The sequence below is a fragment of the Microtus oregoni genome, unplaced genomic scaffold (genome assembly GCF_018167655.1).
Source record: "Microtus oregoni isolate MIOR12 unplaced genomic scaffold, Mior012 000044F_ref0000062, whole genome shotgun sequence".
Lineage (NCBI taxonomy): Eukaryota > Metazoa > Chordata > Mammalia > Rodentia > Cricetidae > Microtus > Microtus oregoni.
The window spans coordinates 1,712,718-1,784,806 of NW_024543218.1; the positions used below are offsets into that span (position 1 = coordinate 1,712,718).

Sequence of the window (72,089 nt, forward strand, 5' to 3'; positions counted from 1 at the left end):
ATGAAATTCAATTTAGATGTAGAAGTTTGACCAGTGAGTGTAGCAAGTGAATCTCAGGTACTAGTGATGACCAGGAGACAGTGTCTACTCTCCTCTGACTGGAGGTACAGACAGATGTGAGTTGTCTTGTGGGTGCTGAGTATCAAAGATTCTCTGGATGAGTCACCAATATTCTAAGTGCTGAGCCTTGTTTTCTGCCTCATGAACATGTCATTTATAACAGTAAGGTATAAAAGGATGATCTAAGTTCATCTTAACTCATCCTTGGCCCAGAAGAAATAAAGGACTGATAGTATTGGAAACTATCTTAGTCTTTGTTCTTTTTTTTTTGTCTTTGTTCTTAAAGAATTCCTGAGCCCAAATGTTCCTCAACTGAGAGAAAAGTACAATACAAATAATCAGGAAGCAAGCTGAAAATGTAACTCTTTAAAAGATAGTTGGCGGCCGGGCGATGGTGATGCACGCCTTTAATCCCAGCACTATGGAGGCAGAGGCAGGCAGATCTCTGTGAGTTTGAGGCCAGCTTGGTCTACAGAGCTAGCTCCAGGACAGGCTCGAAAGCCACAGAGAAACCCTGTCTCGAAAAACCAATAAATAAATAAATAAATAAGATAGTTGGTTTTTTAACCAAAACAATTAGCCATAATTGGAACATAAAGACTGACTTATCAGGTGTACTCTTGCTTGAGTTCATTCTACAAGGTTGTGGATCATTCTTGGCTGGCCAGAAAGAGCAATCATGTTGTTATCATTTATTTGTGACACCTACTAATGACAGTAAACACATCACTTTTATATTCAAAGTCTAAAATTTTCTCTTATCCTGACTTTTGTTTATTGACCATAATCAATCATCATGCATTTAAATAACTCAAAATTCTGAACTATCAAGAAATTGGGCACAGAATTAAAAATGGGGAAAATACCATTCCGCAGTAGAAGTCAGCAATCTTATCTTTGAACACAGAACTTTATGGTAAATTTCTACATGATATAGTGCACAGTAGCAAAGGAGATCAGTGTACTGACTAAGAAAGGACATTTCTGTGAAGGTGTTGAAGGTAATACCCAATAATGCTATCTAGAAACTATTCAAGATGCAGTCATGTCGAATAAAAGACCAAAGGTGGGCTCCAGCCACAAACACATGACCTTAACACCTGAGCATTTCTGTCCTGGAGAATCAAGTCAGGGCTCCACACATTCTTTGATTTTTTTTTATTTGCAGAAATACAGGGGTGTGGCCAGCAGGTTCATAACCTAGGCTCTCAGGTGAACAAGAGAAAGAAGACACCATATGAGTAAACTTGATGTCTCTTTAAAGAACTGCCTATTTTCTGCAAATGCTGATTCAGAAAGCCATCTGTAACAGGAGGCAAGCCTCTGATCACTGATCTCTAGCATAGCCCACCAAAGAAAAGGCAGTTACCGAGAAGCTGCATTTGTCTATGTAGTTTTGTGTTTAGATTCCTTTTCCAAGGTATTTCAGATTTTATCTGAAAATTTTGGCCACACATTTGAATGCCATTTTTATTTTTTTTTACTTTAAAAATATACCTTTAATTATAGATTATAGTTAGGATAATACAACCATAGACAAGACACTAGGATAACTGACCAATACCAATGGGATCCGCTCTCCACAACCACAGAACACAGGCACAGAGTGTCTGGGTATGTGCAGGAGCAGCCAGGGGCCTGCAAACAGCAGTCATGCAAACAGCATTGGTGAAGTGTGACAGAGGCATGACTTCCACGGAGCTCAGCACTGGGAGTGGGCAGCGGATGACTGCAGGAGGGAGAGCACTCAGCTGGTGCAGACAGGTATGGGGAGATGGGAAGACAATCAGAGACCCTCCCTGAGCCTTTCATCTACAAGGCAAAAGCAGCAAATGGCATACTAGCAAAACCTTTAGGCTGGAGGTGGCGTTGCAGGGCTGGGGGGATGGGGACGGGGAGGGGAAAGGGGTAAAATGAAGTTGGATCAGAGGTGCTGTCTTCTACAAGCTACTCCCAAGCAGACACTTACAATGACTCAACCAAGTCATTGGCTACATAACATATCTGAGTTTAGTTACCAAGAATACATAAGTCACCTAACAGTTAAAATGTGAATACCCATGGCAGGCTAGATGTCGTAAAGAATAGAAACCACGTGCCTGCCCCAAGTTCATATTCAAATGGGAGGGGCCACTCGGAGTGCCTTTCATTCGGTTGCTTTTGAGGCTGTCACTAGTGAATGACATGGTAGGTGTCACCCAGCTGCGCTCACAGTGACTCTGTAGTGAAAGCACTAAATGCCAAATCCCAAAGAACTTCAACAAAAAAGTTTTTTGTTTTTTGTTTTTTTCAAGACACTCTCTGTGTAGCCCTGGCTGTCCTGGAACTCACAGAGATTTGCCAGCCTCTGCCTTCCAAGTGCTGGGATTAAAGGCATGTGCCACCCCCAATCCCCACCCCTGCAAAAAAAAAAAAGGTTTCTTGAAAAAAAAAAAACATGTTAACATTTGCAAGTCTGCATTAAGCACCATAAAATGCACTGGGCCCCATCCCCTTCCATCCCCACAGGACAGAGTAAGCACCAATATCCGGGCTACTCATAATTCCTGCCTGGGCTGAGATAAAGAGATCTGAGATACTGGGCGACACTGGGCAACTCTCACTGTAACTCTTTGTACCTGGAGGCGGGAAACACACTCCTCTTTAGGTTTATTCATTTCTTCTGATGAGGCCAAAGAGGTTTCATCACAGGAGAAGATAACTCAGTCTGAGAAAGGGCAAAGGACCTAACTGTCCAGTCATTGTCTCACAACTGATGGACACATATGAGCAAGAGTTTAGTTCTGTACAAAACCAAGCCTTACAGGAGAGTGCACGCCTGCGCACCAGTGTTCAAATTCTTTCCCATAACACAAGAAAAATAAAGGAATTCTCTCACATGGAGTATGCCTACAGTTCTATCTTATGGTCTACATCACGTAAGAACATGCTGATTCTTAGGAATTCGGTCTCTGCTATTAGAATACACACTTCACTATACATACACATGCCTTTATGCAAGCTATGATAAAGACTGGGACGTGGCCCTATCAAACCCTAGAGTTAGCAGTACAAGGGCGAGTGACCTAACTGTTAAAGTTAGATGGCAAAGGACACAGAAATGACTGTCGCTCCCTGGGAAGGGCTTGGTGCTCCCTTCCCTGAAGGAGTCAACCCACTTCCTACTCCTTCCATCATCACCTGCGGTCCTGTCCTTTCCTAAAGGCAGTTTCCACACTGCCATCTCTAAAGTGATTTCTGAAGACAATTCATAAACCTGATTAATGACAGCATCAATGGGTATCTCTTGCTAAGGTCACCACCATCCAAGGGCCCTTGGTCCTCAACCTTGTACCCTCCTCCATTCACACTGTATCTTCGGGTTCGTTTCGTTCTTGCTCCTAATCTCAAAGTCCAGTGAGACAACATTTCCGTAATTCTCCTGCATCACGTCCTTGTAAAGGTCTCTTTGTGGAGGATCCAGAGGTCTCCATTCTTCCCGAGTGAGGTACATGGCCATATCTTCAAATGTCACACGGGCCTGAAATCACACAATGCTTCCTCACTACTTAGCATCTAGGAGTTTAGTCCCAGCCTTTCTTCTTGAAATTATAGACATGGTTAGAAATGTCGAGAAGGCATTGGCATTAAGTCTGATCTGGGACCCAGCCATCAGCAGGGTGGCTGCCATCTCAGGCTCAAACGTTTGTCTCCTGGGAAAGAGAGGAGGAAAAGTAGCTAGTAGACAATGCTGAAGGAGAGGAAAAGCAGGGAGCAAGGCTAGGCTAGACGCCCTGCCCACTCCCTAGGGCTGGAGTTCTGGTGGCCTCTGGGTATGCAGGAAGGGCACAGGACCGGTCACTCTCCTCCTTCTCTGACCCCGAGCAAGACCCACTCTCCGCGTCTCGGTTAGTACCAAATACATACAAGGCTAGAGTAAGGGAGGACAGCCCCTGGCTAGGTGACCCCCGAACTGGGGGTCAGGCCGATGCTATTAGACAGAGGCTTTCAACCCAGCCCTACAGAACGCCTCTGTTCTTCCAGAGTGCAATTTTTAAACTGTCATTTCTTTCCTACATACCAGTTCAAAGTAACTACATTGTCTCAGTGGGTGGGTGCTCCCCTCGTGGTCCCGACTTCTTTGCTCATGTTCTCCCTCCTTCTGCTCCTCATCGGGACCTTGGGAGCTCAGTCCAGTGCTACAGTGTGGGTCTCTGTCTCTGTCTCCATCCATCACCAGATGAAGGTTCTATGATGATATGCAAGATATTCATCAGTATTGCTCTAGGATAGGGTCATTTCAGGTTCCCCATCCTCAGCTGCCCAAGGAACTAACTGGGGACCTCGGCTTGGGCATCTGGGAGCCACTCTAGGTTCAAGTCTCTTGCCAACCTTAAGGTGGCTCCCTTAACTAAGAACCGTGCTTCCGTGCTCCCCCATCCAACCTTCCTTCATCCCAATCCTCCCCCTTCCCCAAGCTCCCGGGAGTTCACCAAGGCCAGCTGAACTGTGACTGAAAAAGCATGGGATAAAACTGGACTCTCTGAGCATGGCGAACAATGAGGGCTGATGAGAACCCAAGGACAATGGCACGGGGTTTTGAACCTACGTAATGTGCTGGCTTTGTGGGAGCCTAGCCAGTTTGGATGTTCACTTTCCTAGAAATGGACGGAGGGGGGAGGACCTAGGACTTACCACAGGGCAGGGAACCCTGACTGCTCTTTGGGCTGGAGAGGGAGGGGGTGAGGAGTGGGGGGAGGGGGAGAAGGGTGGGAGGAGGGGGAGAAGGGTCAGAGGAGGGGGAGAAGGGTGGGAGGAGGGGGAGGGAAATGGGAGGCTGGGAGGAGCAGGAAATTTGTTTTTTTTTTCTTTTCTCAATAAAAAAAGTTAAAAAAAAACAAAGTAACTACATTGAGGCTTTAATAATTGAAAATACTTGACCAATATATCAGGGTTTATTACTAACTACCTGTGACATTTTTAAGTTAACACATATTCTCCACATAGTAGAACATTTATTAGCATTACACAATCTAGACATGCTGCCTCTTTCTCAGGACTATCTGCTGGCCAGTCATTGTTTTATTAAAGCAAATCGAGTGACAATTCTTCAGAGTATACAACAGAATAATCACTCCACCACAGATGTTCCTTGTACATGGGATTTCCTTTGCAAAATATTCAAAACCTATCACGAAGCTGATATCTTTTTTACATCAGACCTACTCAATAGCTGAGAATGTGTGTGTTGCAAATATAAACCATCATAAATAACCATAGAAAGACACAATCAGAGCTAGCAATGAATTGTATGTGCTATTGTATGAATTTGTATGTGCTATTGTACATCTGTGTATGTATGTTTGGGCATTCTGTGTGTATGTACTTGTGGAAATATAAGTATGTGATTGTATATATGTGTGTGTATATATTTGGAAGACAGAAGTGAATCTCTTGTTTCAGGCCTTTGATTGCTTTGTAACTTTCCAAGTAGACTAGGCTAGCTGACCAACAAGCCCCAGGTACTCATTTGTCTCCATGTCCCTTTCCCATTACTAGTGTTAAAAATCCTTGTGACCATACCTTTTTTCGTTTTCTCTTCAGCATGGATTCTTGGGCTCAAACTGAGTTCCTTCTTCTTACAAGAAAATTTCACCTGTCTTCTCAGGCCCTCTCAACTACAGATATTCTGTCAGCATTGTTTAGTTTTGGTTTAGTTTGTCAGATAGTTCCATGTAGGCTTGAGATTCAACCCCAAGTGCTTTATCTACCTACCTATTTGTGTACCTATCAATCTGTCTTTCTAATTTTTTTGAGACAGTATCTCAAAGTGGAGCGCTCAAATTCTCCTACTCTAGCTAATCAATAAATCCCAGGAATCCTCTTGTCTGCTTCTTCCCCTGACCTGGTATTACAGGCATAGGCATCCAGAACCTGACATTTTATGTGGGTGCAGGGAACCCAAAATCAGGTATCTAATTCTTGCACTAAGGACTTTAACATCCCCCCATGCCCCACTGCCATCTCCTAGAAAGCAGGTTATGAAAACAGTGTGAACAGATGGATAGATGTTAGATAAACAGATGACACAGAATGGCTATCAATTGTGAAGTCTAGCTTTAGTGTTTAGGAGTTCATTGCCACGGTTAGAGTTTGAAAATGAAATGAGCCCATAGTTCGTATGCTTATTGACTTGTTTCCCAGATGGTGGCACCATTTGGGGTTAGTGTGATCTTTAGAGCATAGTTGGAGGAAGTAGGTCACTGGAGATGTGCTGTGCAAGTTATATATTTCCCTGGCCTTTCGTGTATTCCTTCTCTCTGCTTTCTAGTCCCCACGTCATAAAGAAACTTCTCAGTAACCTTTCCAGTCATTGTGAATTTCTGCCTAATGGCACAGGACTAAACAACTGTGAACAGTTGTTCCCAGAAGAACGCCACACCTATACTGGGTCTTCTGTAAGAACAATCAATTGATTAGTACTTTTGTGATTCTGGAGAGGTTTGGATGATGTAGGTTTAGAGCAAAATTATAGTTTATCTTAGATTATCTTTAGTCTCTTTAATAGTTATTTGTCTTAGTGTTCTATTTTCTGTACTAAGGGATTTTAAAGGACTTTTCAACATAGTTATTGATTTGCAATATGCAGAAAGAGCAATTTTGCATATTGAAACCACAGAATTTATACTAGATGATGCAGAATTGACTCCATTGTTTCTTCATGTTCAAGATATAATCAGGAATAGGCTTTGTCTTATATATATATAGCACACATTAGATCCCATATGGGTCTGTCAGGTCCTCTAGCATAAGGAAATGTAGAAACTGAATAATTATTGTTTGGAAATGTGATGATGACATCATAATTCATGAAAATATCATGTCAATAGCAGGATTGAAAAAGTTCTTTTCTATTACATGGCAACAAGCTGTATAAACAAACACCACTGTGTTTGAGAACAGATGTCATGACTTTATCTTTTTCTACTTTCCATGTATATTAGATTCATGTATGCCTCTTTTAGGGTCCTCATGTTGTCTAGGTTCTCTGGAATTGTGAATTTTAGGCTGGTTTTTCTTCACTTTGTGTCTAAATGTTACTTACGAGTGAGTACATACAATATTTCTTTCTGGGTCTGGGTTACCTCAATCAATATAGTGTTTTCTAGATCCATCCATTTGCCTGCAAATTTCAAGATGTCATTATTTTACTGTGTATTACTCAGTTGTGTAAATGTAGCCCACTTTCCTTGTTCATTCTTGGGTCAAGGGACAAATAACCATTTTTCACTACCTGCTGCCTTGTGATTTGGATGTAGCGCTCTCAGCTCTTTCTTTAGTACCAAGTCTGCGTGCACACAACCATGCTTCCTATTGAAGTGAGAACCCACAAAAGTGTATTTAACAATTTATTCAGGGTTCAAAGGAAAAATAAACTCAGAAATAGAGAACTAGGTAGATGCCACTGTTCTAGATGCTCCTGTCATGTAATTCTCCCAAGAGCTATGATGACCAACAGCCAAGATTGCACCAGCTCTGACTAATAAAGACAGAACATAAACTTCTACTCCCTTTTTTTGGTCACATTTACAGAGAAAAATATACCCATGGTAAGTCATGCCCAATTGTCATAGGTTATCTAAAATATATCTCAGCTTGACTTTGAAAATATACCTAATATAACTACGAGATGGATTATAATTAATGACTACTAATTTATATTTCATGATATTCTAATTAATTGATATAATAACTTTCAAGGCCTACGAATTTGCATTGAATTGTTAAATAAGGTATATAGGTACAATACTTTGATTGAGATTAGAAACAAATATATGTATATATATAATTTTCTAACAAAACAACTGTAAATTTATATCAATATACAAAAATCCATATCAATATAAACTGAGATTACCCAAGCACTACCCAAAAATAGACCATCCAAAGGAAATGCCTAATATTCCAACCATTTTAGATAGGATCATCTGCCAGCACACACTCACCAGGACACCCCTAGGCAAATGTCAACCAATCAGGGGTCCTGAACCTTAGAAACCACTCACCCCCCACCTTTACTACTATAAAAACCAAACTCTAACTCAGCTCAGGGCTCTCCAGTTATTCCAATACACAGGACATGCAGAGAGACCGAGTTTGCAAACTTGCATAAAATGAAGGCTCTTTGCTTTTATATATAGTACTTGATCTCCTTGTTGACTTTTTGAAGACTTTGCAGATTTGGGTATAACATATTTATGTATTTCAGCATACATATTTATCCACACTTAACAAGGATGAAGTTGGAAGGGAATTGTGCCAGGGATGGAATAAAGAGATAAAAAAAGTGATGTATTGTCTATTGATTAACAATTTTTAAAGATTAATTATAAATTGAAAAGAGGGGCTAGATATATGGCTCATCACTGGGTGTTTTCACAAGGACCCTAATTCCATTCCTGGACCCTGCATGCTAGCTCACCATTTGTTCTGATTCAAGTCCCAGGTATCTCATCCCTTCTTCTGCCCTCTGTAGGTACTGTGCATAGGCACATGCAAGCAAAACACTATATAACTAAATGTTTTTTAAGATTAGAAAAAAGAAAGAATGAAATTCTCTACAGTGATGTCCTGACCCTGAGACAGACAGCAAGTCAGGTCTAGTTAAAATGGACTCCTTCTTACCTTGCATGGAAGCAGCTGTGGCCTTCTGTCTTGCCACCCTGCTCAGAGCAAAACCAGCTTTGCTCTGAGAGTAACAGAGATCATCATAACCGTTCATCCAGGAGCACCATAAAGAGGGCTTTTAGGTGACTTTTCCTTGAAGTTTTCTGGTTTTGTGTTCTCTATCTTTTGTGTCTGTGAGATATATGATGTTGGTACAGTTATCTTTTAGATTGATCATCAAGATTGACAATCAACTTTTCACAGTGTCATCTACTTGATTTTCAAGTAAGACCTTATGGTAAAATATGAACATGCCAGAGACATTTCTTTCCATCATTTGTCTAATTTAGATATGTTCCTACAAGACTTCGTGGTAAGAATGTCCCTAAATATCTGTTTTTACATTGTAATCATGTTCACTAGTGGATTTGTTAATTTAGCATGCTTAAGAAAAGGGAGAACATTACATAAGCATGTTCAAACATCCTAAGCAAAATCCCCATTCTTCCTTTGTTGAGGAAAAAAATAACTCCCATGCACTTTGTGCCTCCTGCAAGAATAATTTTTTATCATTTCTTTTGTCTTGGCTGTAGAAATGGCTATTTTTGGTAGTCAAACTGACTACCTCTGGAATTAATTAATACACAAAGAATTAATTATACCTGAGAGAGATTTTACTTAAAGGTTTTGGAATGGGAAAATCCTCCACTAATCTGGATAGTTTGAGATAATAGGACCCACCTTTAGCTGCTTGGTTGCCATGCACACCTTTAACACTGTGACTCAGGAGCAAGAGGTGTGGTACCCTCACCCCTTGTTTCCTAGCAGAATGTTTTCTCAGGAAGATAGTGGCCTTCACCTCTCCCACCTGCAAGATTCCAAGCAGAAGGTCACCTAGGTCAGCCCAGCCAGCCACCTGCTACAGGCTGTTAAAGATGGCCTAACTCAAGGACAGTGGCCTTGCTCTAAGAACAAGAAGAAACTGTCTTAACAGAATGGGAGGGAGCAAATGTCCTTGTTCCCATGCCAAGGCAACATCAAAGATTCTCTTTGTAGTTAAGCCTTTAAAAGCTTACCCCGCAGAGGAGATACAACTCCTCTCTACCTTTCTGTAAGAGGGGTGGAGATGAGTACCAAACATGTTTGTATTATGCTGATTAAACCTTGCTTATCACAGTCTGAACCTATCTGGTGGTCTCTCTCTGGTGGTCATAGTCTGGGCACAACAAGAGTCACTGGTATTTTTCTGAGTTTGAGACCAGTCTGGCCTACCGAATGAGGTCCAAACCTAAACAGAAAAATCCTGTCTTGAAATCACCAAAACAAGAAAATCTGAATCAAACAAGACTATGATCTAGCTTTAACCTTCTCACCTTCTGGTAGGAGCAGTTACATAGAAAGAATATTGAAGTAGAAAAGGCTCTTTTTTGTCAACTTGCTCTGGCTACCAAGCTCATTCCTTTACTAGTACTAGAGACTACTTCTTTGAAATTTTGGTGAATACTTAAAACCAGTTGAGACATCAAGCCTCATGGGCTGAACAACTACTGGATTCTTCACTTGATCTTTGGGAAAAGGCTGAGAAGCAATCTACAGGATTCTTTAATTGTCATTTATAAGTAGCTATTTTTAGACAACCTGAAACACAGCTTGTGAAACTTTTTAATATGCCCACTTTTTACATACATGTTGAGATTCATTCTACCAATCCTGTTCATGTAGAGAATCTTGAATACTGCAGTTCCTTCTAGCTCCATTATTCTCTACATATTCACATTTCCACGAACACTACTCTTTTTTATTATTATTCATTTTCCTGGAGTTTGCTTCAAATTTCAGTAATAAAACCCATAAAGCAATGGAGCCATCATCCAGCCTTCTGATGGGGAAAGACCTGTCATCTTGTTTGAGATCTGGCTCCTGCTTTTCTCTTTTCTGTTGTGTGAATCCCTGTGAAAACCATGTAAAAAGTACCTTCAGTTCATCTGACCTCAGCATAAAGCCACAAAACAAACATCTCCTTTTGTGACCTTAAAACTCTTTAGCTGTTAATATTCTGGGCATTCTTCCCCCTGTGGGACAGGAAATCCCTGCACTCACCTAGCACAGCACAGTGCACTGTACAAGCTAACTGGCCAGGTCGCATTCTGGAGGTAAAAGGGAAAGTTCCTGTGGAGTGCAAGGTTATGAGGGTGTCTGCTTTTATAGCCAGGTGCAAGTGCTATTGAAATGCATATATCGGCCGATCAAGAAAAGATCTGTGGTTGGAGCGGCCCGAAATCTCTGTGCTGTCTCTTTAAGCGCACTTCAGTCCTGTGGGAGGTGTTCTTGTCACTCAGGCCTCACTAGCCAATCAGGCCCTCCAGGTGACCTGCCAGTCAGACGTTGTGCTGGGCTCTTCCGGGCATCCGCATTCAGTCTCGATTTTGCAGAGGAGCTGGCGCCGTTTGTTTTCTGTGTTTTGGTGAAGTTGCTGCTGCAGGGAGTTGATAAACTGAGACGTTTGGCGAACCGAAAAACCACAACATGGTGAGTGGGGAAATGCTGTCTCCAGATGGGGAGGAGCAGAGGGTGAGGTGCGGGAGACAGCATGGTGCGTCCTCCCGAGATCCGCGTGGTAACCTGCCGCCTGATTCTCTGCATTGTGAAGTCCCATGCTGTCCTGTTAATTCCTAGACTTAGGGACAGACCTCTGAATAACTTTGCGCTTTGGGTTTAATCCGCTTAGAGAATTGGGAGCAGGGTGCTGTGTGTACAAACATCTTGTCAACTTCAATATGCCAAAGTCAGGGAAGCCTCGTTTCTTCAGCATCTTCTACATATTGAGCACTTTGCATTTAACCTTTATATAAAATCTCCATTTAAGTTTAACTATGTGGACGGTATCAAGGCATCTCACCTGTTGGGTAGTGCAGCACTTCTAAAATGCAACGTAGAAGAGGAGAATTGCTGATACAAAGGATTCGCCAATGCCTTGGAAATAGTTCAGTCTCCCAAAGTAGAGTTTAGCTGAGGGAGGACTGCCTCTAAATCACCCAAAAGTTAAATGTATTTTAATTAGGGCTGTTAGAGTTTAGGATGCTAGGGTACACATTGTTCAACTGGCTTGTCCAGATATTTGGCTCCAAACCATTACAAAGAATCCACTGCTGATTTAAAACCAGACACCAGGCACATCCCCGTATCTCTATCAAGCCTTTCAAGGAGGCATTACAGTTTGGTACCGTAAGTGTGTGCAGTGATTTCTCAATGAAAGTTATATTAATTCTTTCATTTCTATCCTGTTAGAAAAATAGCTTCTGAGACAAGTGCTCTTATGTTCACTCAGGTGGCCTTGGTCTGTTCTGTCCAGGGCAATGACCTTGCTGTCCTGTATTTTACACTTTAAAAATTCCTACAAAAAATGGCTGTACAATCTCACCGTTTTAAAATTATGCATGTGAGTCATGTAGTTGACTATGCATTGCAGTTGTAGGGAAAGGATTTGCATGTGGAGCATTCCTTCTGTCCTCAGACTACAATAGGAGGAAGAGTTTATTGAAGCTGGTGGAGACACAGTGCAGAAAAGGAGAGGCTGGACTGAGGGTGAAAACTTTTCCCCTTCATAATTAGTTGAGATTAGCTATGTGGAATCAGGTAGTCAACTGTAGATGCTCTATGAATGTCCTGATTGACCATTGTTTGCAGTCCACAGACCAATGCAAAAAGGAATCTGGGAAAGGGACTGACCTTATCTTTAAACCTTTCTCTACAAAGACATTGATCATTAGAAAATACATGAGAAATTTTTAATGTGCTCTAATACAAATCCCTAGTCTCTAGAGTACATGACCATAAAGTCTGTCTCACGTTTTCAAAATAGTTTTTGAGATGACAACTACATCATATTTACATTCTCCTTGCTGCCTCCAAGCCCTAAGATCCCTGGATTGTTTTCTAATTCCTGGTCTGTTCTTCTTTGACAACAGTTACAAAGTAACCACAGTTACACAGTAACAGTAGTTACTTTTGAATGTGACCCGTTTGTCTGCAGGATTTCCCATCTCTGAGGCAATGGGATGACTGCACTGGAAAGTGTGTATGTACTGGAATGTGCACACAGAGGACCCTGTGCTTTGGATGAGGAATAGGATGTGCTCTAGTAGAGTGGGAAAATGTGTACTAAATACAAATTGTCTAAACTGGGGCCCTGTCTGCTGGGCTGGGAAGGCAGCACTGGAAGGATTGTGCTGTCTGAGTCATTTGCTTTCTGATCCTCCTGTAGAGGAGCTGCTAATATTGAGAAGCCCAGCTGGGTGGCCCTAGCTAGTGAGGGATTCTGGGAAGGGTTAGAAATCAAGAGTACTAGTGGCAGACAGTTTGTGAGGTTTTTTTCCATGTTTCCCTTCTGTCTCTGCTGTAGGGAGTGGTAAGGAAGACCATAAGTGATCCCGTAATGGGGCGGGGGGGGGGGGGTTCAGAGCAGGTGTGTTGAAATGTCATTTCTGCTGAGACTTGGAAGTACCATGAGCTAGACTGCAGTTATGTTGGTCCATGTGGTTCATGTAGGCAGTGGCCCTTGTTCTCTGAGCCTCCTTGTATATAGAAATATTGCAGCCCTGGAATGGAAGGAAATGGTGCTGGTTGTATCTCTGTCCAGAGTACACACATGGGCACTGCTTTTGTTGTACAGTGGGAAGAGAGATTAGAAAACTGAAGGTTTAGTTTCTAGAAGTTCTGAATATTGCATTCCAATTTCAGGTTTGTGTTATAAAGATTACAAATTGTTTAGGACCTGGTAGAGCAATAGTAGAGTAGAGTGCTTTTAACATGGTGTTACCACTAGCTGCAATGGTGTGATCCAGTGAAGCTTAGTTCCAGGGGACAAAAGGAGTTTCTGATGTGCAGAGATTTCTCAGGTGTGCAATGTGGTAGACAGGTAGATAGGGCACAATCCACATATTCTGCTCTATGCCATGAAGCAGGAAGCAGATTTTAAATCATTTTAGGTTGTTTTGGGATTGAAAAAGATTAATTCGATTAACACTTCATCAGGCATCTTAAAATATATGCTCAGTTAACAGAAAGGAGGAATTAAGACCACAGAAATAGTTACAGAATAGATTATTAACTTTAAAATGTTTAAATGCGTCTGCTGGGAACCGGCTGATTGCTGTCGAAATGGGCAAGTTCATGAAACCCGGGAAAGTGGTGCTCGTCCTGGCTGGACGCTACTCGGGACGCAAAGCCCTCATCGTGAAGAACATTGATGATGGCACCTCAGACCGCCCTTACAGCCATGCCCTGGTGGCTGGAATTGACCGCTATCCCCGAAAAGTGACGGCTGCCATGGGCAAGAAGAAAGTCGCTAAGAGATCCAAGATCAAGTCCTTTGTGAAGGTTTATAACTACAACCACCTGATGCCCACAACGTACTCTGTGGACATCCCCCTGGACAAAACTGTTGTCAACAAGGATGTCTTTAGGGACCCAGCCCTAAAACGCAAGGCAAGGCGGGAAGCCAAGGTCAAATTTGAGGAACGATACAAGACAGGGAAGAACAAATGGTTTTTCCTGAAGTTTCGCTTTTAGGTATATTTTTGTTTACATCATTAAAAGTTTAAAAAACAAAAAAAAATTTTAAATGCTAGGAAAAAGGAAATAACAGCTGTGGGGAAACATTAGATAATAAAAAAGCCCTGCTAAATTAAATCAGCCTGTATGCTTTAAAGATACATTGCATTCAGAATAAACACCAAGATGTGTATTAAATTGGGGAATAAAGTTATAGAGACCACTTCAATCCTTAAAGATTAGCTTCAAACAAAATATCTCTTGAGTAAAAGAGACAATAGTTCATCAGAGGCATTACCATTCAATCTTAACTAATATGTAAGATTAACAGATGTTTTCCTTTTGATTAAATATAATTTCCAACAATAAATCTTCATAAAGTTAGGATGAAGGCAGAGTTTTGTTTTGTCTTTACAAAAGTATGAAAACATAAAACTAAGGAATCTAAAAACCACTAGACAGCTGGGATATATAAAAAATAACACATCATCCAAATAAAATATCCCTGTCCAAAGGAATAAATTGGCCTAACACTCACTTTTTATAATCATGTTAGTTGTGTTTTCAAGGTGAAACAAAAAGACATTTTTTTCCTTTTTTTTTTTTTTAAGACAGATTCCTCTGTGTTGCTCTGGCTTTTCTGGAACTCATTTTGCAGGATAGGCTGGTCTCTAACTTAGTGAGATATATCTGCTTCTGCTATGAAAGTGCTGGAATTAATGGCATTGACCAGTACAGCCTGGCAAAAATTCATTTTAAATAGACAGATGGTTTTTTTTTTATTTTAAATGTTATTTGCTTTATACTTCCTGTTTATTCAGGTAATATTATATCCTTCTGAGTTCTCTGGTGGAGCTACAGACTCTATAATTGTAATTATGCATGTTAACAAATTAAAAAAAATGAACTAAAAAATGTATAAAGTATACAAGGCTAAAAGACATAGAAAGATTATTTAAGGTTGGTAATACCAGTTAGGATAAAAAGTAATTTATGTACAACACCTTGGGCTTACTAAGATAGGATAGATGATCAAACATTTTCTCTAAATTTACCAAATGCAAATGGATTGGACATTGTTAGTATAATTCTTCCCTGTATATATTATATATAGTTATTGTATTTAGTGTATATAGCTTTACTGTGATAGTTAAACCTTCACTTTTTAATTAGACAAATAGGGAAATGTGTGATATTTTGATTATATTCTGATAATAAAGCTTGCTTAGCATTACAGCAGAGCTAATCACTACCTGACCAAAATTTACCATAGAGGTTTGGAGGACTCTGGACAGATAGGAGTTAGGATTCCTAAGCAGGCCTAAGAGAATATTAGCACTTTACTAACATGGAGAAACTGAAGAGGTGGTAGTCACAATTTGCTGGTTAACTGCTTCTCTGATCTTTCAGTTTCTTACCCTGCTCTCTGACTCCTGATTTCTTATTGTTAAATGTCAATTAGATTAATGCTTCAGCATGGATAGAACTTTCTAAGCCCTTTGGAAATAAAGCCCATATACCTGAGATAGAGCCACAAGATTTGTCATTTGCCCTGCTAAGTTTTCATCTTTCCTTGACCCAATCTTACCTCAGTTTCCCTCATTCCTCTCTTTCATTTGTCTTTTATTTATTCTTCTTTCATCTTGACTGCAGTGTTTCCTCCCACCATTGCTCTCTGTCCCAACCTTCCCCCAAATCTCTCTTCTTTGTTTAACTTTAGAGAAGAGCAGGTCTCTCATACATATCAACCGAATGTGGTGTCTTAATTAGGGTTTCTGTTGTGATGAAACATGATGACCAAAATGCAAGATTGGGAGAAAAGAGATAATTTGGCTTATACTGCCATATTGTTGTTCACTATTAAAGGATGTCATGGTAGGAACTTAAAGTGGGCAGGACCCTGAATAGATTTTTGTATGTTGAACCATCCTTGCATCTGTGAGATGAAGGATGACTTCATCATGGTAGACGATTTTTTTGATGTGTCCTTGGATTTGATTTGCTAGTATTTTATTGAGTATTTTTGCATGTATGTTCATCAGTGAGATGGGTCTGGAATTCTCCTTGTTTGAATCTTTGTGTGGTTTGGTATTAGGGTAACTGTAGCTTCATAAAAAGAGTTTGGCAATCTTACTTCTGTTTCTATTATGTGGAACCCTTTGAGGAGTATAGTTATTACTTCTTGGTTCTGACAGAATTTTGAACTGAAACTGTCTTTCCATGGGCTTTTTTTGGTTGGAAGGCTTTTGATGACTTCTTCTCTTTCCTTGCAGGTTATAAGCTGATTTGAATTGTTCATCTGGTCTTGATTTAATTTTGGAATTTTATTGACTTCAGCCCTCAATTTGATTATTTTCTATTTTCTACTCCTCCTGGCTGAGTCTGCTTCTTTTTGTTCTAGAACTTTCAGGTGTGCTGGTAAGTCACTGGTGTGAGTTTTCTCCACTTTCTTTATGTAGGCACTTAGTGCTGTGAACTTTCATCTTAGCACTGCTTTCATAGTGTCCCATAGATTTGGGTATTCTGTCCCATCATTTTTGTTGAATTCTACAAAGTATTTAATTTCTTTCTTTATTTCTTCCTTGACCTAGGGGTGGTTTAATAGAACACTGTTCAATTTCCATGAGTATTTAGGCTTTCTGTGATTAGTGTTGTTAAATCCTAACTTTAAAACATGGTGATCTGATAAGACACAGGGTTATTCCATTTTTTTTGTGTGTCGAGGTTTGCTTTGTTAACATGTTTGTGGTCCATGTTAGAAACATTATGTGAGGTACTGAGAAGAAATATATTCTTTTGTGTTTGGGTGGAATGTTCTGTAGATGTCTGTTGAGTCCATTTATGTCAAGACATCTGTTAGCTGTCTCATTTCTCTGTTAAGTTTCTGTTTGGATGACCTGCCCACTGGGGAGAGTGGAGTGTTGAAGTCTCCTACTATTCTTGTAAAGCAATTTAAGCTATAGTGATGCTTCTTTTACATGTGTGGGTGTTCTTCTATTTGGGGCATAGATGTTCAGGATTGAGTCTTCATCTTGATGGATTGTTCCTGTTATGGTTATCAAGTGTCCTTCTTCATCTATTCTGATTGTCTTTACTTTGAAGTCTGTTTTGTTCACTATTAGGATACCTATACATGTGTGCTGCTTAGGTCCATTTGATTGGAAAATCTTTTTCCAACACTTTACTCTTTGGCAATGTTTGTCTTTGAGGTTTAGGTGTGTTTCTTTTATAAAGCAAAAGGATGGATCCTGCTTTTGTATCCATTTTCTTAGTCTGTGCCTTTTTATAGGTTAATTGAGTCTATTGATATTAAGAGATGTAAATAACGAGTGATTGCTAGTTCGTGTTATTTTTCATTGGTAGACAGCTATTTTTAAGATGACCTGTACCACAGCTTGTGAGACTTTGTCATAAGCCCAATTTCTACTAAAATGGTGAGTTCATTCTACCTGTCTTGTTCATTTAGTAATGCAGCTGTATATTTTATTCACCAGCCCATGGAGGAAGATGTGCTGGCTAACAGCAGTACTCATAAAGACATTCTTCCTGAATCCATTATTTTCTATGTATTCAAATTTCCATGAACCCTACTCTCTCTAATATTTTTCATTTGCCTGGAATTTGCTCTGAATTTCAGGAATAAACTTGTAAAGCCATGGAGCCATCGCCCAGACTTCTGTTGGGGGAAAGATCTCGGTTAAGATCTGGTTCCTGCTTTTTTCTCATGATTGTCTGAATTCCCTGTGACAACCAGGTAAACTGTATCTTCAGTTCATCTGACCTCAGCATGAAATCACACAACAAACATTTCCTTTTGTAATGTAAAAATTCTCTTTAGTTGTTAATATTCTGGGCTGCCTTCTACCTGTAGGACAGGAAATCACTACACCCACCTAGCACAGTTCACTGTACATGCTAGCTAGCCACGTTGTGTCCTGCAGGAAAAAGGCAAGATTCCTATGGCGTGCAGGATTGTGGCAGTGTCTGCTATTGGAGGCTCGGGCAAGTGTTATTGAAATGCCTATCTTGGCAGATCTAGAAAAGACTTTTGATGGGAGCAGAAAGGAATGGCCAGGAACCACTGTGCTGTCTATTTAAGAAAACTCTAGCCCTTTGGGAAGGTTCATCCCACTCAATCATCACTAGCCAATCAGGCCCTCCAATTGACCTGCCAGTCAGAAGTGGTGCCATTGCTCTTCCTGCAACCCGCCTCCATGTTAGACTTTCCAGAGGAGCTGGCACCAGCCATTTTCTGTGCTGTTGTGCCTTTGCTGCTGCAGGGAGATGATGAACTGAGAGCTATGGCCAGCTGAGGACCCACAACATGGTGAGCGAGGGAATGCTGTCTCCAGATGTGGAGGAGCAGAGGGTGAGGTGTGGGAGACACTAAGGTGCATTCTCCCTGGATATGGGTGGGAACCTGCTGCCAGTTTTCCTGTGTTGTGAAGTTCCATGCAGTCCTTGCTAATTCATGGACCTGTGCGCAGGCTTCTGAATAACTCTGCTCTGTGGGCTTAATTTGCTTAGGGAGTTGGGAGCAGGGAGCTGTGTGTACAAATGTTTTTCTAGTCAATTTCTGCAGGCATGATACATTCATGGAAACCAGTTGGCCAACTTGGAGAAGCCTAGTTTCTCCAGTATCTTCCTGACATTCAGTTGTTTTCATTTAACCTTCGCATATAGTCATTATTAATTATAATTTTTGGAGGTCATCAACAGCTTCTCATGGGTTTGTAGCACTCCACTACCGATGCTTAATACATAGGCTAACAAACGCAGCTAAGGGAGGACTGCATGTAAAACATTCAAAACCTAAGGATGTGTTACCCAGAGCTGTTAGAGATGGAATGCTCGTGTACACATTTTTCAACCAGAATGTTCAGATATTTGACTTCAAACCATTTCAAAGAAGCCATTTAAACTTCTTGGCCCTTCCCCATGTCAAAAAACAGGCCTCTAACAAGCTGTTCAAGGAGGCATTAGAGGGTCACAACTAACCTTAAGGCCTGGTGTACCTTAAAGTTCCCCTTACTTTTTGAGAAAAGCATAGTGCTGTCAGATGGGCAAAATGACATCAGGTGACAAATATTTGAAAAGCAAAATACTGTTTTGGTAAGGACTGACCTGGTCAATGAAGGCTTTCATTTAGGACCTCAGGCAGGGAGAAAGAACATTCTTGGGAGCCTTCCCTAAGGGCCCAATGTACTGATAATAAAACAGAGCTCCTTATTTAAAACCAGGAATATGTTTGGAAGCTCTGGTAATGGTCTGTCGATAAGCCTTTTGTGGAGAAGTTTCTTCGGGTCCTTAGAAACCAACTCTTCCTAGCATATGGAGCTATGATTTTCAGTCCCAAAGCCAACTGTGCATGTAGGAAAGTTCTTGAGATACCCTGTGTTCCCCTTGTGTAGAATTGTTTGACTAGCCTCCTCCTAAATTTTTCCCATTGTGTAATAGTTTCTACTGACTTCATAAAATTCTTCCATTTCTTTCCATTTACTCCCTGGAAGTATACGAGATACAGGAAGCTTTTCTTCTCTCTTTTTTGTTTTGTTTTTGTGTTTTGGGACAGAGTTTCTCTGTAGGACTGACCTGACTATCCTAGACTGTCTTGACTAGTCTAGAACAATCTCTGTAGACCAGGCTTGCTTTAAAGAGATTACTTGGTTCTGCCTCCTGAGTCTTGGGATTAAAGGCCTGTGCCACCATTGTCTGGCAAGATGCTACCCTTCTTAAGAAGCTTACAAAGCATAGGACATATCTTCTCCAAGACCTCCTCACCATAGCTTCTATCCTTTTTACATTTTACTTGTCCTGTCTTTCTCATCCCCTGTGACCTTCACGTCAGAACCCTGTCAGTGAAGAATGCCCTGCTGTCTCAGGTCACCCGTGTACTTAAGAAATTATTCTGAGAATAACTTTGATGTGTAACTCTCCTGTCTGCCTAAATGTCTAGCCTGGCAAGTTGTCTGTTTTTATTTCAATTGTTCAAGTTTAACCTGAAGCCTGAACCTAAAGGACACTCAAGAATAATAGCATATATGGAATTCAAAATTTCTCTTAGTTTGTTCCTCTTTGAGCATTAGCCAGAGATGGATGCATGCCATCATTAAACAGATTTTCCTTTATTAATTCCCTAAGTGAGTGAAGTGGTTTCTCAATGGAAAGGCATATCAGTTCTAGAACAGCTGCATTTCCATCTTGTTAGAAAAACTGTTTCTGAGACAACTTCTGTTATATTGACTTAGGTGGCCTTGGTCTGTTGCTGTCCAGCTCAATGAACTTGCTGTTCTCTATATTACACTTTCAAAATTCTTAAATAAAAAGACTGTTCCACCTCCCAGTTTTAAAATTATGCATTTGAGTCATGTAGTTGACTATGCCATACAGTCACAGGAAAAGGATTTGCATTCCATTCCTTCTGTCTTCAGACCACAATAGGAGAAATAGATTATTGTGTACACTGCAGGGGACACAGCATAGGCAATCAGGTGTTGGTGCCACCGTTATGAAAAAGGACTGGATTGTGGTAGGGGGAGTGATTTTGTAATTTCAAGTATGGTTTATTTTAATTAATGCCATGTTGATGTATAGAGAGCAGATGGTTAGTGTTGAACACTTTGGGAAGGTTATCATGAGCCAGTGAACATTGAATTTGCAATTAGGAAACAATCCTATGAAGATATGAATAATCTTACTTGGCACAGTTATGTCAGTTCAGAGTTTTGGGAAACAGGCCACTTATTGTAACTCTACTTGTCAGATTATATATCTCAGCAGCCATCATATGCATAGGAGCAACATCAATCTATCTCTTATTAATGATGTCCTCTCTCTTAGGGAAGGGCCTACTCTTTTTTCACAGTCAATATGGCAAAGTTTTTATTTAATCTTAAAAGTGTAATTTTTTTATCACTTTCAAAATTACTTATTGAAATCATTTTCAAATATTTAATTTCAGTGTATTGCTGCTGTTATCTCTATTTGTTTCTGTTCTCCAATGTTTCTAAGTCATTAATAGTTTCATTTCATTTCTCTCATGATGTTGACAGTTGATTTCTGTGTAGAGCAATGTCTCCTATAGTTTAGGCTTGCCTCATGCTACGCAACTGAGATTCATTTTGAACACCCAATCCTGCCTCTGCTGCCCAGTGCTGGGAAAACAAACCTGCAACTTCTTCCAGGTTTGGCCTTGGCTAACAATGAGAGAGAAAAATAGAACAGTTATTGAGTGTCTGCTGATCTTTCTGGATTTTATTGGGGACTAAGAAGAAGAGGGGCCTGTGCAAGGTTTGAGCTCATTGACCAACTGTGAAGCTGTGGAGACACAGTGCAGAAGGGAGAGGATGGATGGAGGGCGAGAGCTTACCTCCTTCAACAGTAGTTGAGATTACCTATGTGGAATCAGGCAGTCTGTAGGCCCATATTTCTGTATGGCACAAGAGCCATAAGCCTGGTCTGAGGTGGTCATGAACTCTGCAGACTCGTGACTCCATTCCAGTCTTGTTAGGGAATCTATGTTGGACCCACATGGCCTTCAACAACAGTCCATTGTAGATGTGGTATGATTATCCTGATTGACCATTGCATGCCATGCACAAACCAGGGCAATCAAGAATCTGGGTAAGTTACAGACTTATCGTTAAACCTAATTGCAATATTTATAGTAGCTCATCTAAAACAGAAGATCTGGGTAAAATGTTTTGGTCCTGCCGAACAGAACTGTTACTTTTCTGGATTAAGATGTTCATCTTTAGAGAAAATATATAAAGGGACATCTTTAATGGGCTCTAATACAAATCCCTAGTCTTTTGAGCACATGGCCAAAAAGTCTGTTTCAACTTTTCAAAATGATTTTTGTGATGAAACCTGTATCATTTTCACATTCTCTTTGTTCCCTCCAAGCCCTAACATGAACCCAATTGTTTTCTAATTCCTGCTCTGTTTTTCTTTAACAACAGTTACAAAGTAACAACAGTTACATAGCAACAGTATTTACGTTATGAATGTGACCTGTGTTTGTCTGCAGGATTTCCCATCTCTGAGGCAATGGGATGGCTGCACTGGAATGGGAGTGTGTAATGGAATGTGCACACAAAGGACCCTGTACTTTGGATGAGGAAGAGGATGTGCTCTAGGAGAGTGGAATAATGTGTGCTAAATACAAAGAGAACTAGGGACTGTCTGTTGGGCTGGTAGGGTAGAACTGAAAAAACTGTGCTTTCTGAGTCATTTACTCTCTAGTCATCTTGTAGAGGAACTGCTAATATCCTGAGGTCCAGCTAGGTGACCATAGTCAATTAGGGATTCTGGGAAGGGTTAGCATTCAGGAGTAGTAGTGGCAGGTTAGTGGGTTTTTTCCACGTTTCTCTTCTGCCTCTGTTGTAGGAAGACAACAAGCTATACCATGTTGAATGAAAGGTGTTCAGAGCAGGTCTGTTGAACCGTCATTTCTGCTGTGACTTAGATGGATCATGAGACAGACTGTAGTCATGTTAGTCCATGTCATTCATGGTGGCAGGGGCCCTTGTTCTCTGAGCCTCCTTTTGTAGAGATTTACAGGGTAAAGGGAGACTCTGGAGCCCTGGAAATGAAGAATATGATGCAGGTTGTATCACTCTCCAGAGTATCCACATGGGCACTGTTTTGTTGTGTGGTGGGAAGGGAGATTAGAAAACTGAATGTCTAGATACCAGAAGTTTTGAATATCTAATCCTAATTTCAGGTTTGTGTTATAAAGGTTTTTAATATTTTGGTACCTGGTAGGAAAATGATGATATTAAACTTCTTACAGCAATACATGTTTTGAAGGCTTTTAACATGATGTTGCTGCTTGCCATAATGATATAATACAGTGAAGCTTGGTTCCAGAAGACAAAAGGAATTTCTGATGTGCAGAGACTTCTCAGGTTTGCATCATGCTAGACAGGTAGGTAGGGCACAATCCACATCTCCTGCCATATTCCATGTAGCAGGAATCCATTTTAAATCATTTTATGTTTGTTTTGGGATTGGTCATCAGTGGGGCTGCCTTTCCCAGAAACCAGATGAAAGCATGATGGGCAGGAGAGCCATTGAAAGAAATCTCCTCCATTTGAAAGACAGCATCTGTATCATGAGGCTTCTTTTTTTGAAGACATCAGTAGCTTGTGGTGTCAGAAATAACAGTTTAAGGATCACTTTGAAAAAACTTTGTGAAAGTTGTGAAGTTTGTGATTATTTAATTTCTGTTCACTTATTATCAAAGGTAACTGGGTAACATTGGTCAAGTTCACATTTTTCCATACCTAAGTTTTCCTTGGTCTTTTGATTTAAACTTGACAATATTTCACTGCTTTTGTTTTTGTTGCTCTCCAACCCTATTATTCTATCACAAATTTTGTACAAGTTCTTGATTGATGAGCATTTGTGGAAAATAAAGGAGTCACATTATATAAATCTGTTTTTTTTCTGTAATGTATGACTGTAATTTAACTACATTATTAATTTTCTTTAAAATGGTATACCTTCACCAGTTTTATTCAGAAAGTCTCTTATGTGATCAGTTTCTTAAGTTTTGTTTTTTGGTGTAGTTACTGTGGAGAGACTCAATTTTTTTTTTATCTTAGATGCCTGCCTCTTTCCACTTACTGGCATTTCTGGGTGTTCCAGTTGTTGCTATCTTCATATTTGAGTCTTTGCTACTAAAATGTTTGTATGATCAATACATAATCCCCTTGAACGTTCTTTGTGTTTCCACTGTGGATGTAGCTTTGTATTCAGATTTCCTGTTGTAAATTGTTGGACAAAGTTACTGGATTCCATTCATTTAATTGTGGAAATTTACCAGACACAAAATCTTAATTTTGATACATCATTTTCTTATGGATCATTTCTTTATTTCTTTATGATTTGTTTTTCTTGTTTTTATTAATCTTAGATAGACTTGTGTCTTGGCAAGTGGCTCAGCACATATTCTTTCTGTGGATGACCTGAGTTCAGATAGTTAATTCAAGCTGGAAGGTTAATAAATCTCTGCTATTCCCAATCCAGCAGATCTGACAACCTGCTTTTCTGTATGTCACCTGTATACATATGTAAGACATTGTCTCTCATACACAAACATACAAAAGAAATAGCAGTAACCTTGTTTTCAAAAGGGCTTGGGACTTATACATTTGGAGCAAAGGAAGTTGCTTTACATGTACCCTGATTCTTCAAAAATCTGTTCTTTTGAAATTTCTTTTAAAAAAAAGTTTTCATTTCCTCACTGTGATGCAGACTTAGATTCAATCACCAATAGTAGGTAACAAAATGTTATCTAAGTTATCCTAAGACACATTATTTTTTATTATAATAGAATGAGATGTTTTAGTAATCAAAACTATTTTCTACAAAGTAAAAACATCAGAAGTCTTCAAGTGAATCCTGTGATATTTTTAGACCAGCCCTTCTCACCCAAGCCATTTTCTATTATTAGTAAAGGAGACAACTGGAGTCTACAGGATGCCAGTGATTTCTAGGAGTTTGACTTTGATGAGTATCTTGTAGTTCTTGTTTAATGGACCATAATATATATTTGTAGATCTGTGTTTGTGTCTTTTTCTATAATGGTGCCATCTATATTTTTGATTTTTTTGAACTGTAAGCTTATTAGATCATTCATTTTCTTGAAAATTATAGACCTTCACCAATTTGTATTCCGAATATTGGTTATGCTATTTGATCCTTAATTGTTAATTTATAACAGTTTCTTGGATAAACAGTTTTAGTTTTCTCTTGTTGATCTTAGATGCTTGCCCCTTTCCATTTCCTGGCATGTCTGTGCTTTCTAGTTGTGCTATCTTTATGTTTGAGTCTTTGCTGTTTAGCTCATTGACTAGACTAATACATTGTCTTTGATTCTCTAAAACCTTCTCATATATTATTGTGTCTGTGTGCTTATTAGCCTCAGCTGTCAGCATGACAAAGCCAAGGTTCATCTGAGGGCACAACAATTAACCATGTGCTCAGATCAGAATGTCTGGTTTCTGTCTGAAAGACATTGTGTTGATTGACGATTGATGTTGGAAGATCTTCCCCTGAGTTGGCAGTGTCTCTAAGCAAGTGGGCCTGGGCTGATGAAGAGAGCTAGCTGAGCAGAAGATAGTGACAAGGCAAAAGAGAAAATTAGGCAACAATGGTTCTGCATGTTTTGCCTTCAGTGATTAACTTGAGTTTTGATACTAAACACCCACAGTGGTGGACTCTGACTTCGGCATAACAACCAAATAAACCTGTTCATTTCCAGAGTTCCTTTTGGTTAGGTAATTTAATCACAGCAACAGAGATGAATGTAGCAACCAAAAAATAGTACCTCAAAAGGGATTTTGTTGCTGCAGTGGACTTGGAAATATGGACTTTGGAAGAATTTTGAAGATATCAAAACTTTAGATAGAAAAAATCCAAAAGTCACGGAAAGCTCTACACAGTGCATAACTGACTGCTCTTGTAGGACCTCAAAGCCTGGAATGTTAACTATACTGGCAGGCAGTGGAGGTCAAGGTCATAGGATTTTAGTGGGCAAAAAGGAGGTGATTTGTCCTGTCTTTCCTGAGAGATCTGTGTCTCAGGGTTTTCAGGTTAAGTCAATGGCTACTGCGGCACAGTGTGACTTCCAGTTCCTGGCAGATTGATAGACTCACACACAGAGGCATTCAGGCTAATTTGTGTTTCTCTCTATATTCCCTTAGTAGTCAAGGAAGCTTTACAGGGCAACTGGTCTGAGACAATGAACTTGTATTCCCTGTATAGCTTACAATCTTCATGGCATCCAGGGAACGACAACTGTATTGAGCCTAGAAATTGCAAATAACTTCTGATTCTGATAAATATATAAAAATTCTGATTGCTCTCAATAAGCTTTCATAGCCTCATCTAGCTCTGGTCCCTCCTGCCCAAGCCTGGCCTCATTCCTTGTGGCTCTATTAGGTGATATTCGTCTGGTAAGTAACTATAGGTGCTTGAAGAATTTATAAAACATTTCCTAGAGATCATTTTTGTGATCCTTTGGCCACAAATCTTTCTTAATATTTCCATGTGCCAAGAAGGTTGTTAAGGCAGAATTAAAAAGTAATAGACTGATTTTTTAGAAAAAAATATTATTTCTGTTGGATAGTTATTGCTGCTGACTGCTTCAGGTCTACAGTGAAAAAGAAACACATAGAAAGGAATGAAAAAAAAAAAGAAAAGCTTTAGGTAATTTCAGATGACAGTCCAGTGGTGAAAAGGGGATTTTGTGGATTTGGGGATTTTACACCATTAAAGGGAAGAGCCTTGCTCTGCATTGAAAGCCAAGCAATGTACCTTACAGTGGAAAATGTATCCAGCTAATCTCTTAATTTATGGAAGGCATATGCAACAAAATTCCTTATCTCAGGGCAACATCATACAGAACCTGTCATCAATTTTGTTTAAGCTTGGTGGAATACCCATATGGTCTGTCCAGCAGAATTCAATTAGGGTTCCCTGGGAAGGGACACTGAGACTGAGGAAAATTTAGATCAAGAGAAATGAAGACACAATCATAGGTTAGACCACTGAAGGCTATAGGACTGAAGTCCAGTACCAAACAGCTCCGAGTTTATTTCTTGGACAGCATATATACTGTTTTCAAGTAATGTTCAGTCTCTGAATCTCTTAAGTATCTCCCTACAGTTGTCATCAATTGAGAAACAAAATCTTGAAACAATTCATCAGGTTTCTGTTTTATCTTAGACAATTCTTCTGTTTTCTTTCCAGTGCCAGGTAATTTATACAAGGCCTTTTTTTTTGCTGGAATATTAAGTTGAGCATATACTGCCACATCAATTTCAACTGATGATCTAAATCTTTATAATGATCTTCTCCTGCTTGCATGTCAAACTTAACAGGCATTGTTAATTTGTTTTTGGTTTATTTAGCTTTATTTTATGTGCAATGGTGTGAAGGTGTCTGATCCCTTGCAATTGGATCTTCATACAGTTGTGAGCTGCCACTTGGGTGCTGGAAATTGATCTTGGGTCCTCTGGAGGAGCTCCCAACCCCTGAGCCCTCTCCAACCCCAGACAGGCATGTTTTGTACTTTGTTAATATTAGCTCTAAGTTGACATACTCATGGAATTATGATTCCACAATATATAATCTCCTACAGACAAACAAGCTCTAGCCATGTTTTTCAATCCACGGAGGCAAAGCTTCAACTGCTAATTGTCTACAAAATTGCTTGAATAAATAGAGTTTTTGGCCTATATTGAGAACCAGCATTTTTTAATTCTTTAAGTTGTGTAAAAGGTTAAGGCGTGTGTACTCTCAGAACATTTTCTTGAACATCCTGATGTTCTATAACAGAAATAAATTACATCCTTGAATGACTTTTTCTTGGATCCTCTCTTAATACTTCCATATAATGGGCTAATACTCAAAGTCTGTTAAAAATTTGCAGGCCTTGGACCATAGAGATTATAGGAAATTTTCTTTCTTTAATAGATAAAGCTTGGGAGAATCTAAATTTGTCTCTTCTCTGGTGGAAGGCGAGGGAGTGCTCCTTCTTGAGCACTCCATGAACTCCTTTTTGAAATCCTTCATGAGTTTTTTTTTGGCCAGGAAGAAATTTGGACTGCTTCCAGTTTTTTATTTAAAGAGTCCATCAGATTCCTCAGTCCCTTAGTCTCTGACTGTTTTTCAATTGTCTTAGATCATTTACTTGACTGTTCTTCAACATTCATAGATAATAGAGGAAATCTGAATCAGGACACTTAGAAGTCCCTTTTTTGATTTCACCTCATTATCAGGAACCTCTTTTAAATTTTACCTCATCATCAGTATCTGATGTGATATTATCAGTTGACTTTTCAAAGCGTTTGCATTAAACAGTTCCTTCACTGAAACAGAAACTTAGTTTTACTTTTACTTCACTTTGGGTGCAATTTCTGACTTTAAGGACAAAGATCTAAGCTGTCATGAATAAGTGTTGAGAGGCTGAAAATACCTACTGAAATGTTCTCTGGACCATGTACAATATAATGTTGCTGTATTTTAACTCCAATACACCCCCTCATATCTGCATTTAAGTTCCCTGCTCAGGAATCCAAGGACAAATTCTTTCAATAAATTGCAAAAATGTATACAGTTGCTGACACCCTACCTTAGCACCTATGGGTTTTACAATATACCTAAATCAATGTACAAACAGCTGTTTCCTGTTTTTCCCCCCATAATTACTTTTTTACATTTATATAAATGTTACTTCTTATTCAAGTTACTTCATTCCTTATTTTACACTTACACAGCAGTTAATAATTTTACACTTATACAGCAGTTTTCATGCTGCATAGCTAACCTCTTTTGTCTTCTATATACACTCCTCTGTTTACTTTCCTTTGTGTTTACAGCAATGGCTCCCCGAGAAAACTCACTGCAGATCTCCCTTTAACTGAATACTGAGTACAATCCTTCATCCTGCGGTGTCCTTGTGTCGTTCCTCCCACCCCCTTGCACATCCCAGCATTTGGTGCTGACTCTTGAAGCCCACTCATTGGAATTTTCCTGGCGATTCCCTGTGAGTGGATTTTGAGACTGAAAAAATTTAGATTAAGATAAATGAAGACAGAAACATAGGATAGACTGAGAGAACTAAAGGCCAATACCAAACAGCCCCAGCCCTGAGTTTATTTCTCAGCCAGTATATATACTAGATACAGTCAATAGGCAGAACAAAGAACAGTTAAGTCAGGTAGCCATTTTTTTGCACTACCCTTGGAATACAATTCAAAGAGGTGCATTATCTTATTCAGCTAAGCAGCTTCTAATGTCTAAGGATGACTTGCTATTGCTGGTCTACACCAGCCCAAAACTTAACTTAAAAAGTGTGCTCTTTGAACTGGGCAAAATGTTCTTTCCATGGGCTAACACAGACATTACTCATAGCTCTCAAGGTTATTGGAAAATGCAGAGCAGGCAAGCTTGCACTTAATTGACTTCTTTAAGACAGAAAGAACTCTAAATAGAAACTGAGTTATACGTGGACTCCCACATTGGTCTCAGGATTTCATAGACTTAAGAACTAGTGGCTGGCTGCTCTGCTTCTTGGATTTTTTTGGCTTTCACCCTAATACATAATTCCAGGTTTTATAAGTAAGGCCAATTAGAGTTTGCATTATAACTACTAATTCTAAAATAAGTCTTCTTCTTACTTCCTATCCATTAATTTATGTTTAAGTTCTATCAAGTAGGTTAAAATTAAGTTTATGAATTCTGCACATATTGCACATGTTTTGGTCTTTTAACATTTGAACTATACTACATATAACATTTTCTTTATCTGTTCTTTGGTTGAGGAGCATCTAGGTTGTATCCAGGTTTGGGTTTTTACTAATAATGCTGTTATGCACATAGTTGAACAAATATTCGTATAGAATTATTTGGTTGTGCATCTTTATGTATATGCCCAAGAATTGTTTTCTTTGTCCTGAGGTAGGCTGATTCCCAATTAAATCAAAGAGACCCATTAGATAGGATCAATAGGAGGAGATGGGCAGGTGCCAAGGCAAGAATTCACCCAATAATCTGAAAAACAACATGAAAACACCAGAACCCAATGATCTTACAACAGAAGTATTTGAACAACCTAACACAGAAGTGAAAAAAATTGACTTTATGAAGGCAATAGAGTCCCTTAAACAACATGTAAAAAATGCCCTTATAGAAATGGATGAGAAGTATAACAAAAAGTTTGAAGAAATGAGTAAATATGTACATGATACCCTGGGAAACCAAGAAAAAAAATGATCAAACAGGTAATGGAAACAGTTCAAGGACTGAAAACTGAAATGAAGGCAAAGAAGAAAATACAAACTGAGGACCAGCTAGATATGGAAAATCTAGGTCAACGAGCAGAGTCTACAGAAACAAGCATAATCAATAGAATACAAGAGCTAGAAGAAAGAATCTCAGATGCTGAGGACACCATAGAGAAAATAAACGAACAGATCAAAGAAAACAGCAAAGACAACAAATTCTCAACACAAAACATTCAGGAAATATGGGACACAATAAAAAAAAACCAAATGTAAGAATAATAGGAATAGAAGAAGGAGAAGAGTCACAGCTCAAAGGCCCAGAAAATATTTTCAACAAAATTATGGAAGAAAACTTTCCCAACTTAAAGAAAGATATTCATTTAAATATTCAAGAAGCATACAGAACACCAAACATACTGGATCAAAGAATAATATCTCCTCACCATATAATAATCATAACACAAAATATACAGGTTAAAGAAAGAATATTAATGGGGATTGCATTGAATCTATAAATTGCCTTTGGTAGAATTGCCGTTTTTACTATGTTGATCCTCCCAATCCAAGAGCAAGGGAGGTCCATCCATTTTTTGGTATCCTCTTCAATTTCTTTCTTCAATGCCTTAAAGTTCTTGTCAAATAGATCTTTCACTTCCTTGGTTAGAGTTACCCCAAGATATTTTATGCTGTTTGTGGCTATCTTGAAAGGTGAAGCTTCTCTGATTTCCCTCTCTGCTTCCATATCCTTTGTGTATAAGAGGGCGACTGATTTTTTTGGAGTTGATCTTGTATCCTGCCACATTACTAAAGGTGTTTATCAGCTGTAAAAGTTCTTTGGTGGAGTTTTGGGGATTGCTTAAGTACACTATCATAACATCTGCGAATAACGAAAGTTTAACTTCTTCCTTTCCAATTCAAATCCCCGTAATCCCATTATGTTGTCTTATTGCTATTGCTAGAACTTCAAGCACTATATTGAAGAGGTATGGCGAAAGTGGACAGCCTTGTCGTGTTTCTGAGTTTAGTGGGATGGCTTTGAGTTTCTCTCCATTTAATTTGATGTTAGCTGTCGGCTTGCTGTATATAGCTTTTATTATATTTAGGTATGACCCTTGTATCCCTAATCTCTCCAAGACTTTTAACATAAATGGATGTTGAATTTTGTCAAATGCTTTTTCAGCATCTAATGAAATGATCATATGGTTTTTTTTTCTTTCAGTTTATTTATATGCTGGATTACATTGATAGATTTTCGTATGTTGAACCAGCCCTGCATCTCAGGAATGAAGCCTACTTGATCATTAAGGGAGCCACTTTAGGGTTGGCAAGAAACCTGACCCTAGACGGGCTCCCAGGTGCCCACGCCGAGGTCCCCAGTTAGTTCCTTGGGCAGCTGAGGATAGGGAACCTGAAATGACCCTATCCTATAGCAATACTGACAAATATCTTGCATATCATCATAGAATCTTCATCTGGTGATGGATGGAGATAGAGACAGAGACCCACACTGGAGCACTGGACTGAGCTCCCAAGGTCCCAATGAGGAGCAGAAGGAGGGAGAACATGAGCAAAGAAGTTGGGACCATGAGGGGTGCACCCACCCACTGAGACAGTGGAGTGGATCTATTGGGAGCTCACCAAGGCCAGCTGGACTGTGACTGAAAAAGCATGGGATAAAACTGGACTCTCTGAACATGGCGAACAATGAGGGCTGATGAGACACAAAGGACAATGGCATGGGGTTTTGATCCTGCTTAATGTGCTGGCTTTGTTGGAGCCTAGCCAGTTTGAATGGTCACCTTCCTAGATATGGACGAAGGGGGGAGGACCTAGGACTTACCACAGGGCAGAAAACCCTGACTGCTCTTTGGAGTGGAGAGGGAGTGGGAGAGGAGTGGGGGGAGGGGGAGAAGGGTGGGAGGAGGGGGAGAAGTGTGGGAGGAGGGGGAGGGAAATGGGAGGCTGAGAGGAGGTGGAAACTTGTTTTTTCTCCTTTTCTCAATAAAAAAAATAAAAATAAAAAAAAGAATATTAAGAGCTGCAAAGGAAAAAGGGCAAGTAACTTATAAAGGTAAGCCGATCAGACTTACACCTGACTTCTCTGTGGAATTCATGAAAGCCAGAAGGTCCTGGATAGAGGTACTGGAGAAGCTCAGAGACCATGGATGCAAACCCAAACTACTATACCCAGCCAAGCTATCGTTCATTATCAATGGAGAAAACAAGACATTCCAGGATAAGAACAAATTTAAACAATACGTAGCCACAAATCCAGCCCTACAGAAAGTAATAGAAGGAAAATCGCAACCCAAGGAATCCAACACTGCCAACACTGCCTACAATAACTCAGGCATCTAGTGACCCTTCACCAGCACATCTCAAAGAAGGGAGACACACAATCTCTACTACCAAAAGCAATAAGAATAACCGGAGTAAACAACCACTGGTCATTAATATCACTTAATATTAATGGGCTCAATTCACCTATAAAAAGGCACAGGCTAAAAGATTGGATATGAAAACAGGATCCAACATTCTGCTGTTTGCAAGAAACACATCTCAACCACAAAGACAGGCACCTACTCAGAGTAAAGGATTGGGAAAAGGTGTTTCAAGCAAATGAACCTAAGAAACAAGCAGTTGTGGCCATACTAATTTCTAACAAAACTGACTTCAAACTAAAGTCAATCAGAAGAGACCGAGATGGTCACTTTATAATCATAATAGGAACAATTCATCAGGATGACGTCTCAATCCTGAATATCTATGCCCCCAATATAAAAGCACCTACTTATTTAAAAGAAATATTACTAGAACTCAAGGCAGACATCAAACCACACACACTAGTAGTAGGAGACTTCAACACACCTCTCTCTCCAAGGGACAGGTCAATCAGACAGAAACCTAATAGAGAATTAAGAGAATTATTGGAGGTAATGAAGCAAATGGATTTAACAGACATCTATAGAACATTCCACCCAAATAGGAAAGAATATACCTTCTTCTCTGCAGCTCATGGAACCTTCTCAAAAATTGACCACATACTTGGAAACAAAGGAAACCTCCACAGATACAAAAAAATATCAGTGTCCACCTGTGTCCTATCTGATCACCACGGATTAAAGTTAGAAGGCAACAACAATGCTACCCACAGAAAGCTGACAAACCCATGGAAACTGAACAGTCAACTACTGAACCACACCAGGATCAAGGAAGAAATTAAGAAAGAAATGAAAGTCTTCCTTGAATTTAATGAAAATAAAGGGACAACATACTCAAACCTATGGGACACAATGAAAGCAGTGCTAAGAGGAAAGTTCATAGCACTAAGTGCCCACTTAAAGAAAATGGAGAATGCATACATTGGGGACTTAACAATACACCTGAAAGCTCTAGAAAAAAAAGAAGCAGACGTGCCCAGGAGAAGTAGAAGACTGGAAATAATCAAACTGAGGGCTGAAATCAACAAAATAGAAACACAGAAAACAGTCCAAAGAATCAATGAAACAAAAAGCTGGTTCTTGGAGAAAATCAACAAGATCGACAAACCCCTATCCAAACTAATTAAACGACAGAGAGAGAACACGCAAATAAATAAGATCAGAAATGAAAAGGGGACATAACCACAGACACAGAGGAAATTCAGAGAATCATTAGATCTTACTACAAAAGCCTGTATGCCACAAAACTGGAAAATACAAAAGAAATGGACATTTTTAAAATAAGTACCATATACCAAAGCTAAACCAAGACCAGGTGAATGATCTAAATAGACCGGTTACTCGCAAAGAATTAGAAACGGTTATCAACAATCTCCCTTCGAAAAAAAGCCAAGGACCAGATGGTTTCAATGCAGAATTCTACCAGAACTTCCAAGAAGAACTAATACCTATATTCCTTAATGTATTTCACAATATAGAAACAGAAGAGTCATTGCCAAATTCCTTTTATGAAGCTACAGTTACCCTGATACCAAATCCGCACAAAGACCCAACCAAGAAAGAGAATTACAGACCTATCTCATTCATGAATATCAACACAAAAATTCTCAATAAAATACTGGCAAACCGAATCCAAGAACACATAAGAAAAATTATCCATTATGATCAAGTAGGCTTCATCCCAGAGATGCAGGGCTGGTTCAACATACGCAAATCTATCAATGTAATCCACCACATAAATAAACTGAAAGAAAAAAACCATATGATCTTTTCATTAGATGCTGAAAAAGCTTTTGACAAAATTCAACACCCCTTTATGATAAAGGGCTTGGAGAAAATAGGGATACAAGGGTCCTACCGAAATATAATAAAAGCTATTAACAGCAAGCTGACAGCTAACATTAAATTAAACGGAGAGAAACTCAAAGCCATCCCACTAAAATCAGGAACACAACAAGAATGTCTACTCTCTCCATACCTCTTCAATATAGTGCTTGAAGTTCTAGCAATAGCAATAAGACAACATAAGGAGATCAAGGGGATTCGTATTGGAAAGGAAGAAGTGAAGCTTTCGTTATTTGCAGATGATATGATAGTATACATAAGTGATCCCAAAAATTCTACCAAAGAACTCCTACAGCTGATAAACACCTTTAGTAATGTGGCAGGATACAAGATCAACTCCAAAAAATCAGTTGCCTTCTTATACACTAAGGATAAGGAAGCAGAGAGGGAAATCAAAGAAGCATCACGTTTCACGATAGGCACAAATAGCATAAAATATCTTGGGGTAACTCTGACCAAGGAAGTGAAAGATCTATTTGACAAGAACTATAAGTCTTTGAAGAAAGAAATTGAAGAAGACACCAGAAAATGGAAGGACCTCCCTTGCTCTTGGATTGGGAGGATCAACATAGTAAAAATGGCAATTCTACCAAAAGCGATCTATAGATTCAATGCAATCCCCATCAAAATCCCATCAAAATTCTTCACAGATCTTGAGAAGACAATAATCAACTTTATATGGAAAAACAAAAATCCCAGGATAGCCAAAACAATCTTATACAATAAAGGATTGTCTGGAGGCATTACCATCCCTGACTTCAAACTCTATTACAGAGCTACAGTATTGAAAACAGCTTGGTATTGGCATAAAAACAGAGAAGTCGACCAGTGGAATCAAATAGAAGACCCTGACTTTAACCCACAAACCTATGAACACCTGATTTTTGATAAAGGAGCTAAAAGTATACAATGGAAAAAAGAGAGCATCTTCAACAAATTGTCCTGGCAAAACTGGATGTCAATCTGTAGAAGAATGAAAATAGATCCGTATCTATCACCATGCACAAAACTCAAGTCCAAATGGATTAAAGACCTCAATATCAGTCTGAACACACTGAACCTGATAGAAGAGAAAGTGGGAAGTACTCCACAGCACATGGGCACAGGAGACCACTTCCTACGTATAAACCCAGCAGCACAGACACTAAGGGCATCATTGAATAAATGGGACCTCCTGAGACTGAGAAGCTTCTGTAAAGCAAAGGACACTGTCACTAAGACAAAAAGGCAACCCACTTACTGGGAGAAGATGTTCACCAACCCCGCAACAGACCAAGGTCTGATCTCCAAAATATATAAAGAAGAAATCAAGAAATTAGACCGTAAAAGGCTAATCAACCCAATTATAAAATGGAGCAATGAGCTGAACAGAGAATTCTCAACAGAAGAAGTTCAAATGGCCAAAAGACACTTAAGGTCATGCTCAACTTCCTTAGCGATCAGGGAAATGCAAATCAAGACAACTTTAAGATACCATCTTATACCTGTCAGAATGGCTAAAATCAAAAACACCAATGGTAGCCTTTGCTGGAGAGGTTGTGGAGAAAGGGGTACACTCACCCATTGCTGGTGGGAATACAAACTTGTGCAACCACTCTGGAAAGCAGTGTTTCGGTTTCTCAGGAAATTCGGGATCAACCTACCCCTGGATCCAGCAATACCACTCTTGGGAATATACCCAAGAGAGGCCCTATCATACAACAAAAGTATATGCTCAACTGTGCTCATGGCAGCATTGTTTGTAATAGCCAGAACCTGGAAACAACCTAGATGACCTTCAATGGAAGAATGGATGAAGAAAGTATGGAATATATACATATTAGAGTATTACTCAGCAGTAAAAAACAAGGACTTCTTGAATTTTGCATACAAATGGATGGAAATAGAAAACACTATCCTGAGTGAGGTAAGCCAGACCCAAAAAGAGGAACATGGGATGTACTCATATTTGGTTTCTAGCCATAAATAAAGGATATTGAGCTTATAATTCATGTTCCTAGAGAAGCTAAATAAGAACATGAATCCAAAGACAAACACATAGGCATCCTCATGAATATTAACCTTCATCAGGCGATGAAAGAAGACAGAGACAGAGACCCACATTCGAGCACCGGACAGAAATCTCAAGGTCCAAATCAGGAGCAGAAGGAGACGGAGCATGAGCAAGGAACTCAGGACCACAAGGGGTGCACCCACACACTGAGACAATGGGGATGTTTTATCGGGAACTCACCAAGGCCAGCTGGCCTGGGTCTGAAAAAGCATGGGATAAATCCGGACTAGCTGAACATAGCGGACAATGAGGAATACTGAGAACTCAAGAACAATCGCAGTGGGTTTTTGATCCTACTGCACGTACTGGCTTTGTGGGAGCATAGGCAGTTTGAATGCTGACCTTACTAGACCTGGATAGAGGTGGGCGGTCCTTGGGCTTCCCACAGGTCAGGGAACCCTGATTGCTCTTCGAGCAGATGAGGGAGGGGGACTTAATCGGGGGAGGGGGAGGGAGATTGAGGGCGGTTGCGGGGAGGAGGCAGAAATCCTTAATAAATAAATAAATTAAAAAAATAAAAAAAATAAAATAAAAAAGAAAGAAAAACAGAAAAGAAAAGAAAATGCAGAGCAGGCAAGCTTGAACGCATATGACTTCTTTAAGACAGAAAGGACTCTAAATAGAAACTGAGTTATACGTGGACTCCCACATTGGTCTCAGGATTTCATAGAGCTAAGAACTAGTGGCGGGCTGCTCTGCTTCTCTGATCTTTTAGCTTTCACCCTAGTATCTGACTCCAGGTTTTATGAATAAGACCAAATAGAATTTGTGCTATAAATACTAATTCTAAAATAAGCCTTCTTACTTCCTATCTGATTTTGTGCTTAAGTTTCTATCAAGTAAGTTAAAATTATGTTTTTGAATTCTGCATATACATAACATATTCTGCACATACTGCACATATTTTGGTCTTTTAACCTTCGAACTTTACTCCATATAACATTTTCTTTATCTATTTTTGGTTGAGGAACATCTAGTTTGTATCCAAGTTTGTGCTTTTACTAACAATGCTGCTATGAACCTAGTTGAACAAATATTCGTGTAGAATTATTTGGTTGTGCATCTTTTATGTATATGCCCAAGAATTGTTTTCTTTGCCCTTAGGTAGGTTGATTCCCAATTTTCTGAGAAACTGCAATAATTTTCCAGAGTGGTTGTACAAGTTTGCATTCCCACTAGCAATGGATGAGTGTTCCCCTTTCTCAACATCCTCTCCAGCCTAAGCAATCATTGACATTTTTGATCTAAGCCATACTGACAAGTGTGAGATGGTATTTCAGAGTCATTTTGATTTGCAGGGTATGGTGCAGTAGAATTGCTGGAATCTGGGAGTGACACATTGCTCTGTCTGTTGTTGATTGTATTCTTTCCTTTGGTCCAAGAATTTGGGTTTGTGATTGTGGTTTAAGTGCCAATATCTCAGTTTGTCTTTGTTGGATGGGTGTTTGCTTCCTTGATTTGTTTGTTCTCTGGTAATCTAGTCTGTGTGGCAAAGGGTTGAACTGAGGTTCTTTTTAAAGGTCTTTTGGTACTTTATTTTTTTTAAAATAAGAAAACAATCTATTTCCTTTATATATACCATTCAAAGTTGCTGTTCCCTCTCCTCCACTAATTGCCCCACATACCCTCCCACCCCACTATTCAAATTTCAGAGAGCATAAGGCACAGGCACACTGCATGGGGGAATTCCACAACCCTCCCTACTGTATCTAGCCTGAACAAGGTATCATTCAAAGAGACTAGGTTCCCAAAAAGCACTACACCAATTTTGGGACTGAAATTCTTGCGGTATGTGTAGCCTTATTATAGCATGGAGTATGAGCCTAAGGAGGTTAGGACTGCAAACAGAAAGGAAGGGGAACTTGGGGAAAGTGTTGAGGGTGTAGAGAAGATTTGGGGAGGTCTGTGGGCTTGTGGCATACATGGAATTCTGGCAGGTGGTTTGTCCTTTGAGCCAGGGGTCTCCACCCAAGTTGGAAGCTACAATACAGACATGATGAGGAGAATGGGTTTTTCGTTTAGTGTTGAGGGTTTTTGAAAGAATGGAGGAAGTCTATGTGAATTGTTGATGGTTGCCATGGCCTCTGGTCCAGCATGTGGTCTTTTCCTTCAGTTTATCTACTTGTTCTTTGTGTGGTGTGTCCTGTACTTGAGCAGAGGCTTTCCACCCAATGTGTAGGTTGTGGTAACTGTAGGGTTGGTTGGGGATTGTGTCTGGGAATGCAGTGAGTGTGTTAGTTTCATAGACTGGTGGACTGCCTGCCTGTTCTTCTGCTGGGATGATATGCACATGAGCAAGGATTTTCTGGTTGAATTTGGGGATGAAGCACAGCTATATTCCTTTTTCTGAATGGGAGTTTATCCTATGCCATCGCATGTTGGAAATCCTTCATTTTTTACTTGAAATCTCAAGATGTGTCAGAAAAGAGGTTGGCTTGAATTCCATCCAAAAGATCTTTGAGAAATTTGTGCTATATGGGTTATTACAGATTATGAAGATAAAAGAACTCAGACTAAATGCATTTTCACCTCTTCTCTTTTATTTATTCTTCTCTCATACAATACATGTTGACTGCAGCTTCCACTTCCTCCACTCCTTCCAGTTTCCCCCAGTCCTCATTCCCCCATGTCCATTGCTCCTTTTTCATCTGTCATATAATAGAAAGCCTCCATGGGATATCAAAGAAACCCTTCATAAAAAGGGTCAAGAAAACTAGGTAAAATTCCTTATCAAAACTGGACAAAGAAAATTATTAGGAAGGAAAAGGTCACAAAAATTGGCAAGAGTAAGAGACACCAAGAGTTCTACAGTTAGTAATCATACAAACACCCCAAGCTGACAACCAAAGCATGCATGCCCAGGGCAGATACAGAACTGTTCATGTTCCATGATTATCACTTCATTTTGTCTGAGACACTATGAGTCTTGTTGATTCTGTAGCTTTGGTTTTCCTGGGTTCCTCAACCCCTCCAGATGCTACATTTTTTACCCCTTCTTTCCACAGGATTCCAAAACCTCAAGGTAAAGTTTGGGTAGGGATCTCTGCATGTGTAACCATCAGCTGCTGGAAGAATTCTCTCTGGTGACATTTGTGTTGGGAATCAATCTATGATTTTAGATATGACTCAGTTCATTTCTTTTTTCTTGTTTAGTTGTATTCGGTTCTCCCCTAATTCTGGAAGCCATCAAGTTCTGGTTCCTGGCCATCCTGCAGTATCAGACATTGGCTTCCTCTCACAGCTTGGACTAAAAGTTAGACCATCATTGGTTGTTCACTTCACAAACTCTGAGGCATGTTTTCCCCAGTGTATCTTGCTAGCAGAACAAGTGTAGTTCTAAGTTTAGTGACTGACTTTGTGTCCCAATCCCACTGATGGGAGCCGTATGTATTTACAGAACAAGGCTGGTTCAGCCTCTGCATTGCTCACTAGTAGCAATCTTCAATAGTGTCTTTCTTGTAGTTCTGGAAGTTTGCAGTCTACTGTTTCCACATCTCCTGCAAACAGCTCCGTTATTCCTGTCATCTCTCCCTCCTATTCTTCATCTCTGTCCTTTGCTTACTTGATCTTTCCTGTTCCCATCCGCACCTGCCTCGAGTGAATCCACAAAATCTATTCTGCCTTCGCAGAGAAATCCATGCATGGCCCCCAGAGCTGTTCTTGTTACTTAGCCCTTCTGTATGTATGGATTGTTCTGTGATTGACTGTGATTACTATGGTTGTACTTTACTTACCTGCTAATATCCACTTTTAACTGAGTGAACCATGTTGGCTTATATACTTCTGGGTTGCCTCACTCAAGATAAAAAATAGTCATGCAACAAGACAGCAACCAAATAATTCAAATATGGTGCAGTACACCTCTAAATGGAATTCTCAGTAGAGGAATCTAAAATAGATGAGACACATTTAAAAATATGTTCAGTATCATTAGCCATCAGGAGATTTCATCATAAACCTGACAGAAAGGATAAGTTCAACAACACAAGTGACAGCTAAGGCTCTAAGGATGTGGAGCAAGGGGATACATTGCTCTTGTAGTGCAAACTTGTCCAGCCACTGTGGAAATCAATATACAATCCTTGAATATTGGGAATCAATCTACCCTAAGACCCAGGTGTCCCACTCTGTGCATATTCCCAAAACATGCTCTTCCCTCCTACCACATGGATACTTGCTTGACTCTGTTCATAATAGCCAGAAACTGCTGTGTCTGTGATAGATTGCATTGATTACTGAATGATGTAGGAAGCCCCTAAGAAGGTGGACCTGTGCTTGGATATGGAGCATTCTGAGCATGAAGTAGAGACTAGGCAAAAGAGAAAGGCTGTAAACAGTCTTAGCAAGTGTGTTTTTTTTTTTTTTTTTTTTTTTTTTGGTTTTTTCGAGACAGGGTTTCTCTGTGGTTTTGGAGCCTCTCCTGGAACTAGCTCTTGTAGACCAGGCTGGTCTCGAACTCTTAGCAAGTGTGTTTTGCCTTCAATTGTTAGCTTGCAGTTTCTCCTACACTTCCAAAATGATTGAGTGTGATTTGACACAATCAATGAAATAATCCCTTTTACTGCCTGAGATGCTTTCAGTTTGAGGATTTAATCACAATAGCATAAAAGCAGGTTAGCACAAACAATTACAACACAAAAGTTGATTTTGTTTGTCAGTATAATATAGGAATGATGACTTTTGCCACAATGTGGAAGATATCAAGTTTTTTTTTTAATTTTTCCATTTAATTATTTACACCTCCTTCCCTCTTCCCTATCCCCTCCAACTCCTCCACACCCTCTCCTCCCTCTTCCTACCTGCTTGAGAGAGGGCAGGCAACCCTGCCCTTTGGGAAGTCCAAGGTCGTCCCCCCTACATCCAGGCCTAGGGACCTGTGCATCCATATAGACTAGGGTCCCAAAAAGCCAGAGCATGTGGTAAAAATAAGTTCCATTGCTTTTTTCAATGGCTTCTCAGTCAGCCCCCATTGTCAGCCACAATCAAAGAGTCTGGTTTGATTACATGCTCATTCGGACCCGGTCCAACTAGACTTGGTGTGCTCACAGTAGAACAGAAAGTGTAGAATACATATGCATTAGAGTACGACTCAGCGGTAAAAAACAAAAACAAAAACAAGGACATCTTGAATTTTGCTTGCAAATGGATGGAAATAGAAAACACTATCCTGAGTGAGATAACCCAGACCCAAAAAGATGAATATGGTACTCACTCATTTGTGGACTCTAGCCATAAACCATGGTCATTAAGGCTATAGGTCACAAGCCTAGAGAAGCCAAATAACAAGGTGAACCCAAAGAAAAATATTTATAGATCCTACTGGAAATTGGAAGCAAACAAGATTGCAGGGCAAAAGTTGTGACCATGGGGGAGGGGACAGGCATGGGAGTGAGGTTGGGGGAAAGGGGAGACGGGGAGAGGGAAGGGAGAAGGGAAGGACTGCCAATAGCTTATGGGAGGTGGAGGGTGGAGATGGAGGAAGGGCTGATGTAGGAGCAGGGAAGAAGATAGCTACATTAAAGCATCCATTTTAAAGTTGGCAAGTGACTTGGCTCTAGAGGGGATCCCTGGTGTCCATTGGGATGTCCCCAGCTAGGGCCTGAACAGCAGGGGAGAGGGTGGCTGAACAGTCCTTGCCCCACAGTAATGCTGATGATTATCTTGAATATCACCATGGAATCTTCATCCAACAATGGATGGAGATAGAGACAGAGACCCACATCAGAGGAATGGACTGAGCTCCCAAGGTCCTGTTGAAAGGCAGAAGGAGGGAGAAGATGAGCAAAGAAGTCAGGACCATGAGGGGTTCGTCTACCAACTGAGGCAGATATCAAGATTTTTATGTGACAAAAAATAGAAACTTGAACATAATTAACTGTTCTTGTAAGACCAAGAAAATGAAAAGGTAATGGCAGAAAGTGGGTATTGAGATCATAGAATTTCAGTTGAAAATAAACTTGATTAAAAAAACCCAAGCACACCGGGCAGTGGTAACACACGCCTTCAATCCCAGCACTTGGGAGGCAGAGGGAGGTAGATCTCTGTGAGTTCGAGACCAGCCTGTTCTACAAGAGCTAGTTCCAGGACAGGCTCTAAAGCTACAGAGAAACCCTGTCCCAAAGAACAAAAAGAACAAACAAACAAAAAATACCAAATCTGAAGTCTTTTGTCTGTTTTTTTTTGTTTGTTTGTTTTGTTTTGTTTTTTGTTTTCCAAGACAGGGATTCCCAGTGTAACAGTCCTACCTGTCCTGGAACAACTGGAACTAGCTCTTGTAGACCAGGCTGGCCTCAAACTCAGAGGGATTCACCTGCCTCTGCCTCCCCAGTGCTGGGGTTAAAGTTGTGTGTCGCCACCATCCAGACTTTTGTGGATATTTTAGCTCCAAATTTTTTTTATTCTGCCTATGCTCTAGAAATTTAGTAATGCCAAATTAAAATGTAATGGGCTAATGTCTTTAATGGAATATTGAAGATGTTCAATGGTTATCACTGATGACTCTTTTAGGTGTAGAGTAAAAGTACCCAGGTAGGGCAGAAATAAATGAAAATAAAAATGTAGCTTCAAAGGGCTTTATGTGTTAATACAGGCAGGAATTTTCAAAGAGTTTATTATCATTACAGAAAAGCCATTACTGTGCAGTGGAAGCTTATCAAGGTGCCCTAAGGGTAAGACTCCAAATACAGAAACCTTCAATTTAGGGATGGTTGAGCAAATTGATTCATAGACACAGGAAGCTACTTCATTCAAAACCTTCTGCACCTGTGGTCAAGCTCATTAGTGTTCATTGCATTAAAGAAAACCCTGCTTCTCAGCATCACCAGTAATGTGTTGGTCTTGGGAACATGAAAGAATCAAAATTTAAGATCATGGCTTTTTAGCCCATGGTTACAGTTTACCATTATTGCAGGCATCTGTGTTTGGCAGAGACAGAAGCCCAGTGAGGAGACAGTGAGAGTTCATTGCATGAAGCTGTGAGGATTGAAGCTGGGTATGGTGTGGTTTCTTTTCCTCTCTTGTTCCTTTAGGGCCTGCCACCAGTTGTCAATTAAATTTCACACATGGAGGCTTATTTTTTTTCTTATAAATGCTTGACTTTGGTTTGTTTCAAGGCAGGTTGTTTTTAACTTAATTGTTCTCTCTACAATTTCCCCCTGGCCTTTATCTTTATTCTGTATTCCTCTCTTTGTTTCTTACTCCATGGCTTGCTGTGTAGCTGTATTAAAGGCTCCTGTTATTCTCTCCTTTTGTTGCCTCTTCTTTCTGTTTTCCTCCCAGATTTTCCCTCCCATTGATTCTCTTTTCCTGGCAGCCCTGCCTGTCCTTTCTTGTCATGTGACAGGTCATTCAATTGTTTTAGAATAACCAGTTATTTTAGATAGGCAAACTGTCACAGCTTCACAGAGCTAAACCAATGCAGCAATTCTTTGCATCATTAAAACAAACGTTCCACAGCAAAAATAAATATAACACATTTAAAAATGTGATTTCACAACACAGTGGTTTCCATTTTGAGCCCAAAGATGTTAAGATACCTAAGGTATGACACAACTTCCATGGAGAACTAGCCACTTATAGTGATGGGAAGTTTCCAAAGAGAGAAGTGCTGGAGAACTTGCAAGGACAAGGCCGTTTAAGTCATTTGAAACTGAAGCCATCCATCTGACAAGGGAGCTACAGGATTTGATGTTTGTCCTGCTCAGCTTCAGTCTTGCCTTGGTTGAATCTTCCCTCACTGTGTCTTTATTTTTCTCTTTTGGAATGTTAATGGGATTTTGTACCATTGATGTTAGAAGGAGGTAACGTGTTTTCAGGTTTTATAAGATGTTGCTGTGAACAGATTATCTTGAGTGCCAGATGGCATTACACATTTGGACAGTGTAGGGACCATTGCAGATGAGGATCATTACATGTCTATCCTTGAAATGACAAAATGCAATTTTTCCATTGTTGACCATGAACCAATAGTGGCTGAGGTCAGAATGAACTTGATTGAATGAACAACCTCCCAGAAAAGATCACGTATTTGAACAAGTTTCTCTCCTTGGTGGCTTTCTTTCAACTTCCTGTAAATATTTAGTAGGAGAAGCCTGTCTAGATGATATTCCTCATTATACATAATGAGTCTCAATACCATGAACTAATTTTCTAACACTTGTATCTACTGTTTTGTGCTTAACATTAATCAGCCAACTTCCTACTTCTATGGAAATTTTTTTGCCATCATTATAGGTTTGATCTCTACATTCTATATCTTACCTATATTCTATAGGTAAAAATGAGATATAGCAGAAACAGTTGCTATTAAGGAGTTTGGCAACATGCTATTTTAATTGCTTTGTTTGCTTGTCTAAGTAGCCCTTACTGTGGCTCTCCAAATTCCTGAAAGTAAAGGGGGGCATCATTTCTGGCTCTATACATTTTTATATTATTGGGTGATAGCCCTTGAATATAGGGTTTTTTTATATGACAAGTATATGCTGCTGTGCTGAGCTTCACATATAGATTGAATTTTAAAAATTGCAAGAGGGTATCACTCTGATTCCCAGGATACCATGTATTTATGATTATTAATACTGCCTGAGTCAGTTAATTGCAGGTGCATGAACTTATTCTGATTTGTTATGCTTGATTTGATTTTTTTAAATCAATATGACTATTTTATATGTCTTCATGGATATTCATTACCTGGGTACCTGATCATCAAGGTGATCTAAAGATCTCAGTATTCCTCATCATAAAACAATGGAAAGTTGTGATCCCCATGTAAGTACTGGAAAATGTGTCCAGCTCCATTCAAGACCAGCAAGAACTCTGAATTACTCTACCTTCTCTCCATCTCTTTGTTGATTATTCATGACAAACATGTATATTTCTAGTGTTTTCATCTGTGCATTTTAACTGCTTTACACATGAAGTTCCTTTCTACAAAATGTTATTAGACTTACAGTTTAAATTATACACTTCAGATATCTGGAAAATGAATATAGAACTGGAGTGAATGGAAAATTATTTAGAAGAACTTCAATAAAAGCCTTTCAGTTCTTTCTATCCCATTTGTTTGTTTCACTGATTTTTACACTGGAGACAGTGTCTTAATGAGTACTTCCACCTGTCCTGGACCTGATTGATTGCATAGACTTGACTGGCATTCAACTTAGAGACAAATATACCCACCTCTGTTTTCTGGGTGTTGTGTTTAAAGGCACAATACAACAATACACCCAGGGTGTACATATTACTTTTTTTGTGTGGTCTGTAACTCTTCATACAATTTTCTCATGCATACTATATGGTGTTGATCTTTTTTGTTGTCTCTTCCTCTCAATAGACCTTGCTCTTATGACAGAGTTGACTCTGCTCTTCAATTTCCCTCTATAGTGACTGTCTATGACATGGCATACGAGTAAGGAACACCAGAATCATCTATCTATACCCTGAAAAAAGTATGCATTTCCATCTTTGTCACTGTGGTGCTTTCCATTTTACACATGTGTGGTGTATTTTAGAAGGCAGTGACCTATGATGATGTGCACATCACCTTCACCCGGGAAGAGTGGGATTTGCTGAATCCTTCCCAGAAGAATCTCTATAAGGATGTAATGCTGGAAATGTACAAGAACCTCATTTCTATAGGTAAAAATGAATTTCCTTCATGTTTCAAAATGTGGAAACAACTTTTCCATGGTTGAGGATATTGTTCTGCAATTTGATTTAAAAAGAAGAATGAGGAGAATACAGCAGTCATATTTCTTAGGTGCACTTAAGATAATAAGCTAAATATTGCACATTGTTAAATGATACAACATATATTCTGGTCCTGTATTTTAGGATGCATTTGGGAAGACCATAACACTGAAGAACATTGGCAATGTTCTAGAAGACATGCAAGGTAATTTTCAAGTGCAAATTGATAACAATGTGCCTCTGATGAGACTGCACTTTCTCCTAGAACTTTTAAATAAAAGCAGCAATGCAAATAAGCACAGCTTTAAGTGCGTAGATGGTTATTAAATACTCACAAATCCATATACCTCAATTTCATGTATATGAATTATTCTTCCTTTCCTATGTGTATCAGACACTACACTTGATATAAGCTTATGAGCATAGAGACATGGAAAGATTAAACATACCTCTCCTTAAGAACAAAAAGAAGATAGGCAGTAGTTTCCACATAGAGTATACTTGTAAAATTTGATTCAAGTATACAATACTGATGGTTTTCTACACTCATTATTAATATAAAAACGTTACAAAAATGCCCAATGAAATCTAAGTATGTGCCAATACTTCTGAATGTCCTAGTTCACTTAGCAAAGGATATAAGACACACAGTATAGTAAAATTTATGAATGCAGTAAAGTTGGTAAAGCTCTCAGTGTATTCAGTTGTCTTCAAAAGTGTGAATAATATCATATAAAAATATTTTTGTAAATGTGAAAAGGTAAACCATGAAACAAAGGAATTTATCATCATACTTATTTTCCTAGATGCAAACTGACCCCAACTTAAAAAGCAAACATGATTTTAAACAGAGTTATGAAACCTTAATAACTAATTCCTATTTAGAATCGGAACAAGTTACAAAATAAATTCATACAGATATAAGGTTCAACAGTGTATTGAATGTGGTAAAGCTTTTAAATGTGTCAATTATCCTTGCAGGATTGAAAGAAGCCAAAATGGTGAGAAGAAACTTTCAGTATATACTCAATGTGTTAAAGCCTTTTCTGATGACACCCACTTTCTAAAGAATGAAAAAACACATACTGGAGAAAAATGGTCTAAAATTAAGCAGTGTGGGAAAGCCTCTCCTTATCACAGTTATATTCAAGTGCTTAAAAGAAAACACACTGGAAATAAACCCTATGAATATAGTCAAGGTGATAAAGACTTTGTTCTTTTTGAAACTCATCAAAGTCATAAAAGAACACATACTGGAGAGAAACCTTATGAATGCAATCAGTGTGGTAAGGCCTATGCATGTCAAACTGAACTTCAAAAGCATAAAAGAATACATACTGGAGAGAAACCCTATGAATGTAATCAGTGTGGTAAGGCCTTTGCACAAAACAGTCATCTACAAAGTCATAAAAGAACACATACTGGAGAGAAACCCTATGAATGTAATCAGTGTGGTAAGGCCTTTGCACGTCACAGTGATCTTCAAAGGCATAAAAGAACACATACTGGAGAAAAACCTCATGAATGTAATCAGTGTGGTAAGGCCTTTGCATGGCACAGTCATCTTCAAGTGCATAAAAGAATACATACTGGAGAGAAACCTTATAAATGTAATCAGTGTGGTAAGGCCTTTGCTGAAAACAGTACTCTTCAAAAGCATAAAAAAACACATACTGGAGAGAAACCTTATGAATGTAATCAGTGTGGTAAGGCCTTTGCTGAAAACTGTACTCTTCAAATGCATAAAAGAATACATACCGGAGAGAAACCCTATGAATGTAACCAGTGTGGTAAGACCTTTGCAGCTCACAGTACTCTTCAAAAGCATAAAAAAACACATACTGATGAGAAACCTTATGAATGTAATCAGTGTGGTAAGGCCTTTGCGTATCAAAATAGTCTTCAATTGCATAAAAGAACACATACTGGAGAGAAACCCTATGCATGTAATCAGTGTGGTAAGGTCTTTACTCAACACAGTGCTCTTCAAACACATGAAAGAACACATACTGGAGAGAAACCCTATGAATGTAATCATTGTGTTAAGGCATTTGCACGTCACAGTCATCTTCACGTGCATAAAAGAACACATACTGGAGAAAAACCTTATGAATGTAATCAGTGTGGTAAGGCCTTTGCAAAACACAGTCATCTTCAATCGTACAAAGAATCACAGAGTAGAGAGAACCCCTATGAATGTAATCCGTGTGGTTTGGTCTTTGAAGACCACTGTACTATTCAAGGATAAGAGATCACACAGTGTAGGGAAACTTTTTGAATGTATATCAATGTAAGGAAGACTTTTCACATCTTATTCATTTTCAAATGCATAAAAGAACACAGTCTGGAGAGATAACTGTCAATTGAATCTGTGGTAAATCCTTTGTCACAATCATCTGCAAATACATAAAATAAACCATCCTTTAGAAAAGCTCTATAAATTTAATTTGGTATTCTTTTTTTTTTGTTAAAAATATTTATTTATTTATTTATTATGTATACAATATTCTGTCTGTGTGCATGCCTGCAGGCCAGCAGAGGGCACCAGACCCCATTATAGATGGTTGTGAGCCACCATGTGGTTGCTGGGAATTGAACTCAGGACCTTTGGAAGAGCAGGCAATGCTCTTAACCTCTGAGCCATCTCTCCAGCCCCTAATTTGGTATTCTTTAAACCATGAGAAAAATCATACTATAGTAATACTCTATATGTGAATTTAGTATTTTAATGTTTTGTACCTCATACTTTTGTGTGTAATCAATCTGATAAAGCTTATGCATATTACCCTAATCATTTGTACCTATGGAAGAAACTGAGGGCTTATTCTAACTTATTTTTTAAAGATCTTAAGCCAACACACACAGTCAACCAACATCGGTTATTGTGTAGAAAAAATGGATAGTGTAAAAATCTGTTCAAGCACTATGATATCTCTTTTTATTTTGTTTGAACCAGCAAACTAATGGGCATAACCTTTTTTGTAGCCTTAGGAGTAGGAGAAAGGGCAAGTCAAAGAAACACACCTTGGACCTGAAAGCAGAGCCAAAGGAAAGCACTTTTTCTCTGAATCTAGAACTAGTTAAAGAAAGAACATCTCCCTGAAAACAGCCCAAATATTAAAAAGTGCCAGTGAAAGAAATACACTCTCAAAATACAACCAAATAATAAAGCCCCACATTCCACCCTTCTCCAAGTGAGTACTAAAGTAATGAATCCTTCAGTATGAAATCCTGCCCATCTCTGATATTGCTCATGATCAGGGATTAAAGTTTAACAAATTCCCTCATTCAAAATCTCCTTTGATGCCCCCTGATCCTAAGAAGCCATAGATGAGCCATATGCCAATTCAATATGCACCTGTCCTATTCAACACTGGTGGGGGTATTTATACTCCTGATTTCTTCCCTTTCAAATAAGAGGGCAGTAGAGCATGCGCATGCTCACGTGGGCATTTGTGTGAAGACATTCTTTCACTGGAATGCTTCAAAAACTTCTCAAGTTGTGCTGACATACAATTGTTACTTCTGTTTGGAAACCCTTATGAGAATTAAGCTCATCCCAGATGTGATGGATCACTTTTAACTTTTTTGGACACAATCAAAGATTTTTTGTTTCACATCCCTGCAGCTCTTTAACTGCAAGAAGACAATTATTTGCTGCTGCCCCATTTGCATGAGCATGTCTCTCTGTAGGATCTCTACCCATGTGAGCATGCACGTGCACCCCTGCCCTCTGCAGGAGCTGCTTATATTCAATATATATTTATCAATACAATATATGTCAATACGTAAAAAATGTTTTAGAGATAGAAACATGCATGCACATAATGGTCAGTATAATTTAACTTTGTATCAATATACAAGAATCAATACCAATATATTTGTCTAAAAGCAATAACTCACAATGATAAAATCTATTATCCCATCATTCCCCCCCTTTTTTTTTCAAAATGATCCCTGAACTTATAAATTTCCTCCCCCAACCTCCCAACCCCTAAATGATGTCCCTAAACCTAGGGGCAAACTTTACTGGGAGAGGGGACGTTGTCCTCTAGAATTACTTCCAGCTGTCATGGGGGCGACGTTCTTTCTGAGGGATCCTGTGAAAGTAAAATGATGGTTAAATTTCAAGATCAATGTCTTTTAAAATTGCAAATAGTATTTTGTGGAGGTCTGGCCAGAATGTTGTACAAGATGTGCACCATTTCAGCTAACCAAGTTGGGATCGTCTTGTGCAGCTGGTATCCAAAACAGGTCTTGTAGTAGCACTATCAGTATCATGATGTCATATCAACCAGGTAGAGTTGTTGTTGTGGGGCCCCATGTTCTTCCTGGAGACTTCAAATGTCACTTCAGGAAAACCTCATTGTTCATTGTGAAAAACTTAAACATTAATCATATATATATATATATATATATATTCAATGAAAGGTATGATATATATGTTCAATGAAAAGTATGATGGATATGAAGAAAAGCAAAGATGTTTTCTAAACTCATATTTCTTTCTGTCCCATATCATGGCTCTTGACATGAGACAGAAACTCCAGAAACTCTGGGTTTTTCTCTTACCAAGAGGCTTGGAATTGGAGAGGGACTGAGCCAGAGTCCAACTTCAAAACCAGCTCTACATATTTATAAAGAAATGTTTAATAAGACATATATATATATATATAAATTAATACTTACAAAATGTGTCCAACCATCAATAATTAATTATTCAGGGTCCCTTAATTTCTTTGAAGATGAGTATTTTCCTGTGGAGATAAGAAAAGAACCCTTCCTCCAACCTATCTGTATTTCTTACCATCAGTATGCTCACCATCCTTATGAAAGAATTGTTATTTATCTTTTCCAAGTGGCTTCTCTTCTTCAAACTGAACCTTTATAAATTTTGACGGTATCCACAATTTTTCCTCACCTGTGGAGATAAGAGCAAAACCCCTTCCCCAACACAGCACATCTCCTGGATTCCATTGTGAGGTCAGTACATCCTTGAAATAAACTGGTTGATTTAGTTCAGTAGACTTTTCCATTATCCAATGTCTTTCTGCAGCCATTGTTCCCTTCTCATTAGCGTTGAGAAAATTCAAGGTTAACAAAGCATTATGTAACCTATTTCTGGGGGTGTTTTCCACCCCTTTCTGTTTGTTCAACATATCCTTTATAGTTCGATTTGATCTTTCTATGACTGCTTGACCTGTAGGATTGTATGGTATACCTGTAACATGCTCGATATTGTAATAATCAAAAAACCATTTCATTTTCCTAGAGACATAAGCAGGACCATTATCCGTCTTTATTTGTGTAGGTATACCCATGATAGCCATGACTTCTAATAAATGAGTGATTACTGAATCAGCTTTTTCTGAACTTAAAGCAGTTGCCCACTGAAAGCCTGAATAAGTGTCAATGGTGTGATGAACATACTTCAATTTGCCAAATTCTGCAAAGTGGAACACATCCATCTGCCAGATTTCATTCCTATGGGTGCCCTTCGGATTAGCCCCTGCAGGCAGTGGCGTTTGGTTATAGAAAGAGCAGGTAGGGCATTTCTTTACAATCTCCTTAGCTTGTTGCCATGTAATAGAAAACTCTTTCTTCAAATCTTTGCTATTAACATGATGTTTTTTATGAAATTCAGAGGCTTGTAGCACACTACCAATCAATAATTGATCAGTTTCGGCATTACCTTGTGCTAGAGGACCTGGCAGACCCATATGGGATCGGATGTGTGTTATGTACATAGGGCAAAGCCTGTGCCTGCTAGTTGACAAAGTCTCAGCTTGCCTTTTATAATTAACTCAGAGACTTTTTCCACATAAGTTTTCAGTTTCTTACTTGGTTTATGTGGTAAAAAGATCCATTCCAAAATAATATCATCTCTCTTCACTAAAATTCCTGTAGGAGAAATTTTTGATGGTAGTATGACGAGAATACAATTGAGCTCTGGATTCACCCTGTCCACATGTGCCTGTTGTAATTTTTCCTCAATCATTGTCAGTTCCTTTTCTGCTTCAGCTGTTAATTCTCTGGGACTGTTTAAATCTTTATCACCATCCAAGGTTTTGTTCAAATGAATTATTAGATCAGGTGTTATTCCAATAGCTGGTCGTAGACTGGAAATGTCTCCTAACAGTCTTTGAAAGTCATTAAGAGTCCGTAGGCGATCTCTCCTAATTTGTGCTTTTTGTGTCTTAATTTTTTGCAAACCTATTTTTTTTAACCTAAATAATTAACAGAATCTCCCTTCTGAATCTTTTCAGGAGCAATTTGCAATCCCCATTTAGGTAAAAGTATCTTTATTTCTTCAAACAGTCTTTTCAAGGTATTCATGTTTGAATCGGATAACAAAATGTCATCCATGTAATGGTATACTACAGATTTGGGAAATTTCTTGCGTATTATTTGCAATGGTTGGTTCACAAAATATTGGCACAGGGAGGGGCTATTTAACATACCCTGGGGGAGGACGGTCCAGTGGTACCTCCTCGAATGTTGAGAATTGTTATAAGTAGGCACTGTGAAGGCAAATTTTTCTCTATCTTCCTTTTGCAAAGGTATAGTGAAAAAACAATCCTTTAAATCAATAACTATGAGAGGCCATCCTTTTGGTAATAAAGAGAGCAAAGGAATTCCAGATTGCAGAGGGCCCATAGGTTGAATAACCTTGTTGATGGCCCTGAGATCTGTCACCATTCTCCATTTACCTGATTTTTTCTTAACCACAAATACAGGAGAATTCCAAGGGCTGGTAGATTCTTCTATATGTCCAGCATCTAGTTGTTCTTGTACCAGCTGTTCTAAAACCTGTAACTTTTCCTCAGCTAAAGGCCATTGCTTTGTCCATATTGGTTTCTCAGTCAACCATTTTAGAGGCAAGGCTGTTGGTATCTCTGAAAGGACATCAATTACTTGTTCTTGCACAGCCTGAATGGCCGGTTTTCTCCGTTTGTAATATCTTTTAATATTATTCTCAGAAATATAGGCTCTAGAAGTAGCAGGAATGTTAATTTGGGTATTCCATTGTTGTAATACGTCACGACCCCATAAATTCATTGCGATATTGGCTACATATGGCTTTAATTTTCCTATTTGTCCCTCTGGCCCTATACATTCAACCCATCTCGTGCTCTGCCTTACTCGAGATAGGGTTCCAATTCCCAGGAGCTGAACATTTACATTCTGAAGAGGCCAATACGGATGCCAAGATTCTGGGGTAATGATACTTACCTCAGCACCTGTGTCCAGCAGGCCAGTAATAAAAATGCCATTTACACACACTCTCAGTTTAGGTCTTTGATCATTTATAGAAGTTTGCCAAAATACACGTAACTTATCTTTCTGATCATTATTGCTTGTAACAGTAGGCATGGTGCTTCCTAATTGTCCTGACGAGGCACATTCGCTGCAGAAACTGGAAATGACTGAACCATGTTTGCCATGGTGGCCTGTGAGGCCCCCCTCTCACATTTCCCGACTGTATCAGGTTGCCTTGTCTATCCCTTGTAGACCTTAATTCATTTGTCCAATGCCTGCCTTTTCCACATCTTCTACATAAACCTGAATGCTGAGTCCTCCTATTTCTGTTATTTCTAGAAGATGCATTATTATTATTATTATTTCTGAAAGATGCATTGTTATTATTATTATTTCTGAAAATCCGTTGTCTAAAATTTCTTTTCATATGACCCATTTTGCCACAATTAAAACATTTGGTATTCTAATGTCTCCTTTTACTATTGGAAATTGCTTCTTCTACCCATGCTTCAGTGCCATAATCAAATGTATCAACATTGAGTGTATGCAAGACTCATTCTTCCAAGGGCGCTGATCTGAGCTTTAAAGGCCCCAAAATCCTTTTGCATTCCACATTTGCATTTTCATAAGCCAAAGACTCAATCATTATACGTCTTGTTTCTGGGTCAGATATCCCTATTTGTACAGCCTTAGTTAATCTTTGTAAAAAGTCACTAAAGGGTTCTCTCTGACCCTGTTTAACTCTGACAAATGATTCCATTCTCTGTCCTGGGTCTTGTACCCTGTCCTAAGCCCTTAAGGCTGCTGTAGTACACATGGAGAGTGTGTTTTCATCCAAATTAGCTTGTTCCTGAGGGTCGGAAAAGAGCCCTTCACCTAGAATTTTATCTAGGGAAATGTCAATTCCCTTAGCTTTTTCCTGCTGTTCTAAGAGTCTAGCCTCTTGCCTGAATAAGCATTTCCATTTCAATTGCGGTCCACTCTCAAGTACCGCAGAGCTCAGCTGGAGCCAGTCTGAGGGGTTGCTCTGCTTGTTGTGGCCCAAGATCTTAGCATCTCTTTAACAAAAGAGGCTTGCATCCCAAAAGTCATGACAGCCTGTTTAATTTCCTTTAGGTCATTCATACAGACAGGCTCCCATGTATCCGCCTTGATGACCCTAGGGTTTCTGGAACCAATCACCTTCTCTGTTGTTATTACTGGAAAGGCAGGTAGAGCTGTAGGTAGAGCTTTGTGGAAATTGTCCCGGAGAGATTTACCCACAGATGTAGTTAAAATTTGCCTTTCTACCCTTTGCTCTTCTTCATCAGAATTTAGAAATTCCTCAATCATTTCAATTCTATTCACCATTGCCTTCTGCAGTGTCTGAATCTCTTGTCCAGAATTATGTTCCAAAGCCTTCACTGAGGATTCTAAAGTATGAAGTTTGTCCGTTAGAGATAACATCTCATCTTTGGACATAATTTTTATGGCATAAACTGTGCCTTCTTGTATTGACAATCTCTCCGTCAATCTGTCATAAGCTTTAGACAAAATCCGATTGTCACATTCAGCAGTTTTGATTCTCTCAGTTAATGTTTCATTTCTTACAGAAAGGGACTGAAGCTTACAATCCAAATCACCTGTTCCCTCTTCCATAGTAATGAATTTCTCCTTAATATCAGCCACTAATGTTTCAGTTCCTACAGAAAGGGACTGAAGCTTACGATCCAGATCAGCTGTTCCCTCTTCCATAGTAATGAATTTCTCCTTAACATCAGCCTGGAGAACTTCAAACTGATTCTTGAGAAGATTGTTGTCATTCTCAATTGTTTTTATGCATTCAATCTCTGGCTTAAGAATCCTGGATTCATGTCATAAAGACTTTATCATATTTCTATTATCAAACCATTTAGTGCCAATGAAAACTAAAAATCCGAGAAGGATCCATAGATGTGGGGAGATAGACACCTCTTGTAAAATCTCCCACATGGTACAATTAAAAAAAAACTATTAAATTCTTGAATACTAACGTGTTCAGACATTTTATTTGTAAAAGAAAAATTTTTTACCTGCAATGATCGGTTCCTGCCAGTGGTGGTCTCTGTGTTTTTGGAGCCTGTCCTGGAACTAGCTCTTGTAGACCAGGCTGGCCTTGAACTCACAGAGATCCGCCTGTCTCTGCCTCCCGAGTGCTGGGATTAAAGGCATGCACCACCACCGCCAGGCCAAGTCACTTTGTATCAGACCAAATCTGCCCCTGTGGCGGCTTTTGTTGCAAAACCGCAGGTACTTGAGCTTCTGCTAATTCAGGCAGTGGTATTCCACTGCAAAGTTAGCCAAGGCAGGCAGAATGGGCCTGTGTGGTCAAGTGTGTCTCAGACTCATCACTGGGGCCCGAGTCACGAACTAAAAAACAGCACCTGGGAGGGTGCTGTGTTAGCTAGCGGGCTACCTGCTTGAGTCGGGGGCAAAATAGCCCACGTTGGATGCCAAAATGTAACAGAGTAAGCGAATGCAGACAGATTGTAAAAATATATATACAGCTTTAATGGAGAAATAGACTTACAGAACCACCGTTCCCGCAGAGACCAGGAAAGCAGAAGCAGTGGCTGGGAGCATGCTCACCAAATTTATAGGCAAACATTAGCCCGAGGCAAACACGCCCCCTAAGGGGCGGGACTTATCCCTACAAGCAGGTACCACTTAATATTTCTAGAAAGATAATCACACAAAACAGCAATGTAGTAAGAGTCAAAACATAGACCTAGAAAACATGCACTCATTCATTCACACACACTTTTGTAAAGCCCTAGATTTAAACTTCATTCTGTAGGAAACCAGGAGCACACATTTTTATACATTTCAAAAACTGAAGCAATTGTTGTTGTCCTTCCTTAGTACCCCTGACCTTTAGAAACATCTATAAGTAATGTAGAAACACCTGTTTGCTATTTTCCTTTTTATTTTTTTAATTGCGAAAAGAAGAAAAGAAAACATAAACAAAAAACAAGTTTCCACCTCCTCCCAGCCTCCCATTTCCCTTCCCCTCCTCCCACATTTCTCCCCCTCCTCCCACCCTTCTCCCCCTCCTCCCACCCTTCTCCCCCTCCCCCCACTCCTCTCCCCCTCCCTCTCCAATCCACAGAGCAGTCCTGGTTCCCTGCCCTGTGTTAAGTCCTAGGTCCTCCCCCCTCCGTCCATATCTAGGAAGGTGAACATCCAAACTGGCTAGGCTCCCACAAAGCCAGCACATTAAGTAGGATCAAAACCCCCTGCCATTGTCCTTGGTGTCTCATCAGCCCTCATTGTTCGCCATGTTCAGAGAGTCCGGTTTTATCCCATGCTTCCTCGGTGACAGTCCAGCTGGCCTTGGTGAGCTCCCCGTAGATCAGCTCCACTGTCTCAGTGGGTGGATGCACGCCTCGTGGTCCCGAATTCTTTGCTCATGTTCTCCCTCCTTCTGCTCCTCCTTGGGACCTTGGGAGCTCAGTCCAGTGCTCCTGTGTGGGTCTCTGTCTCTATCTCTATCCATCACCAGATGAAGGTTCTATGATGATATGCAAGATATTCGTCAGTATTGCTCTAGGATAGGGTCATTTCAGGTTCCCAATCCTCAGCTGCCCAAGGAACTAACTGGGAACCTCATCTTGGGCACTAGGGAGCCCCTCTAGGGTCAAGTCTCTTGCCCACCCTAAAGTGGCTCCCTTAACTAAGAATTGTGGTTCCGTGCTCCCCTATCCACCTTTCCTTTATCCCAATTCTCATGTTTCCCAGGTCCCTCCTCCTTCCCTTCTACCTTTTCTCTCCCCATCTCCCCTTACCCCCATCCCACCCCCCCAAGATCCCATTTTCTCCCCAGAAATTTGGTCTACTTCCCTTAGCCAAGAGGACAACTATATGTTTTTCCTTGGGTTCCCCTTCTTCCTTAGCTTCTTTAGGTTCACCTATTGTAGACTCCGTGGTCCTTATTTATGGCTAGAAACCAATTATGAGTGAGTACATGCCATATTCATCTTTTTGGGTCTGGGACACCTCACTCAGGATAGTGTTTTCTATTTCCATCCATTTGCATGCAAAATTCGAGAAGTCATTGTTTTTTACCTCAGCGTAGTACTCTAGCGTGTATATATTCCATACTTTCTTCATCCATTCTTCCATTGAAGGGCATCTAGGTTGTTTCCAGGTTCTGGCTATTACAAATAATACTGCTATGAACATAGTTGAACAAATGCTTTTGTCATTTGATAGAGCATCTCTTGGGTATATTCCCAAGAGTGGTATTGCTGGGTCCAGGGGTAAGTTGATCCCGAATTTCCTGAGAAACCGAAACACTGACTTCCACAGTGGTTGCACAAGATTGCATTCTCACCAGCAATGGATGAGGGTACCCGTTCTTCCACAGCCTCTCCAGCAAAGGTTATCCTTGGTGTTTTTGACTTTAGCCATTCTGACAGGTGTAAGATGATATCTCAAAGTTGTTTTGATTTGCATTTCCCTGATTGCTAAGGAAGTTGAGCACGACCTTAAGTGTCTTTTGGCCATTTGAACTTCTTCTGTTGAGAATTCTCTGTTCAGTTCAGTGCCCCATTTTTTAATTGGGTTAATTAGCATTTTAAAGTCTAGTTTCTTGAGTTCTCTATATGTTTTGGAGATCAGACCTTTGTCTGTTGTGGGGTTGGTGAAGATCGTCTCCCAGTCAGTAGGTTGCCTTTGTGTCTTAGTGACCATGTCCTTTGCTTTACAGAAGCTTCTCAGTTTAAGTAGGTCCCATTTATTCAATGTTGCCCTTAATGTCTGTGCTTCTTGGGTTATACATAGGAAGCCATCTCCTGTGCCCATCTGTTGTAGGGTATTTCCCACTTTCTCTTCTATCAGGTTCAGTGTGTTCGGACTGATATTGAGGTCTTTAATCCATTTGGACTTGAGTTTTGTGCACGGTGATAGATATGGGTCTATTTTCATTCTTCTACAGGTTGACATCCAGTTGTGCCAGCACCATTTGTTGAAGATGCTTTCTTTCTTCCATTGTATACTTTTAGCTCTTTTATCGAAAATGAGGTGTTCATAGGTTTGTGGGATAAAATCCGGGTCTTCTATACGATTCCATTGGTCGACTTCTTTGTTTTTATGCCAGTACCACACTGTTTTCATTACTGTAGCTCTGTAATAGAGTTTGAAGTCAGGGATGGTAATGCCTCCAGAAGATCCTTTATTGTATAGGATTGTTTTGGCTATCCTGGGTTTTTTGTTTTTCCATATAAAGTTGATTATTGTCCTCTCCAGATCTGTGAAGAATTTTGATGGGATCTTGATGGGGATTGCATTGTATCTATAAATTGCCTTTGGTAGAATTGCCATTTTTACTATGTTGATACTCCCAATCCAAGAGCAAGGGAGGTCCATCCATTTTTTGGTATCCTCTTCAATTTCTTTCTTCAATGCCTTAAAGTTCTTGTCAAATAGATCTTTCACTTCCTTGGTTAGATTTACCCCAAGATATTTTATGCTGTTTGTGGCTATCGTGAATGGTGAAGCTTCTCTGATTTCCCTCTCTGCTTCCATATCCTTTGTGTATGAGAGGGCGACTGATTTTTTGGAGTTGATCTTTTATCCTGCCACATTACTAAAGCTGTTTATCAGCTGTATAAGTTCTTTGGTGGAGTTTTGGGGGTCGCTTATGTACACTCTCATATCATCTGCAAATAACGAAAGTTTAACTTCTTCCTTTCCAATTCGAATCCCCTTGATCCCATTATGTTGTCTTATTGCTATTGCTAGAACTTCAAGCACTATATTGAAGAGGTATGGCGAGAGTGGACAGCCTTGCCGTGTTCCTGAGTTAAGTGGGATGGCTTTGAGTTTCTCTCCGTTTAATTTGATGTTAGCTGTCGGCTTGCTGTATATAGCTTTTATTATATTTAGGTATGACCCTTGTATCCCTAATCTCTCCAAGACTTTTAACATAAATGGATGTTGAATTTTGTCAAATGCTTTTTCAGCATCTAATGAAATGATCATATGGTTTTTTTCTTTCAGTTTATTTATATGCTGGATTACATTGATAGATTTTCGTATGTTGAACCAGCCCTGCATCTGAGGAATGAAACCTACTTGATCATAATGGATAATTTTTTGGATGTGTTCTTGGATTCGATTTGCCAGTATTTTGTTGAGGATTTTTGCGTTGATATTCATGAGTGAGATTGGCCTGTAGTTCTCTTTCCTGGTTGAGTCTTTGAGTGGTTTTGGTATCAGAGTAATTGTGGCTTCATAAAAGGAATTTGGTAATGACCCTTCTGTTTCTATATTGTGAAATACATTAAGGAGTATAGGTATTAGGTCTTCTTGGAAGTTCTGGTAGAATTCTGCATTGAAACCATCTGGTCCTGGGCTTTTTTTGGTAGGGAGGTTTTTGATAACAGCTTCTAATTCTTCACGACTTACAGGTCTGTTTAGATTGTTCACCTGGTCCTGGTTTAGTTTTGGTAAATGGTATTTATCTAAAAAAGTGTCCATTTCTTTTACATTTTCCAGTTTTGTGGCATGCAGGCTTTTGTAGTAAGATCTAATGACTCTCTGAATTTCCTCTGTGTCTGTGGTTATGTCCCCCTTTTCATTTCTGATCTTATTAATTTGCGTGTTCTCTCTCTTTCGTTTGATTAGTTTGGATAGGGGTTTATCAATCTTGTTGATTTTCTCCAGGAACCAGCTTTTTGTTTCATTGATTCTTTGGATTGTTTTCTGTGTTTCTATTTTGTTGATTTCAGCCCTCAATTTGATTATTTCCAGTCTTCTACTCCTCCTAGGTGAGTCTGCTTCTTTTTTTTCTAGAGCTTTCAAGTGGGCTGTTAACTCTCCAATATGTGCTTTCTCTGTTTTCTTTAGGTGGGCACTTAGTGCTATGAACTTTCCTCTCAGGACTGCTTTCATAGTGTCCCATAAGTTCGAGTATGTTGCTTCTTTATTTTCATTGAATTCAAGGAAGACTTTAATTTCTTTCTTTATTTCTTCCTTAATCCAGGTATGGTTCAGTAGTTGACTGTTCAGTTTCCATGAGTTTGTAGGCTTTCTGGGGGTAGCATTGTTGTTGAATTCTAACTTTAATCCATGGTGATCTGATAAGACACAGGTGGTTACTAATATTTTTTTGTAACTGTGTAAGTTCGCTTTGTTACCAAGTATGTGGTCAATTTTCGAGAAGGTTCCATGAGCTGCAGAGAAGAAGGTATATTCTTTCCTCTTTGGGTGGAATAATCTATAGATGTCTGTTAAGTCCATTTGCTTCATTACCTCCATTAATTCTCTAATTTCTCTGTTAGGTTTCTGTCTGATTGACCTGTCCATTGGTGAGAGAGGAGTGTTGAAGTCTCCTACTATTAGTGTGTGCGGTTTGATGGCTGCTGTGAGTTTTAGTAATGTTTCTTTTACGTACGTGGGTGCTTTTATATTAGGGGCATAGATATTCAGGATTGAGACTTCTTCCTGATGAATTGTTCCTGTTATGAGTATAAAATGCCCCTCTCCATCTCTTCTGATTGATTTAAGTTTGAAGTCAACTTTGTTAGAAATTAGTATGGCCACACCTGCTTGTTTCTTAGGTCCATTTGCTTGATAAGCCTTTTCCCAGCCCTTTACTCTGAGTAGGTGCCTGTCTTTGTGGTTGAGGTGTGTTTCTTGTAGACAGCAGAATGTTGGATCCTGTTTTCTTATCCAATCTCTTAGCCTGTGCCTTTTTATAGGTGAGTTGAGCCCATTGATATTAAGTGATATTAATGACCAGTGGTTGTTAGCTCCGGTCACTTTTTAAGTAGTAGGGTTTGTGTGTTTTCCTTCTTTGATTTGCGCTGGTGAAGAGTCTCTAGATGTCTGAGTTATTGTGGTCATTGTTGGACTCCTTGGTTAGTGATTTTCCTTCTATTATTTTCTGTAAGGCTGGATTTGTGGCTACGTATTGTTTAAATTTGTTTTTATCCTGGAAAATTTTGTTTTCTCCATTTATAGTGAATGAAAGTTTGGCTGGATATAGTAGTCTGGGCTTGCATCCGTGGTCTCTTAGTTTTTGGAGAACATCTATCCAGGACCTTCTGGCTTTCATGGTTTCCATAGAGAAGTCAGGTGTAAGTCTGATAGGTTTACCTTTATAAGTAACTTGGCCTTTTTCCTTTGCGGCTCTTAATATTCTTTCTTTATTCTGTATATTTTGTGTTTTGATTATTATATGGTGAGGGGATGTTTTCTTTTGATCCAGCCTATTTGGTGTTCTGTATGCTTCTTGAACCTTCATAGGTACATCTGTCTTCAGGTTGGGAAAGTTTTCTTCTATAATTTTATTAAGTATATTTTCTGTACCGTTGAGCTGCACTTCTTCTCCTTCGTCTACTCCAATTATTCTTAGGTTTGGTCTTTTTATTGTGTCCCATATTTCCTGAATGTTTTGTGGTGAGAGTTTGTTGGACTTGCTGTTTTCTTTGATCAGAGTGTTTATTTTCTCTATGTTATCCTCAGAATCTGAGATTCTTTCTTCTATCTCTTGTATTCTGCTGGTTATACTTGATTCTGTAGTTTCTATTCGTTTACCTAGATTTTCCATGTCCAGTCGGCCCTCTGTTTGTGTTTTCTTCTTTGCCTCCATTTCAGTTTTCAAGTCATGAACTGTTTCCTTTATCTGCTTGATTGTTTTTCCTTGGTTTCCTAGGGTATCATTCACTGATTTACTCAGTTCCTCGAACTTTCTATTATACTTCTCATCCATTTCTATAAGGGCGTTTTTTATATGCTGTTTAAGGGTGTCAATCACTTTCATGAAGTAGTTTTTTCTACTTCTTCTTGATTAAGGTGTTCATGTCCTCCTGTTGTGGGGTCACTGGCTTCTGGTGGTTTCGTGTTGTTTTTCAGATTGTTGGGAGAATTCCTGCATTGGCGTCTGCCCATCTCTTCCTCCCAATACTCCCCTTTGGATCTTCTTTTATAGGATCAGGTCTTCTTGCCCACTGATGTACCTTCCCAGTGATGTCACTCCCCCGAGATGTTTCTCCACAATGAGGTTTCACTCAGAGCCCAGATCGAAACTCCGCGCTGCTTGGTTAGCTCGCGAACAAAGGGCCCACCCCGCTCGCTGCGGGCAGGCTATGGGAACAAAGGAGCTACCGGCCACCCCTTTGTCCTCCCGGTTCGGATTCGGTCCCAGCACCCTAGCAGGCTGGGCAGGGAGGCGCTATGCCCCAAAGGAGGGAGGGAGGGAGGGAGACAGGGGGTGTGGGGATCTGGATGTAAGCTGAATGGGATAGTAAGAGAGAGGCGGTTTGGGCAGTATAGCCCCTGTAGGATGGCCAGGAAGTGTGGGCGGGCTGAGGTTTGATCCCAGCTGCCGCAGCACCCACTCACCACAATGATGTTTCACTCGGTGCCCGGATCGAAACTCTGCGCTGCTTGGTTAGCTCGCGAACAAAGGGCCCACCCCGCTTGCTGCGGGCAGGCTATGGGAACAAAGGAGCTACTGGCCACCCCTTTGTCCTCCCGGTTCGGATTCGGTCCCAGTACCCTAGCAGGCTGGGCAGGGAGGCGCTATGCCCCAAAGGCCTATTTTCCTTTTTAAAAATTATATACAAGTTACTTCTTATTCTACATTGACTTATTTTACAATTATACATGAGTTATTCCTTACTTGTTTTTCATGCTGTACTGCTAACCTCTTTTTTATATTTACACTGTGCAACTGCTGATACTCTCGGGATATCCTTAATGCACCTCACAGCACCATTGGAATTTGCAGTGGCCCTATGAAGACACCCCTCCCCAGAAAGCTGCACAGCTGGACGTCACCTGTAGGTGCTGTTCATACAAGGTCAGCTACAGTTCCTGGATAGGGGATCCTCGAGGCCAAAGAAAAGTCAGAAGAAACAGAAGAAAGGATAGAATCGGGAGTTGTGTCCAGTCATGCTGAAGCAGTCAAACAGCCCAGGATTTCTTTCAGAACTTCCTTAAATACAAAAGTAGAAGAAAGCACAGCACAGATGGTCAGTCAGTATCTGACCACAAGGTCATTCCTGTCCTTGAGTTAGCAGCCTCCTTACCACATTTATCTGAACCTAATCCCAATTTTCCATATCCATTAAATTATCATCTGAGGTAAACTAAGGATTATGCTCCTTGATAGTTTCAAGACACATCTCTAAATCTCATATAGATACATGGATGCCATGACTTTCCAGCAAATTCTTAGTCATAGACAGAAGCAGATAAAAGTTATCTTGTCCCATTACCCGGTAATTACTTTTATTATTATCCATCACTCCTGAAATTCTTTCAGGATCCCTGTTTTAGGCACCAATTGTTAGAGTCTCTTTCCCATCTACCTCGGTTATGGATGACCCTGGGTAGTACCATAGAAATCAGAACACAAGGGATGCAGGGTAGAAGATACAACTGCATACTTTATTGCAAAGGTAGTGCTCTCTAATAATACTCAAATCACAATCCAAGCTAGGTTCTCATAATACTTGAAATAGTTACAGAAACTACCAACTTTGTTACAATTTATTACAAGAGTTTTGTGTCCTAGTTAATCTAAACAAGAAGACTGCTGTTATGGAAATAAATTAAGCTGTAATATAATATATAAACACACTTCATCAGTAGACAAACCACAACCTAATCATAGTGAGTGAACTACAGTGCACTTCTGTGTACTCAAGGACTGACTATTGGAAGGGAAATCTACTAATACAGGAGGTATGCTTCCTCCTTACTTGGCCTGCCAAGTATGTCAATAAGAGTGCCACCTCAATGGGGGTTCCTTGGACTTCCCACAGGACAGGGAACCCTGATTGCTCTTTGGGCTGACGAGGGAGGGGGACTTGATTGGGGGAGGGGGAGGGAATTGGGTGGCGGGGAAGAGACAGAAATCTTTAATAAATAAATAAATTTATAAAAAAAAAGAGTGCCACCTCAAGTCACCCCTGCAACAGAGTTTCTATAAAGTTCAAAATAGCCCTCCACAGTGGAGTTGTGTTTCTGCATTAGCATAATCTTTGACTGGACCTAATGAACCTCTGATTTCTTTCTGTCCTTGAGTTGTTCTCATGGGTATCTTTGTCATAGTCACTGGAATTTAACCACTACAGCTATTTATTGTAGATTTATCTCAAGTTATTTTTCTATATTTGAAAATTTTTCATACCTACACACCAAAGGAAGAAATGAAAGAGAGGAATTATAAAAGAAAGAAAGAGTCAGCAGAACTGTTATTGTAGGACCAGGAAAATGAAAATGTAATGGCAGAAAGTGGGTACTGAGATCATAGGATTTTAAAATATACTCAATAAAAAAGTTAAGCCTGAGTTCTTTTGTCTGATTTTTTTTTGTTGTTGTTGTTTTTCCAAGACAGGGATTCCCTGTGTAACAGTCCTACCTCTCCTGGAACTAGCCCTTGTAGACCAGGCAGGCCTCAAACTCTGCCTCTGCCTCCGAGTGCTGGGATTAAAGGTGTTTTTCCCCACCGCCCAGCTCTTTGTGATATTTTAGCTCTTAATTTTTCTTTTTCTGCCTATGCTCTGGAAATGTAGCAATTCCAAATTAAAAGGTAATGGGCTAATTTCTTAAATGGAATATTGAAGCTGTTCAGTGGTTATCTCTGATGACTCTTTTAGGTTCACAGTGGAAAACAACCAGTAGGACAGAAATAAATGAAAATAAGAAGGTAGTTTCAAAGGGCATTTATGTGTTAACACAGGCAGAAATTTTCAAAGAATTTATCATCATTACAGAAAAAGCCATTGCTCTGGAGTGGAAGCTTATCAAGGTGCCCTAAGGGTAAGACTCTATCCACATAAACCTTCAATTTAGGGAAGGCATGAGCCAAGTGATTCATAGTCTTAGGAAACTACTTCATTCAGAACCTTCTGCACCTGTGGTCCAAGCATGTTAGAGTCCTTTGCATTTATAAAAACCAACTTCTCAGCATCACCAATAATGTGTTGGTCTTGGAAACAAGAAAGAATAAGATCATGGATTTTTAGTTTATAGTTACAGTTTATCATTGTTGCAGGCATTTGTGTTTGGCAGAGTCAGAAGCCCAGGGAGGACAGAGTGGGAGTTTATTTAATGAAGCTGTAAGGATTGAAGCCTGGTGTTGTTGGTTGTTTCTTTTATTCTTGTGTTCTTTTAGACACTGACACCCAGTTCTCAATTAATTTCACACATGGAGGCTTATTTTTTTCTTATAAATGCCTGACCTTAGCTTGCTTTGACTTGTTTCAAGGCAGGTTGTTTTTCAATTATTCTTTCTACCTTTTCCCTCTGGTTTTATCTTTATTCTGTATTCCTCTCTTTATTTCTTATTCCATGGCTTGCTGTGTAACTAACTAGATTAATGGCTCATATTGTTCTTTCCTTTTGTTATTTCTTCTTTGTTATCCTCCCAGATTTTTCATCCCATTTATTCTCTTTGCCTGCCAGCCCTTCCTATCCTTTCTTGCCATGTGATTGGTCACACTTTTTTTTTAGACCAACCAGGTATTTTAGTTAGGCAAAGTATCACAACTTCACAGAGCTAAACCAATGCAGCATAAAAATAGTGCAGCACTTCTTTGCATCATTAAAACAAATGCTCCACAGCATAAACAAAATAAAACATTTTAAAATATCATTCCACAACAGCCTGGGCTGCATTTTGAGCCCAAAGATGTTAAGATAAGTAAGTTATGACACTACTTCCATTGAGATCTAGCTGCTTATAGTAAGTGGAAGTTACCAAAGAGAGAAATGTATGAGAAGTTGCAAGAACAGGTCCATTTAAACCATTTGAAACTGAAGCCCATACATCTGAGAAGAGAGCTACAGGATTTGATGCTTTTCCTGCTCTGCTTCCATCTTGCATTAGTCCAATTGTCCCTCACAGTGTTTCCATTTTGCCCTTTTGGAATAGTAATGGTATTTCGTGCCATTGTATGTTTTCAGGTTTTACAAGATGTTGCTGTCAACAGATTGTCTTGAGTGCCAGAAGAAACATTAGACATTTGGACAGTGTAGGGGCCATTGCAGATGAGAATCATTAAATGCCCATCCTTGAAATGATGAAATGCAAAATTTCTATTGTTGACCATGAACCAATAGTGACAGAAACTACTTGATTAAATAGGGTCAGAATCTACTTGATTGAATGAACAACCTCCCAGAAAAGATAATGCATTTGTACAAGTGTCTTTCCATGGTGGCTTTCTTTCTATTTCCTGTGAATCTTTAGTAGGAGAAGCCTGTCGAGATGAAATTCGTCATTGTATGTGATGAGTCTCAATATCCTCAACTAATTTCCTGACATTTATAACTGTGTTGTGCTTGACATTAGTCAGCCAACATCCTACTTATACTGAAATGCTTTGCCATCATTATAGGCTTGATCTCTAAATCACATAAGATATAGAACAAACAGTTGTTATTAAGGGCTAATAAGTTTGGCAACCTGCTATTTTAATTTTTTGTTTGCTTGTCTGAGTAAACCTTGCTGTGTGGCTCCAAATTCCTGAAAGTAAAGGGAGGGAGACTTCATTCATGACTTTATTTGTTTTTATATTGTTGGATGATGACCCTGGAATGTAGGCTTTTTACATGTGAAGCACATGCTGGTGTGCTCAGCTTCCCATATATCTTGAATTTTAAAATTGACAGAGGGTATCACTCTGATTCCCAGGATGCCTTGCAGTCATGACATTAATACTGCCTGAACATTCTGAGTCATTGAATTGCAGGTACATGAACTTCTTTCATCTTGTAATACTTGATTTGATTTTTTAAAATTGATATGACTATTATATATGTCTGGATGGATATTCACCACATGGGTACCTGGCTATCAAAGTGATCAAATGATCTCAGAACTCCTGATCATTGAACAATGGAAAGTTGTGATCCCCATGTAAGTACTGGAAAATATGCCCACCTCCATTTAAGACCAGCAAGAACTCTGAACTACTCTGCCCTCTCTGCAGCTCTGTCTTCATTATTTCTTTGCTTTATATTTAAAAAACACTTATGAGTGAGTATATGTGATAATTGTCTTTCTTTTTCTCCGTTATCTCACTCAAAATGAGTGTGTCATTATTTTTCCTGCTGTGTAGTACTCCATTGTATAAATGTACCATATTTTCCTTATCCATTCTTCAGTCAACGGGAATTTAGGTTGTTTCCAGGTTCTGGCTATTACAAACAATGATGCTATGAACATAGTTGAGCACATGTCTTTGTGGCACAATTGAGCATCCTTTGGATATATACCCCAATGTGGTATTACTGGGTCTTGAAGAAGGTTGTTTCCTAATTTTCTGAGAAATTGCCACACTGACATCTAAAGGGGCTATACAAACTTGCATTTTCATCAGCAATGCAGGAGGGTTTTCTTTACCCCACACCTCTCCAGCATAAATTGTCATCAGTGTTTCTGATCTTGGCCATTTCTTATAGGTGTAAAATGGAATCTCAGAGTTGTTTTGATTTGCATTTCTCTGATGACTAAGGATTTTGATCATAATCCCTGACTTCAAACTTTACTACAGAGCTACAGTACTGAAAATAGCCTGGTATTGGCATAAGAACAGACAGGAGGACCAATGGAACTGAATAAAAGACCTGGATATTAAGCAACACATCTACGAACTCCTGATTTTTGACAAAGAAGGAAAAAATCAAATGGAAAAAAGAAAGAATTATTAATAAATGATGCTGGCATAAATGGCTATCAACATGTAGAAAAAAGAATGAAAATTGATCCATTTCTATCGTCATGCACAAAACTCAAGTACAAATGGATCAAAACCATCAACCTAAAGCCAGCCACACTGAACCTTATAGAAGAAAAAGTGGGAAGTACACTTGAATGTATTGGCACAGGAGAACACTTCCTAAATATAACCCCAGTAGCATAGACACTGAAGCAATTACTAAATAAGATCTGAAACTAAAAAGCTTCTGTAAAGCAAAGGACATGGTCAACATGGCAAAACAACAGCCTACAGAATGAGAAAAGATCTTCACCAACCGCACATCAGACAGAGGTCTGATCTGCAATATATACAAAGAACTCAAGAAATCAGTCATCACAAAAGCAAGTAATCCAATAAAAATGGAGTACAGACTTAAAATATAGAACTCTCAACAGAGGAAACTAAAATGGCTGAAAGACACTGAAGAAAATGCTCAAAATCCTTAATCGTCAGAGAAATACAAATCAAAACAACTCTGAGATTCCTTTTTACACCTGTAAGAAAGATCAAAAACACTGATGATAACTTATGCTGGAGAGGTTGTGGGGAAAAGGGAACAATTCTGCATTGTTGGTTGGAATGCAAATTGGGACTGCCCCTCTGGATGTCAGTGTAATAATTTCTCAGAAAATTAGAAAACAACCTTCAACAAGACCCAGTAATATCACTTTTGGGTATTTATTAAAAGGATATTCAATAGTGCCAAAATGACATGTGCTCGGCTATGTTCATAGCAACATTGTTTGTGATTGCTTGAACCTGGAAACAACCTAAATGTCCCTCGACCAAAAAAATTGGTAGGGAAAATGTGGTACATTTATATAATGGAGTACTACACAGCAGAAAATAACATCTTAGATTTTCCAGGTAAATGGGTGGAACTAGAAAACACCATTTTGAGTGAGGTAACCCAGACCCAGAAATAAAATTATCACATGCACTCACTCACAAGTTGTTTTTAAGCATAAACCAAAGAAACCCAGTCTACAAATCATAATCTCAGAGAGCCTTAACAACAATGACACTAAGAGAAATATACACAAATCTAATCTACATGGGAAGTAGAAAAAGACAAGTTCTCCTGAGTAAATTGGGAACATGGGGATCTTGGGAGAGAGTCGAAGGGGAGGGGAGCAGAGAAAAATGTAGAGCTCAATAAAAATAGATAAAAAATGATGCTTCAAGGCATAGGCAAAATTTTCACATAAAATCTGAAATAACTTGGGAAAAGATTCTAAACACCCAAAAGCATAGTCAAACACAGCTTCTTTGTAACTGCCTTTTTTGGTGGGCTGTGTTTGATAGCAGTGACCAGAGGCTTGTCTCCTTTAACAGAGGGCTTCCTGTCTCAGCATTGGTGACAAAAAATGCAGCTCTTTTAAGAGATCCTAAGTTTGCTGATTGTGTGTCTTCTTTCTCCATGTGAGGGCCCAGGCTTAGATACTGCTGGCCACTCTCCCTGTATTTATGTAATTGAAAGAATGTGTGGAGTCTGATTTGATTCTCTAAGACAGACTCTCTCCAGTGTGAAGGACATTAATTTATAAGTGGCTGCTGCTCCTCTCTGGTCTTTTGTTCAATATGGCTGTTTCTTGAATAGTTTCTGGGCACCATTATGGGGAATTACCTTCAAATCTTTTCCAGAAATGTCTTTTTTTAGTCAGTACACTGATCTACTTGGTTACATTCAGTATAACCTATGTGAAATTTACCATAAAGTTCTGGGACCAAAGATAGTCTGACTTCTACTATAGAATAGTATTTCTTGCACTTCTAATTTTGTGTCCAATTTATTGATAGTTCAAAATGATGAGTTAGTTAAATGTATGATGGTTAAATATAATATATAAATAAAAGTAAGGATAAAAGAAATTTTTGATGTGTCAGCCTACAAAAGTGATTTCTTTACTGACACCACAAGGTGGTGCCACCAATAAATGAAAACAATGTGGCTGTTCAGACTGGCCAATTATAAACCACCTACAACCTAGTGTGGCACATGAATAAATACGTGCATATATCCAAGAATATGTGCACATGAAAGAAATGATCTCACTAGTCTTCACAATGTGACATAAAGTGTACTTGTACAGATAAAGACATTCATTAAATTGAGGCAAGGGATTGAAGTAAGACAGCAAGATCTCCCAAAGGCTTACAAATCAGTTGGTAGTCTGAAATGACTGCCTAAGAAAGCTTCCTTTGGAGTACTGCAGATGATTTAAAAGCAATCAGCTGAAACTTATTTGTTTCTTAAACATGCACCACTGCCAAATGTAATATCTTTGTACAAATTCAGCAATGGGAAGGTTAAATCATGTAGGAACCAAACCCAAGGCCATTTTCTTGTGTTCTCTTCTACCCGTTTGAATTGTGGAATATTATAGAGGTCACTGTTCATTTAATTTCAAAAGAATACTCTTGCTTCCCTTAAAGAAGAAATACTATTTGAGTAACTATTTAAATAATATAAAATCATGTGTAATGGTATTATGTATTGCTCTGCTAATTATATCTTAATCATATATTGACTGGTATATTAAAATATTAATTGTTTAAACAGCATGAAAAGCAAAAATGAAAGGGTTACTGTCTAAAGTGGGTTATTTCAACAAAAGAAAACAAAGACTCAATTGTATAAGATTACCATATTTTTGTCAAACTATAATTATTGTCATTAATTAAATTCAAACAAAACAGGCGGTCTGTTTCTTAACGTTGTTTTTACTTCTTGTGTAGTATAAATCATTGGCAAAAATTTCTCAAACTAACAAAATAAAGCAATTTCCTGCATTTTTACATTAAAATAGCACATTTGTAGCTCATCTTTATAACAAACCTTTCTACAAAATTCTTGATACTTTTGTTCTCCACATACCAACTAAATGAACATTTAAAAAAACATTTAAAAGTGATTGCCTCAGCTAGATTAATTTTTTCTGCCCCTCATTTTTCACTGCTGAAGCTCTCACTTCCATCTGATTTATGAGGCTGCACTAGTTGATTAAAAACAGATGGAAGAAATAGGTAGTTTGACATAGGCTAAGCTGTAATTACATTTTGTTTTATGACGAACACAATACAGACTGTGACATTACTTTATGAGTGCATGAGCTTGTTGACCATTGTTGTCATCATCCATTGTGTTTTAGCGCAGTGGCCTCAGGAGGCACAGCACTGTTCCTCTATATGTGAAGATTTAGGTCGTTTGTACATTTAAGCCACCAAGGAAATACCTGCCATAAACATGAGAATCCTATACTTCTTCATTCTAATTTCAATAATATGCATAATATGCTGAAAAGATTGCTGTGATCTACAGTAATTTATGTCATTTTATGAGTACTCTGTATATTATGAAGACACATAAACACAGGAATATAAAGAGAATGTCTAGGCATTACAAGTCACTGTGTTTCCTATGGTAATGGTGCTGGCCCATGGGGGTATATGAACAAATGCACCAGAATACACACATTAAATATGTGTAATTTTCATCAACTCTAACAATGCAACATGATGTCATTTAATTTTAGTTGATATCTGTGGGAAATCCCAACCTCCTGCTATCAGAGTCTATTTCCCATGATATTACACAATCTCATGTCACATTCAGATTCCTTGTTAAATTCTGGAACATGCATTATTTTCACTGTTTGTTTTTTCATTTACATAACACTGAGTGTAGAATCTTTTAGATAAAAATAATGTATTCTATGTCACTATCCTCTATACTGCAGTCTTCTTTCTATGTCTCTTTACATTATTTTCCAAATCCACACGCAAGAATGTTTACAGTCCAGGGTGCATGATCAACACATGAATAAACAGACCCACACTCTGTCTTATGGTCCATCAAACTCCCAGAAGTTCTGACAGCTCATCCAACCTGCTCCTCCTGTTCAGAAGGCAATGCACCTCCACTTCCCATGGCATGACTTATGGTCTTCCTCATATTTTCCCCAGAGCATCATAAACAGAAAACTAGAATAATCCCCAATGGTGCCCT

At 39.2% G+C, this 72,089-nt stretch overlaps 2 protein-coding genes and 1 pseudogene across 2 annotated transcripts; 2 read left to right on the forward strand and 1 right to left on the reverse strand.

The window, feature by feature from the left end:
* LOC121434653 overlaps nt 1–3,559 on the reverse strand; it is a 15,781-nt pseudogene extending 12,222 nt beyond the window's left edge.
* Nucleotides 3,560–11,139: 7,580 nt separating this feature from the next.
* LOC121434654 (zinc finger protein 431-like) lies at nt 11,140–48,177 on the forward strand (the record flags this gene model as incomplete). Its single annotated transcript, XM_041633586.1, has 4 exons — nt 11,140–11,235; nt 45,905–46,031; nt 46,227–46,287; nt 47,319–48,177. Coding segments are annotated over exons 1-4 (1,050 nt in total), but the record flags the coding sequence as incomplete, so codon positions are not given.
* Nucleotides 13,864–14,316, forward strand: LOC121434730 (60S ribosomal protein L27-like). The gene has a single exon (XM_041633657.1). It carries the CDS (start codon nt 13,867–13,869, stop codon nt 14,275–14,277), a length of 411 nt encoding a protein of 136 aa, XP_041489591.1. The 5' UTR covers nt 13,864–13,866; the 3' UTR covers nt 14,278–14,316.
* Nucleotides 48,178–72,089: the final 23,912 nt, after the last annotated feature.

Coding starts and splice junctions, on each gene's coding strand:
- LOC121434730 (XM_041633657.1), top strand. CDS start 13,867: ATGGGCAAGTTCATGAAACCCGGGAAAGTGGTGCTCGTCCTGGCTGGA.